We start from the raw sequence: 72,089 nt of genomic DNA on the forward strand, positions 1-72,089 counted from the left end.
ACATATGAGGGTGCAAGGACCACCTAGGCTTTTATTAGTATAGATTGGTTTCAGATATACAGCACAATGGTTAGATATTTATATATAATTTATGAAGTGATCTTCCTGGTAATTCCAGTACCCATCTGGCACCATGCATATTGATTACAATATTATTTACTATATTTCCTATGCTGTACTTTACCTCCATCCCCACTACTATTTTGTCAATACCAATTTGTACCTTTAATCCCTTCACATTTTTTTACCCAGATACCCAATTACTCTCCCAACTGGCAATCATCAGTTTTTTCTCAGTAAGTATGAATTTGTTTCCATTTTGTTTGTTTGTTTTCTTTAGATTCCACAAATATCAATAATTAAATACCTACATTCTGAGTATACCCACATATCGTATTTGTCATTTCTGTCTTACTTATTCATTTAGCACAGTACCCTGTAGGCCCATCCACTGTGACAAAATGGATGGGCCTGCAGGGTACTGTGCCAAATGAATAGTGTTTATACTTTTTTATGACTGAGTAATATTCCATTGTGTATATATAGATATACACCACAGTTTTTTTATCCACTCATCTGCCTGATGTACACTGGGTGGCTGTTGTAAATAACAATGCAGTGAACATAGGGGTGCATGGATTTTTTTGAATTAATGTTTTATATTTCTTTGGATAAATACCCAGGAGTTCTAATTTTTAGGTTTTCTTTTATTTTTTTAATCTCCATACTGTTTTCCATAGTGACTGCACCAATCAGCACTTTCACAAACAGTGTATGAGGAGTCCTTTTTCTCCTCATCCTCACCAATATTTGTTTGTTGATTTGTTGATGATAGCCATTTTGACCAGAGTCAGGTGGTATTTTATTATGGTTTTAAATTGCACTTCTTTGATGATTAGTGATATTGAGCATCTTTTCATATGTCTATTGGCCATCTGTGTGGAGACATGTCTATTGAAGTCTTCTGTCCATTTTTCAAATTAGACTGTTTTTTTGGTGTTCAGTTTTATGAGTTCTTTATAAGTTTTAGATATTAATCTTCCTGATCTATAATTTAATTGGAAAAAGAACATAAAATATCACTGCTAGGTTTGATACAAAATTGATCAATATCCTAAATTGCAACAAATATTATCTTTGGAGCTATTTTATTCCCAAAGAAAGAATTGGAATTTTTACCAAAGCAAAATAAACTACAAATAATGATGTAATAATGCAAAGATATAGAACTATAAAACAATTGATAAAAATTAGAACATGGTAAAAATTATCTCATGAAAGAAGATTTATGAGACATGACATTTACATAAGAAATTACTGAGATGCAAAGTTCAAAATATTATACAAAATGTCACTGAAATTTGAATTGTACTACTTATATAATTAACTCATAAAACTAAATTAGAAACAGAAAAGTCATTATACAAGAATTAAAACAGGTTATATATATATAAACATATAGAAATACAATCCAATAATGAAAGAAATGAAAAATAAATCACTACAATATCATTTCCTTTCAAATTAGCAAATATCTTTAAAATGATAGTAATGTTTAAATTGTGAGTAAATAAAATTTATTTGGATCCTATCTAAATTATATTTGATGGATATGATAATTAAGGTATATTTTCTAATTTAATGTTGCATTTTGATATCCATTCCAAAAGGAAACCTATGCATGTGCACAAGGGTTTTAACAATAAAAATCTCAAAAGAATATAATAGTAAATTTAATAATTAAGAAGAAACTTAAATATTTAACCACAAATGATACTTTTAATAAATTGCATGTCATATTATTTAACATTGAAATTAATTTTTAAAACACTAGTATCAAAGGACAACAATATTGAAACAAGTTTTTAAAAAGCAGAATAGAAACTCAATATTTTACAAATTAATTATTCAAACATTAAATTAAAATTAAATAATTGAAAAAATGGCTCAGAATGTGCTTTAAATATATGTTGTACATGTTTATGTTGGATTGAGGTTCATTATGATGTGTTTGATTTTTAAGTATTGTAAAATTTTCTATAACAAGCATTTTTATGTTTTTAATAAACTGTTTATGCACTATTAAAATAGTAAAGAAAGGAATGATCAGTGAAACACTTTGATGTGGCTTGAGAATTGAAAGCAACAATATAACTATCTTGAACTATGAATACCAAATGTACACTTCAGAGCAAGCAATAAAATCTTATTGATTTCTTTTCATTTTACAAAATCCTTTCTGCTGTTAGTCCTTTAGCCATTTTACTGCCTCACAGAGTATTATCTCCTGCATTTGTAATTGCAATACCTTCTTAACTGGCCTATTGCTTATATAGTTTTAGCCCTGTAGTGCTGGCAACATAGCATTATTATTATCAGAGATAATTCTATTAAATAAAATCCAAATTACTATGTCTTGCACTCAAGCCTAAGATCTTTAAAATCTAGGTTTAAATCTTACATATACTTATATTAGATTTAATTATCCTATAGGTGTTTGGCTTTTAATATAAAGGTTAGATGTCTATCATAGTGACTCATTATATACATTTTATTTCATATCCTGTTATTTCATATCTCAAGGCATAAGTTCATTGTATTTTATCAGCAAAAAATAAGCTCACAATATCCCTGCCTTGACTACACGTTCATTTAAATATTTTGGCAGAATTTATGACTTCTTAAGGGTTCCATTCAGATCTTGTTTCCTTGATTAACTCAGGGTAACGTGGACCAACTTTACTATGAACCCTTACTTGTGTCTTAGTCATTGCCCTTAACCCACATTTCTTCATGCTGGTGTGTGTGTGTGTGTGTGTGTGTGTGTGTTCTTTATGTTTCTTTTAACTCTACAAGATCAAGGTCCATTAAACTAAATAGTTATAGTAATTTTCACTTCCTCAAACTTACAGACTGAGGCAGTATTTTAAGAGAACAAAGCCAGTACTACCAAATATAAATTGAGAGTGATGGAGCCTTGTAATGAGTAACTTCTTGGGTGAGGATACTTGCCTCATGGATTCTGTAGTATGTTTTAAGGCTTGGTAAATATGTAAAGTAGGCAGATTGTAATTAATACAAAGATACATCTAATTACTGTCCTTTTCACAATAAGTTCACAGTTCTATTAATATCACCTACTTTGATTTGTTTTTAAATGATTGATATAGTAATAATAATAATAATACCAACAAACAACAGCAGCAAACTAATGTGATTGATAGACCATAGTTCATTCAGCATACCAAGCTGTTACAATGCCTTCTCAAAGTAAACAGTAGTCAAAAGTATAAAGAAGTGTAAATCATATTTATGGAAATGAAACCAAAATGCTGTATTCTTGTCTCACAAAATAAAATAAAATAAAATAAAATAAAAACCAGTACAGGGATAAAGACAGTAAGTGAATCAAGTTTATTGAGAGCCAGTCAGACACCCTGCATCAGGCATGGAGAGGCCCAAAGTGGGTGTTCGGCGACGCTTCTTTGTCTCAGGTTCCAAAGTCCCAGGTTCCTAAGCCAGTCCTGGGAAATGCACAACTGGGGTCCCAGAAGAGCCAAAAGCAGGCCAGTGTCCACAGCTTCCGTTAATGCTGCAGGTGAGTGTAGTTAAGCATCCAAGCTAATGTGGGCCAAGGGGCACATATCCCCTGCCAAAGGAGGGCCAGGAACCCAGTGCATCAGAGAGAGAGTGTGATTCTTTGTCTAGGGGTAGATACATGCTTTGCTAGATCCTGATTGGCTGTTTCAAATAATGCTGCCTTAGCAATGTCCATACATTTTAAAGCTCACATCTCCCTTGCCTGCTTCCTTACCTTCCAGCCAGGTTGTCTAAGTAACTCCCACCTAGCTGGGATCAATCCTAGGTTACTTTCTGCAGTTTTGAAAGGGCACAGTCAACAAGCTCCATTCTGTCCATGTTTACATGATCCTGTTATTCTTGGACTTCCTGTTCTATTTTCCCTTCCTGTGGTCCTGACCCTGAATATTTCACTCTCTTCTATCTCCTCAGAAATATCTCTGATGAGTGTACTATGATATGAGATTGAATATATCTGCTATAAAATAAATGCAAGTAGAAGCAGAATGAGTTAATGAGTGGGTATTTAGGGGGCAAGGCAAGAGGATTCATCATTAGGAGGTAGTAAGAAAAGGAGGGAATGAAAGATATTTGCAGTAAACTTGTTTGCAGATTTTGATTATTGTTTTTTTTTGTTTGCTTGCTTGTTTTAAGATTCCGTTTGTCTTAAGCCTCTATAATGCCTGGTAATCAAGTTTTGATTTTTTAAAATTTATTTTGGCATTTTAATGTTGTAGTTTGAGGTGCCAGGAATTGGAACAGGTGAGAAACTTTAAGTTTTCTAAGGAGCCACTTTTATTTCAAATTGAAGGGAGAGATGTGAAAATCTGGACACAAGACACATCAACAACTTGGGAAGTTGATTTATTTTATTTTATTTTATTTTATTTTTTTTTATCACCAAAGTCAACTAGTCAATCATATAACCATCTTTGTTAAACTGAATTAAAATAGCAGTTTAAGATTTCAAAATTTTGTAAAATTTTTTTCTAAAAATCAAGGACATTTATTAGTTTAATATTACTTTTTTGTGTTTCTATATTATTATCTATTATGTATCAGCATTGTGAGAAACTTGAAAACAATAACATAAAAAGTATAATTATCTAATCTGCCTTACAGACTGTTATATAACTAATTAATTCACATGCAAATTATTCCTTTTAAATATGTTCATTATTTTCATCATGAATAACTGCAAGAAATCTTATTAAGTTATTTCATAATCTCATTACTACACTGTAATTTTTCAGACAAATTAAAATAGCTCTCATGTAGAAAGTTAGATAGTAGGACAACTTAAAGCAGAGTTGAAATAGAGCCCCATTGTATAGTGAACCTGGTAAGTATTTTTATACTTCCAAAAATATAGATCAAAGTGAACAAAGGAAGGCCCTGGGGTTTAATTCATGTATGTTGAAGAAAGTAATTCTATAATCGGCCTTAGCATCCCCAAGTCCAACCTTCAGTTATTACCAGCCAGCCAGCAAATGAAATAATTCATTCATTAAATAAAAGAGATGAAATTAAAATAAAGTATGTAGTATATCCTCATTTTAAAAACTGAATCAATCCCATACAAATGACTTTAATTAAATTATACTCTCATTTTTTGTGTTGTATCATTTTTCCTCATTAAAATGATAAATCCTTGGAGAAGCATAAGTCTTGTTCACAGAAATAACAGCTCTACTGTGTGTCATAAATATACAATGTCCCTTAGTGTTGGATTTGCATTTAGAAGTGTGAGCCAAGATGTAAAAAATCACACCAAGTCAGAGAGCTCTTTATAGACGCAGACATCCGAAAAGGTGCCTGTGCATCATCCATTCTGGCAAATACATGCACTACCTAAGCTGAAGTGCAGCATAACTACCTTCAATTTCCAATGGTTGTACAGTTCATGCAGAAATGCTCTGTATAACTAAAACCTCTCTTCTACTGAAATAAATATTTTGGAGATAATTCAGCAGGTGCATTAGATAGAATACTGTCCTAATTCTAGCCTTTCATGTCACCAATTAACTACCTTTTTCATACTGAAATGTAAATAGCTTCAGAAGTATTAGGCATCCTCTGCTTTTAAGTCCACTTCCCTGGACATAAAGTTGTAGTAAAGCTTTATGTAGTAAAGAACCTAGTCTAGGTCTATTAAACTGTTGAACATTTTTCCATAGAGTAAACATAATTTTACTAAGATATAATATAGACAATTCCATTTGTAACCAGCTTGCTCAATAAAAAATAAAAATAATAATTAGGTACAATTTAGATTTTATTTAGCCACTAAGCAAGTGTTATAACTATACCAAAACAAAACAAAACAAAACAAAAACCCCACTATAGTAGTGTTGCCAATCTCCTTAGGGACAGAATTATCTTTGTGAGCTAAAAATATATTTGATCATCAAAATTACATCTAACAGCATTTTTGTGTTGCCCTAAGAAAGATAAAATAGTTTATTTGTCCTCAGAATTTTTATTTCAAGACAGATTTTCAAGACAGATCTATATATATTAGATGTCAAAAGGGTTCAGCAAAAAAAAAAACAGCCATCATATAATCATTTCAAATAAGAAATTGCAAATTTTTCATAATGTGGGAGTTTTCTATTTAAAATTATTTGGAAAGTAAATTACTTTTATTAAAATTAGATTGACATGGGCTGTGAATATGAAATTGAGAATAATTTCATGATTTAAAAAAAACATTTTCAGGCAAAATATATTTTGTGGACAAAAATTACATGATCATATGGAATAAAAATATGGACATTTGGAAAGAATAAAGATATTGCCTCATAGTGTGGGCATTGGGAAATAAGTAAAACTTTCCAGAATACCCACTTTTAAAATAGGAAATGTGTTTCTTTTCTCACAAATTATGTCCCTGGAACCAATGTTGAAACTGAAAGAGAGCAGTCACATAATTATATAATTAGGCCCAGGACAGCCTGTATTTTCAGTGGGTCAAGGGACTCGTAACAGGAGCTAAAATATCAGTTGTTATGCGATTCAAATCCTGTCAAAGAATGAAATTATGAATTTTGAGAGATTCAGGGATATCATATATGGAGCCTAAGCTACCATCCAACTATTGACCATCTGACCACCCGACCATCCAGTAGCTATGATGTGCACTGACCACCAGGGGTCAGATGCTCAATGCAGGAGTGGAAACCACAGGCATAGAAACATGGAACAGACTAATGAGTCTCAGAGGAAAAGAGGGAGGGGGAAGGGCAGAAAGAGATTAACCAAAGATCTTATATGCACACTAGAGGTCCAGTGCATGAAATTTATGCACTCGGTGATGGGGGTGGAGGGTGGGGTTGTCTTAGCCTAACCTGAACCCTCTGCAGTCAGGAGCCCTTGGTGGGTGTCCAACTGATGACTTAGGCATGCTCCCCTTGCTGGGGAGGGCCTAAGCTAGGGGTGTCGAACTCAATCAGAGAAGGGGCCAAAATCTAAAATCCAGCCTAAATCGCGGGCCGAATGGTTTACTGAACAGTCATAAACTGACAATGTCATAAACTGACAGCGGAGTGCAGTGATGACAGCGCGGTGCGGGCCACATTGCAAGGCCTGGCGGGCTGGATTTGGCCCGCGGGCCTTGTGTTTGACACATGTGGCCTAAGCCATCAGCCAGATATCCTTAGCTCTGCCATAGAAGTGGGAGAGGCTCCCACCACTGCTACTGTGCTCACCAGCCATGAACCCAGTTTCTGGATGAGCAGCCCTCCCCCTGTGGGAGCACACTGACCACCAGGGGACAGCTGCAGCATTGAGTATCTGTTCCCTGGTGGTCAATGCATGTCATAGCAACAGGTCATTCCACTGTTAGCTTGCTTTGCATATTATTAGCCCTTTATTATATTGGACTAGAGTGGTGGAGTCCCTCAGCCTGGCCTGTGGGGATTGAGCCAAAACCAGCTCTCTCACATTCCCTGAGTGGTCCTGGATTGTGAGAGGGCCCAGGCCAGGCCAAGGGATCCCATCAGTGCACAAATTCACAGGGCCTCCAGTTAAATATAATAACAACCAGTGGCCTGGTACATGATTTCATGAATGGGTGGGGTCCCTAGGCCTGGCCAGCATTTGAGGTTAAGGGACTAATCATGGAAGGCTGGCGAGGGGGAGGGACCATGGGAGGCTATCTGTGGGAGTGCACTGACCACCAGGGGGCAGTTCCTGCTTTGAGCATCTACCCTTGGTGGTATATATATATAGACTAGAGGCCCATCAAAATTCATTCCCTTAGCCCAGCTGGTACCCTCTCCAATACAGGACCCCTTGAGGGATGTTCCATCACCTATTTACTGGAATTGGACCTAAATGGGCAGTGGCACATCCTTCTCACAATCCAGGACTCCTGGCTCCCAACTGCCCTCCCCTGCAGGACTGGTCCCTGCCAACTGCCCTGCTTCTGGCTTGGGTCCCTACAACTGCCCTCCTCTGTTGGTCTGGTCACCACTAAAACTGCCCTCCCTGCTGGTCTGATCACCCACAACTGCCCTCACCTGCAGGCTTACTACCCCCCAATTGCCCATCTTTGCAGGCTTGGCCCCACCAACTGCCCTCCTCTGCTGGCCTGGGTCCCCCCCCCCCCCCGTACTGCCCTCCCTTACTGGCCTAGTATTCCCCAACTGCCCTCCTCTGCCAGTCCAGATAACCCACAACTGCCCTCCACTGCAGATCTGGTCTCCCCCAACTGCCCTCCCCTATAGGCCTGGGTGCTCCCCAACTTTCCTCCAAACTATAGGCATGGTCTCCCCAGCAACTGCCCTCCACTGCAGGACTGGTCCACTCCAACCCCCAACTGCCCTTCCCTGCAGGCCTGGATCTCCTCCCCACCCCCCCACTATCCTCTACTGCAGGCCTGGTCCCTCCCAAACTGCTCTCCCCTGCAGGCCTGGGTCTCCCCCTTGCAAATGCCCTGCCTTTCCAGCCTGGGTCCCCCCCCCCCCAACTGCCCTCCCTTAATGGTCTGGTCACCCCTAACTTCCCACAACTGCCCTCCCCTGGAAGCCATCTTGTGGTGGCCATCTTATGTCCACATGGGGTGGCCATTTTGAATCTTGGAGTGACAGTCAATTTGCATATTACTCTTTTATTAGATAGGATAATTCATTTAACTTAATCCTCCTCTTTTTATGGTTTTGAGATAAAAGCAAGCATTTTCCAATCTAGAATTTGAAATCAAATTTCAATAAATCTGAATATAATAGCCAATCACCTTAACTAAATTTGGTTGTTATGATGAATGTTGACTTAAATAAGAAGCTCTTGGAAAAGATTTTATTTTGGTTCCCTTGTCAAAAACCACAATGATTATAGGAGTAAGGCTATAGGAAACCACACTAAATGCTAAGTGTCTGCTCTATGTCACTGTATCAAAGGGATAATGTGACTTACTCAGTGTCTGACTGTCAGCTTGATTTTCCCAATGAAATATTAGTCCTCAGTCTATCTTTCCAATAATTTAAAAAAAACACAAAGATAAATACACATGTGATATTAAATAAATATCTCCAGAGAGTTACTGGGATACCTCTTACACTAAAAGTTACTGCAGCAATGTGCTTCTTGAGCACTAGAAATATTTGAGAGAACTAGCCATGAACTATGTTATTTAGGAAAAAAATATATCCTACCTAATATCATGTAAATAAATTTGCATCCAAATATTTTTTCTTATTCTATATAAATAAATGTGATTTAGATCCAAATTAAACTTTGTTAGATTTGATCTTCTTCCTTATTACTGGAATAAAACCTAAATACCATATTTTCCGGTGTATAAGATGACCCCCTAATTTTACAGTTAAAACATAGGTTTAGGCCTATATTTGCTGTATAAGACTACCCCCCCACTTCCAAGGCAACACCAGTTCTTTTTTAATAGACTGCCTCTCTGACTCTGGCCAATCCGAGAAGGCTTTTTATGCATGCAAATTATACATGTTCTGTACCCGAAGCTACACTGTGTTCTAGTAAAAAGCCTGCTCAGATTGGCCAGAGTCAGAGAGGCGGTCTATTAAAAAAAGAACTGTTGTTGCCTCGGAAGTGGGGGTAGTCTTATACAGCGAATATAGGCCTAAACCTATGTTTTAACTGTAAAATTAGGGGGTCATCTTATACTCTGGAAAATACGGTATATGCTTAACTTTTATAACCAAGAAATAATTTCCAAATAGCCTTCAAAAGCCTTAGAAAATGAGAAAAATATTTTAAAACTTTCTAAGACTAAATTAATAAAATAATATGGATCATGTTACTTGTTTTATTTAAAATTTTGATTAGGATAGATGATTGTATTGATTAATCACTGGTGAGGGTAACATTTGTTACTTTCAAAAAGATGAGTCAGTATGTATATACCCTCCAAAACTCAAGGCACTATATGTCTTCATTTGCTCAGGATAGTTTCAGATTATGAGATATTCTAAAATAATATCTATCACACCCAAAAATGTTCACCTTACATACACCTTTTAATGGAAGTGACATCTTTATTTTTCTTTTTGTTTTTAACAAACTTTAGGAATTGCTGGTAGGTGTAACAAATATGAATCAATAAAATGTTATTTTCTAATTAAATAAAAGAAATCAATTGATATGCCTGTATATAATAAAATTATACCTAATTAATGATTTTTTAGAAAAATATATTCTATTATGAGCAACAATTTATTATTATTTTTTCTTTAAATCCTTTTTTTAATACACAGAATAAGCCTAATTGCATTAGGGTTAATGTAATTATATTAGATATTGCTAGGCAATGGCCCAATTAATCTATTAGAGAATTGGGAACACCACTAAACATGTTTTATTCTGAGGTATTTAAATGAACCTTGCAATTCTCAAGTCTTCATTTGAATGTCAATATGTCCTTATATCCTAAATTCAGAGTTATTTATTCAAGACTGCTTATGGCATAGCCCAGATTCACATAGCTGTGGATTTTCCTCTTGTCAAAGTTTAGGAGATTGCTGTACCTTATATTTTCATTTCTCCTGAAGTCTTCCACATCTCCACAAAAAATAGAGTTAACAATTAAGAATTTGACACATTTCCTATAAACCACTAAGGAAATGACAGTGCCCAAATTACTCACGGAGGGTAGTCCTGATGTGACTATCTTTCAGACTGCATCAGTGTATCTAAATATAGTTTAAACCTTTCTATTTATGTATCATAAATTGTTAAGCTCTGATTTGCAAATGAAGTGCAACTCAAGCAAAAGCATGAGGCAGTACTTGACCTGATCATACATTTGCCATAAAATGCTGAATCACACACTGTTCCCCTTAATATCTGTCAAAAACGTTTTCTGCGTATTTGCACTATAATTATGAATTTTGCCTGCCCGGAGATAGAGAGTCAAGTTGCCAAGTTTTCACATTATGGAGAGGGCTTTCTGGTTCAAAAAAAATTTAATGAAAATCTCAGAATAAAAAAAATAAATGTTTTAAAAGTAAAATCTAATGTTAATTATAGACCATAAGTGGGTCAAAACACAAAAAAAGCAAAATAAAAAATAAGTAGACAGGTGAGTCTACTCTCTAGAATTAAAGAGATTAGAAAATATTAAGAGAAAGACGAATAGGAAAATATAATTTTTAAAAAACCACTAATTAAGCATATTTACAATCTAAAAGGCAATAGAGTACATAATAACTGAATTAGTGTCAGTATTCAGGCAGCTCATTTAATATCAATTGGGCTAGAGTTCATAATTTCATGGATTTAGAGGAATTAATCTGTCATATATGCATAATTAAAGACGTAGTTATTTGAACTTTTTGCCTTTTTGTTTTATTTCTTCTCAGTATTTTAAAAAAAATATTTGAAATGAGTAAAATAAAAGATGCTAATCAGTAGCTCAGTTGGGTAGTGTCATCTTAATACACCAAGGTTATGGGTTCAATCCTCAGTCAGGACACATACAAAAATCAACGAATAAATGAATAAATAAGAGGAACAATAAATTGCTACTTCTTTCTTCCTTCCTCCCTCTCTTTAAAATCAATCAATAAATTAAAACTTTTTAAGTTAAATTAACATTTTTTCGAAAGATGATAATTGAGTAGATGTAGGATGTAAGTAAAAATGATGCAAGGATAGCTCAGCTGGTGTGACCCGGCGGTTGACTGTCAACCTATGAACCAGGAGGTTACAGTTTGATTCCTGGTTGGGGCATATGCCTGATTGCAGGCTAGAATCCCAGCGTGGGTGTGGGTTAGGGGAAAACTAATAGATGATTCTCTCTCATCATTCATGTTTGTCTCTCTCCCTTCCTCTCTCTGAAATAAATAAAAACATATTTTTTAAAAAATTATGCAAGGGTTGGATGACAAAAATTCAAAAAAGAAGGATCTTGCAAAAAAAATTAATAACTTATTTTGGCAAAATTTTTGTTTTTCATGACGTGCAGTTGAACAATTATAAATATTCAAGCTAAGTAATAAAAAACACAATTCATGACGCAAGAAATATTGAAAAATATAGTAGAGTATGCAACCAAGTTGCTATTAAGTTGCCGGCCATGTAACTTTAGAAAAATTTGTGTGGCTCATGAGTTTTAAAAGGCAACCCAAATTGGCAGAGTTGGGAAGCTGTTTCATAATCTGCCAGAAAGAATTCATCAGACAGTCTCTATGAGTATGTTTAAAGTAATGAGTTGTCATTTTCCCCATACAATATTGACTAGCAGTAGAAAATTAGAGAGCCTAACATAAATTTTATTCTGCATTGAAATGCTATGGTATTCAACAACTGACTATGGTGTTCCTATGTACTGTGATGTAGCTATGCATAACCCTTTAAATTTTACTTGCTTAGGTTTTGCTGCACATTTTGGATTTGCAAGCTGATGTTTTCCATCAATTTAGGGTACTTTTAACTACATCTCTTCACAATTTGTGTGTCATAGTCTCTTTTCTCTCTTCTGCCAATATTCTAATTAATCAAACATTAAGTAGCTTGATATTCTCCCATAGGCTACTGAGTTTCCTTTTTTAAACTTTGTATGTTGAAGTATTATTAGACTTATAAATGTTAACAACATAGTATAAGGAATTCCTGTATATTCTTTGCCAGTTACCTTTTATGCAAACACTTTTTAAAAAGCTATAATGCAATTATAAAAATCAGTTACTTAAGATTGGAACTATTAACTAAGTTATAGACATAATTAAAATTTCACCAATTTTCCCCTTAATATGACTTTTCTGGTTTAGAATCCAATCCATGATCTTACATTACACTTAATTGTTTTGTCTCAAGCTTATCTACTCTGTGAGAGTGCCCCTTTCTTTCCTTATCTTTCTTGACCTTCATACCTTTGAAGAATTTCAAACTGTTATTTTATGGACAGTATGGGTTTTCCAATTGCTGTGCTTTCTTTTTTTTTTTTTTTTTTTTTTTTGGTTGAAGTTATGCATTTTGGGGAAGACTATCACATGGATTTTGATGTCCTTCTCAGTGCAATATTGGTATTCTGTATTACCATCTTTACCTAAGTTTTCAAATTTGTTTGCAAATGGGTGTGTAAATAGACACTGGTGATTGCTTTTTTAAATTTTTTCTGATAAAATATAATTTCACCATATTTGTTATTCTGTATAATTGTGTTTTCTACCTCTTCTAAAATAACATCGTGACATCAGAGGAATTGTGCTGTGAGAGATCCCCATGAAATTTAAATAAGTTGATGAGATATAACTAAACAAAGGATTCCCTGCTCAACATACAGGCATGCATGACAGATCTACATATCAAGGCATCTAAAGGTGGGCAAATGTGAACTTACAGGGGAGGCGGGAAGGGAGGAGCCCTCAGACTAGCCATGGATGCAGACCTGAAGCCAGAAGTTCATGGCAGACTCCATGCAGAAATAAGAAGAAGCGGGTAGTAGCAGGCACTTCCTACCCCTGGGAGGAGCAGAGCTTCTGTGGGCACTGCAGCTGAGAGACTGAGGCAAGGACCCAGTGCCGAGGTGCTGCTGCAGCCATCCGCTGTCAGGCAGTCAGTGTTGCAGACAGAGACATGTGACATGGAGGGCTGCCATAACTCAGACTCACAAAACTTTCCTCCTGTGGCCCATAGTGTTGAGGTATCTGCAAACCACACACTATTACTACAGAATAGCTATTTCCCTCTATGTCTGATCCCCATCATACAGGTTGGACAAATGAGGGGTGCAAGAAATATTGAAGTGTGAGGTGGTCATTACCTAGACCAGTGGTTCTCAACCATTCTAATGCTGCGACCCTTTAATACAGTCCCTCATATTGTGGTGACCCCAAACCATAAAATTATTTTCGTTTCTACTTAATAACTGTAATTTTGCTACTGTTAATGAATCATAATGTAAATATCTGTGTTTTCAGATGGTCTTAGGTGACTCTGCTAGCAGTTCTCAATCTGTCAAGTAGCAACAAAAATAATTTTAAGGTTGGGGGTCACCACAACATGAGGAACTGTATCAAAGGATCACAGCATTAGAAAAGTTGAGAACCACTGACTTAGAGGATGAAAGAAGCCCCACCCCCACGGAACATGGCTATACTAATGGCTGCCTGTGAAGTCAGCTTAGGGATTTCACAGGGCTAAAAATCTTGTGATTCAATGCCACCTATTGGAAAATGGTAAAAAGATCTCTTTATAGAAATGTGCTAGAGAAGTGCCAATACATAGATGCCTACACAGAAAAGGAGCCCATCAAAGACCATAAATAACCAAGGTAGCAAGGCAGCTTAGGAAAAAAAGTAAAAATATCCAGAAAGCAAACTGGAACACATGGATATAATAACAGAGAATTCCAGATTATAGTTCTGATAATAATAAGATGAAATAAAATAAATACACTCAATTAAGTGCTAAGAAAACAGGTTAATGAACATAACAACTACTCTACCAAAGAATTTGAAACTTTAGAAAAGAACTAAACATAAATTCTGGAGATGAGACACTCAAGAAAAGAAATAGGAGTAAACTACTGATCATAAGAAACAGAACTGACTAGAAAGAGGGAAGAATTAGTGATATTGAAGATAGGAACCTAGAAATTATGGGAGCATAGAAGAGATATGAGAATAAAAAAATAAATAAAAATAAAGGAATAGCACTATGAGAATTATCTGACTTCATCAGAAAAAGCAATTGTTTGACCATTCAACCTGTGATGCTCACTGACCATCAGTTTTTGCTAACAACATAAGTTTGTACATAGGAAACCATCAATACTACACCAAGAAACTATTAGAAACAATAAACAAATACAGTAAAGTTGCAGGCTATAAAATCAATGTATAAAACTATACTGCTTTATTGTTTACTAGCAACAAAACTTCAGAAAATTTTTTAAAAAAAACATTATTTTTGCAACTGCAACAAAAATAATAAAATACTTAGGAGTAAACATAACAAGGAACACCAAAGACCTATATACTGAAAATTACAAAGCAGTATTAAAAGATATTGAAAAAGATACAACAAAATGGAATGATATTCTGTGTTCATGTGTTGGAAGAATTAACATAGTTAACTGGCCAAAATACACAAAATAATATTCAGATGTAATGCAATTTCCATCAAAATCACAATGTCATTTATAAAATAAATACAACCAAAAAATCATCAGATTTGTATGTAACCACAAAAAACCTCAAATAGCCAATACAATTCTAAGGGGAAATAACAAACCAGAGATATCACACTACCTGTCGACAAATTATTCTACAGAGCTAACATAATCAACACAGCATGGTCTTGGCAGAAAAAGAGACCCACAAATCAATGGAACAGAATAAAGTCCTCAATTATAAAACCACATATGCATAGGCATATAATTTCTACAGAAGCCAGAAACACACAATGGAAACCTCATTGACAAATGGTTTTAGAAAAACTGAAAAGTTACATGCAAAAGAATGAAACTAGACTACAGTTTGTCCACATGTACAAATATTAATTTAAAGTGGATCAAATACCTACATATAAGACCAGAAACAATAAGTTACAGTTACATATAAGAAAATATATCTACCAAACTTACAAGCTTTGGTTGTAGAGAATATTTTATAAAATTGGCCCAACAGGCATGGGAAGTAAAGGCAAAAATAAATGAATGGTACTATATAAACTAAAAATATTCCTGCACAGCAAAAGAAACTGACAACAAAGCAAAGATACAACCAACCAAAAAGGAGATTATATTTGCAAACACCTCCAACAAATCCTATCTAATAAAAGAGCAATATGTAAATTGACCATACCTCCACTATACCCACAAGCAACACCCACCAGCCAATCAGGAGCAAAATATGCAAATAAACCCAACCAAGATGGCTGCAGCCACAGAGAGCAGGAGGGACATTTGAGTTTCCCCGGCAATGGAGGAAGTCAAGCTTTCCAACTGCTCTTGCCAGCCTAGGCCTCCACTCAATACTACAAAGTTTCAATTATGGAAGATAAATAAGTCCCAATAGAAATGGCTGCTGGCAGGGAGCAAGCAGGAGCCCTGGCTTCACTCCAGGCTACAAAGTTTCAATTGTAGAAGATAAATAAATCCCAGATATCAGGGTTGCTGCTGGGGGGCATGGCAGGCCTGCAAACCACAACAATCCCCTTTTCCAGGCCACCACATGCCCCAAGGGAAGCCCTACCCTGATAGGGACACCCTTCAGGGCAAAGCAGCTGGCCCCCACCCATGCACCATCCTATCCTATCTAATAAAAGAGTAATATGCAAATTGACCCAACACACAAGATGGCTGCCACCATGTGGTCAAAGATCCTGCCCCCATGTGGACACAAGATGGCCACCTCAAGATGGCCAGAAAGGGAGGCAGTTGGGAAGGGACCAGGCCTGCAAGGGAGGGCAGTTGTGGGTGATCAAACCAGCAGGGGAGGGCAGTTGGGAAGGACCAGGCCTGTAGAGGAGGGCAGTTAGGGATGACAAGGCTGGCAGAGGAGGGAATTTGGGGGTGACCAGGCCTGCAGGAAAGGGCAATTGGAGGGGACGTAGGCCTGCAGGGGAGGGAAATTAGGGGTGACCAAGCCAGCAGGAGAGAGCAGTTAGGGGCAAACAGGTTGACAGGGGAGCAGTTAGGCATCAATCAGCCTGTCAGGGGAGTGGTTAGTGGGTGATCAGGCTGGCAGGCAGAGGCAGTTAGGGGCAATCAGGTGAGCAGTTGGGAGCCAGCAGTCCTGGGTTGTGAGAGGGATGTCTGACTGCCCATTTAGGCCTGATCTTGGTGGGATCCCAGATTGGAGAGGGTTCAGGCTGGGCTGAGGAACATCCCCCACTCCTTCCTCCCCCCCACTCCCCCCATACATGAATTTCATGCACAGGGCCTCTAGTGTATAAATAACTCATAAAGTCAATACCAAGCCAACAATTCAATTAAAAAATGGGCAGCAGCCTTGAACAGACATCCCTCCCAAGAAGACATATGAACAGCCAACAGATATATGAAAGTTGTTCAATCTCATTAGTAATTAGGGATATTCAAATAAAAAGTACAATGAGATACCATATCACACCTGTTAGAATGGCTATTATCAATAAGGCAAGTAATAACAAGTATTGGAGAGGTTGTGAAGTAAAGGGAACTGCTGGTAGAAATGTAGACTGAAACAGTCTCTCTGGAAAACAATCTGGCTATAAAAAAATTAAGATTGGAGTTACCATATGACCTCTGCCCTTTCTGCCTGTCTGTCAAGCTAACTCCTCTCAATTTGACTTTGGGTGGTGAGTACACAATGCAATACACAGATCTCGTATCACATAAATATGCCCTTGAAATCTATATGATCCTATTAATCAATGTCAACCCAATAAATTTAACAAATAAATAAATGTAAAATATAATTCACTAATAATTTATCTGATTTTGTATTTTTTTCAAAAAAAGTATTTTGATTTAATTTAATATATTGTTGTTTTTTTTAATATATTTTATTGATTTTTTTTACAGAGAGGAAGGGAGAGGGATAGAGAGCTAGAAACATCGATGAGAGAGAAACATTGACCAGCTGCCTCCTGCATGCCCCCTACTGGGGATGTGCCCGCAACCAATGTACATGCCCTTGACTGGAATCAAACCTGGGACCTTCCAATCCAAAGTTCGACACTCTATCCACTGAGCCAAGCCGATTTTGGCAAAATATATTATTTTTTATTTTATTAACATATGGCTTTTTTGTTTAACACAAGATATTTAATAAGAGTTTTATGATTTTCCAGCTACTAATGTCCAGCTTGTTTTTTTGCATTTAGTCTTACTGCATTTAAATCAGATAGTATTGTTTAAATATTTTTACATTATAACATAAAATATTTTATTATAACCTATTGTATGATTAATGCTTGGGCATATGCTGCATATTTGAAGAGATTGTGTATTAATTTATCAAATGTAGAGTTCAATATCTCTATAATAAAGAGTCATGGTGTAACTATCGATCACGACCAAAGGCTGACCATCCAGAAGTCATCCTGGTTTGCCATCGCGACCCAGCACTGACTGCTGAGGGGGCTCTGAATCAGGCCCGGAAAGAGACCTGAAGAGAGAAACAGGGGCTGATATGTAGCATCTGAGGCAGCTTTTCACCAGCACTTGCCTCTCTCCCTCCCTCTTTCCCTCCGAGCATGGCCAGCAGTGGGCATCTATTTTTCTCCAGGCCTCCACCAAGGCTGCTGATTAGTCTCGCCTTTCTGATCAGGCCCCATTGATAGGACCAGAGATTCTGAATGGCATAGAAACTGACCAATCAGAACCAAATCTGGGTCAACTCTGAGGAACTAATGGCTGCCTAGGAGGTGGAGCTTTTGACACTGATTGGCATAGAAACTGACCAATTATAACCAAATTGGCCCAGAGAGGAGGGCAGTTGGGGGCAAGATCAGGCTGGCATGGGAAGGCAATTGGGGGAAAGATCAGTCCAATAGGGGAGGGCAGTTGGGGGTGATCAGACAGACAGGCAGGTGAGCGGTTAGGAGTCAAAGGTCCAAGATTGTGAGAGGGATGTTTGACTGAGGGTTTAGCCTTGATCCCAATCTGGTCTAAACTGGCTGTCAGACATCCTCCAAGGGATCCCCAATTGGAAAGCGTGCAGGCTGGGCTGAGGGAACTGCCTCCTCTGTGCACGATTTGGTGCACAGAGCAACTACTGTATTAATAAAATATATACTTAGATTAGATTAGATTTTCTATCTGCTTAGTGTGTGTGTGTGTGTGTGTGTGTGTGTCTTAATGTGTCTTATACCCAACATGGAGTAGTACTAGTAAAGTTTCCAGTTTTACGTGTGTTTCTGTTTCTCTTTATTCTCCCTATAATCTTTGCTTCATAAAGTATGTTGCTGTATTATTTAGGGCATAATATATCATTAGTGTTATACTTCCAGTGTCAGTGTGACTTTTAGCATTATAAAGGATCCTCCTCTTACAGCTTTTGAGATTGAATTTTTCATCTGGTGGCTCTCTTTTTGTTTCTATTATCCTGGCATACCTTAATGCATTATTTTCTTTTTAGCCATGCTAAATTGCTTTATTAATAGCATCTCTTTTTTGTTTGTTTTTTTGTTTGTTTGTTAATCCTCACAGAGGATATTTTTCTATAGATTTTAAAAAGAGTAGAAGGGAGAGAGGGAGAGAGAAACATCTACTACAATAGTATGTAAGGAAGACACACATGGACTGGTTGCCTCCCCCAACCCCCTCAGCTGGGGCTGGGAGGTTGGGGGTCTGATGATCAAACCTAAAACTCAGGAACATGCCCTTGACCAGGACCTTCAGTGCTCTAACCATTGAATCACACTGGCCAGGGCCGAATAACATCTCTTATATGCAAAAAAATAACTGAATATATTTTTACACATTTTCTTTTCTTTTTTCCCCCTTCATTCTCATCCAAGGTTGTTTTGATTTATTCTGAAAAAATAAGAAGGGAGGAGAGAGAGAGAAACATCAATGTAAGAGGAACATTGCTTAGCTGGCCCCTGCATGAACCCTAAATAGGTATGGAACAGGCAACTCAGGTAGGTGCCCTGACTGGAATCAAACCCACCTTTTGGTGTATGAGATGATTTCCCATCCAACTGTGCCACACTGACCAGGGCAATAGGCAATATTGCTTTGTGCATAATTTAAAATGATTTTATTTTAATAATTTAGTTAAGTGCATTTGTGCTTGTTTATATGCCCAATAAGTTTGATCTTGAATCTGAAATATTTTATTATTATTTGGTTTTATTTGCTGCATTTCTTTTTTTATATTGATTTTTGAGTGAGAGGAGGGCAGAGAGAGAGAGAGAGAAACATCATTTATGAGAATCATAAACTGTCTGCATCCTGCATGGCCCCTGCAGGGGACTGAGCCTGCAACCTGGGCACAAGCTTTACTGGAAATTGAGCCCTGACCTTTTGGTTCATATGTTGACACTCAACCATGGGCTCTATCATTACAAGATGTGTGCTTTCTCTGTTATTTGTATTTTTTTTTGTATTTAAAATGTTTTATGCTTTAATTACGTTGTTTACCTTCGTACTTTTAAATTTTACGTATTTTTAGCTTTCTGAATATTTTTTTTAAGTTTTGTTTTTAATTTAACCTTTTACTGTGAGGTTATGTATTTTATTTTGTACCATGTAACACCCATGTATTACTTATATATATTATCTGTACAGCCTGCCACCTTATTTTGTTAATGGAGGTTTATTGGAACACAATCATGCTCATTAGCAATTGCTAATGACTGCTTTTAAGGCATTGGATGGAGTACTTGCAGCAGACACTGTGCGGTCTATAAAAGACAACTTTATTAAATATTTGTTCCTTTACCAAAAGAGTTTGCTAACCCTTGATTTATATTACAATGATCCTTTTCAATTTTTCTTCATTCCTCTCCATTTTCCACCAATATTTTAGTTGTATTATTTCTATTTCATCACCACTTATAGTGTTCAGTTATTAGTCTTCTATCTGTATCCCCATCTTTGTTTTAATTGTAAATGCAGTTATATATTTTTAAATGCTCATAGTCAGTCCTCTTGATGAAGTTTTCCAAATCACCATTTTGTTAAATGAAGCCAAATGCTTAGCAATTCTACAAAGTGGATTGGTGAATACATAATTTCCTAATTTCTTGTATGTTAGAATTTTTTTTTCTGTAGTTTTGATATTTGAAGAACAGCTAGACTGGATATAAAATTATTGTTTTACTTTTTCATTGAGAATTTTCTTTGTTTTGTTTTATTTTAAAAACATTTATTGCATGGCATACTCTGTTGATTTTGAAAAGTTTGATGTAAGTCTAATTCTTCATTTTTCGGATATTTTCTCTCATTTCCTGAATTTTTTTTTTCCTTTCACCTTTGAAATTAAATTGTACTAGACCTCTCAGTGTTGATGGTACTGAGCTCAATTTTCCAGTCCTTTTTACATTTGTAAACATGATCATCCTATTATTCCTAGACACCTTTCTTGGACTATAGTTTTGATTATTATTTCTGTTCTACCTTTTTCCCTTTGTTCTTTCCCACCATCTTCAATAAGCATTCCTTCCATTTTTGTCTGTTTTCCATTCCTTCTATTTATTTCTAACCCTTTTAACTTTCTTCTTTCTTTATGTCACTGTCTTCTTCTTGAGGTTCTTACTGCCTTTTTTCATTCTTTCTTATTCCATTTTCATTTTACTCTATTCTCTCTTGGTTACTTTGATATTTTTCTTTATTTCCAAAGTAATTATTTTCCCTTTCTACTTAATTCCTGAATTAAATTACCTATCTTTAAAAAACATGAGTGAGACCATGTGCTATTTATCTTTTGCTGACTGGCTTATTTTGCTTAGCACAATGCTCTCCAGCTCCATCCATGCTGTTGCAAATGGTAAGAGTTACTTCTTACCATTTATTCCATTGTGTAGATGTACTATCATTTTGTAATCCACTCATCTGCTGATGGGCACTTAGAAAAAACTTCCACTTGTTTGAATTCTACTTCTGCTTTCGTTTTTTAATTTATACTGAAAGTGATTTCATTATATCCTCAAATGCTTATGTTTATTTAAGTCTGTTTAGGATAGTTACTATTTTCTTCTGTTTCATGGTTGTTTTTAGGGAAGAATTTTATTAGTGGATATTTTTGAAATCAGTTTTTTTAATTTTCCATAAGAAGTTTATAAGGATTTCAATGTCTTTTGTTCATTCTTATAGTATTGAAGTGGTTTGTTATATTCATAATTAATTGCACCCTCTTCTTTTAGTGTAGCAACCTCTAAATATTTAAATAGTTTTCTGTTTGTTGTTTTGGTAATATGAGAAAAGTTATAAGATCTCTTATGTATGGTTTTTATTTTCATATACGATACTGAACCTGCCTCCATATCCTCTTCATCCCTTCCCATTCTATTGTCAAAGAATCAATCTGTCCTCCTTTTTATTGTATTCATTTACTAGGGAACAAGTGCACAAATTTGTGCACCTTGAAAGGAACTGTGGGCACAGGAGCTGGATTTGGCCCATCCTCCACACCCCTGCCCAGCCACTCCTGCCTTGGCCCTCGATCCCCTGTCTGCCAGCAGTCCTGCTCCCCCCATGCACTAACAGTGCCAGCCCTGTTTGCACCCACTGATGGTGTGGAGCGATTGGGGCCAGCACTGGATGCCAGTGGTGGCTCCAGCACCAGCAGCAGGTGCAAGCACCAGGTGGGACCATGAGGCACTGGAGCAAAGAATTTTCATAACCACCAGAGGCTCACCCCATGACAGCAACTGGAGCCCCACGTTGGTCTAGCATTCCCGCTCACCTGTTCCACCATCACATGGCAGCTAATGCCTGCCATGTTCTGTGCTCTGCTGCCGGCTGCTGATGCCGGCATGTTCCGCGTGCTCCCCCTGGTGGTCAGCGCAGGTCATAGTGACCAGTTGTTGAGTTCTTCTACTATTCAGTCTACTTGCATATTAGGGTTTTGTATATATAGATGTGCATTTCAAAGTGTTTCTCTTAAAGTTCTTTAAGTTTGTCCCTTTTAGCATACATTTATTATACTATTTTAAATCATGCTTGAATTTTTAAATGGTGCTTGGTGCTTTAAACTGTTCATACTCTAAAATTTCCTCCCTGTGGTTTATTTTCTTGTATGCCCAGCTATGTTTCCAGTTATTTCAGATTTAGAGTTTGTTTAATCTTTTTTTGTGGTCATTCTACAGCAGCAGGAGGCTCTTTTGACAGCCTTCTCCTTCTTTCTTCTCCACAATTGTTTGGTCTCCCTGTCCTTGCCACTAAACATCAAACTGAAACAGAACATAATGGGAACTCCCACGCTGGTGTTTGATGATATTTCTATTTTAATCACCAATATTTTACATTTTTTTGGCATTCTTAAAGTTCTGCTGAGAATATGATTTTGCATAAAACTGATTTTTTCTTTTTCTTTTTTTATTATATTTTATTGATTTTGTACAGAGAGGAAGGGAGAGAGATAGAGAGTTAGAAACATCGATGAGAGAGAGTCATCTATCAGCTGCCTCTTGCACACCCCCTACTGGGGATATGCCCGCAACCAAGGTACATGCCCTTGACCGGAATCGAATCCGGGACCCTTCAGTCCCCAAGCCGACGCTCTATCCATTGAGCCAAACCAGCTTTGGCATAAAACTTATTTTTCTCTTCATTTTTTTCTCTTATGTTTTAGAGAATATGCTTTTTAAGATACTTAGTTCCCTACCACTATTATCCTGAGATACTCAAAAGTGTCTTTTCATTCTTATAAGATCTTCTTTTATAAGTTCTGTACTTATATTTGTTAATTTCTGTTAGAAGTGAACAAGTTTGCTTTTAAGCCCATCCAGTTAATTTTCATTTTAGATACTTTACTTTTTAATTTTATAGTTAAACTAGAGGCACAGTGCATGAAATTGATGCACGGGGGTCTCTCAGCCCAACCTGCACCCTCTACAATCCAGGAGCTCTCAGGGGATGTCCTACTGATGGCTTAGGCCCACTCCTCGTGGTTCTCTGCTCTCTGCGGGACTGGAAGTTTCGTTGCAGCTATGGAGATGAAGCCCCCATGCCCTTCTCTCCGCTCTCTGCCTGCCTCTGCCATGTGCCATGTGAAGGAAGCCCCAATGCCCTGCAGTGCGCTCTGTCTGCCAGGCCTGGGGGCTTTGCCAACACCAACACACTAAGGAAGCCCCCAAGTCCTGCTGTCCTGGCTCTGTCTGTTGGGCCTGGGGTGTTCCTGCTGCCTCTGCTCTAAGGAAGCCCCCAAGCCCTGCTGCCTGGGCTCTGTCTGCCATGTCTGGGACTTCCCTGCCACTGCAGCACTAAAGAAGCTCCCAAGCCCTGCTGTCCTGGCTCTGTCTGCTGGGTCTGGGGTGTTCCCACCACCTCTGCTCTAAGGAAGCCCCCATGCCCTGCTGCCTGGGCTCTGTCTGCCAGGCCTGGGGGTGGATCAAGCCTCACTGCTTGTTCCCCCCACCACCCCAGCAGGGCTGACAGGCCCAGACACTGCAGCAGCAGTGGAGTGGGGAGGTGGATTCAGCCTTGCTGCTCTGCAGACAGACAGGACACTCTACCAACAGGGCTGAGAGGACTGGCCACCGCCATCTTGTGGATAGGGAGGCTGCCATTTTGTTGCAGATTGATGGTTAATTTGCATATTACTCTATTATTAAATAGGAAATTAAAAACACTCTGAAAATAAATGACAGTGAAAACATGACAATCCAAATATATTTAAGACTTTTAAATAATTGTCATTTATATACTGAGATTCACTATTCACTCATTATATCCCTCTTTTTCTATATAGTATAATTGAATCAATTTAAAACACTTGTTTTAAAGTCCTCTCTACCATCCCTAATGTTTGTATCATACAAGGATTGCTTCTCTTAACTATTTTTCTTTAATTACGGGTTACATTTTCTGTTCCACTGCTCATGTCATATTTTTACTATATTCTGAATATTTTAAAAGGTGATTTTCAGAAAATCTGAATTATACAGCCTTTTTGTAACAGAAATGGAGTTTTATTCTGGAAGGAAGACAGGTTACTGAAAAATATCATTGAGCCTCTAAATGTTGGTTCGTGCTTTGTTGGGACTGATTTATTATTTTTTATAGCCCTACAGCAGGAGACGTGGCTAAGAGTGAGGCCCTTACACAGACGTTTCTAGATGGTCAGTGAGGCTTCTCCTCTCTGAATGTATGAAGGGCCACCGTTTCCCAGAGCTCTTCTTTGTTAGGGCCTTTCAGGCCTCAGTGTAAATGTGAAGCTGTGCACTTGCCCTGGGAACTGTGAAAACTTCAGGTTTCTTGTTCCTTATGTGTAGCTCTTTCTCCTCTGGTACCCCAACATTCTGGCAGCTCCAGAACTGCACTATGTTTCACCAGCTAAAAGGCCATAATGCTGCATCCACTTGGGCTCCACTGCAATATGCTGGTTCTTTTTAAAAATATATTTTTATTGATTTCAAAGAGAAAGGGAGAAGGAGAGATAGAAACATCAATGATGAGAGAGAATCATTGATTGGCTGCCTCCTTCACATCTCCTCCTGGGCATGAAGTCTTTAACCCAGGCATGTACCCTTGACTGGAGTTGAACCCAGGACCCTTCAGTCCACAAGCCTTTGCTCTATTCACTGAGCCAAACCAGCTATGGCATATGCTGAATTTTGAAAACTCCCTCAGACATACTCATATATACTATCAATTTTAATAGCTATTGTGGAAAGAGGAAAAGTCTAGTATAACCCAAAACAATTGAAAACACTTATTCATAAATATATAGGTAACTATGTTTATCAGAGCATTAATCATGGTAGTCAACACATGGAAAAAAATCTAAGTATCCTTCTTATCGATGGATTGGATAATGTGGTACATATATACTCAGACATGAAAAATTATGAGATATTTTCATTTTTGAAAACATGAATGGATCTTTGAAATATCATGTCAAGTAAAGTGGACAAATGACCATTTAATTTAATTCATATGTGGGATATAAAGCAAAAAGCAATAGACAAATAAAACAAATAAGCAAACTCATGGACACAGACAACAGTAGGGTAGTTACCAGAGGGAAAAGGGTAGGAAGATGAAGAGAGTAAAAGGGGTAAATATGTGGTGATGAAAAGAGATTAGACTTTGGATGATGAGTAGACAATGCAATGTACACATGACATGTTATAAAATTATACACCTGAAACTTATATAATGTTATTAAGCAATAGTATCCTAATAAAACTAAGTTTCAAAATATCACTGAAGAAATATACACTTAAATTTAAGAAACATATTAACACAATTAAGTGTCATTTTCATGTAGAAACAATTGTTTTTTTAAAAACTGTTTATCCTCTGCACTGCAATAAACCACAAACTTCTACTCCAGCCACCAAGGAACTTCTGTTCCTTTGTGATCAGGAGTTAGCATACAAACTCTAAGAAAATGTATTGAGAGTCTAATAATATCCCAAACCCCAACAATTGTACTTAAAAAAAGATTTGTTAAAAAGATATTATAAACTTCCAAAGTACATTATTCCAGGCTGCTGCCTATATAATCATTCAAATACCAAGTGAAACCATAATAGCCTTCCTATGTGAGAAAAACTACTACTAGTAGTTTTGTCCCAAAAGCCCATTGTAGTAAACGTTTATTCAAAATTTACTTTGTTTAAATCAATATAAAATGGTACTTATGGATAATTCATAGCAACAAAAAACACAACTCAACAAGTACACTAAAAAGTCAATGATGGTGGTGGAAGAGTTTATTCCCATGCAAACTCTGAAACTTAGAGTGGGCAAAAGAGACAGATAAAACTGTAAATCTGTTGATGAGAAAATATACTTATGAATTTCCTATATTATTTTACCAATTTCTTCATATTCCAACCATAGCATTTGAGAACTAAACTCTGAGTTTTTCTAAACAAATTAATATCTGTTTTTGGAGAATATTCAGTGTTTTATTGGAGACACTGGTGAGATAAGACGACCTCGGTTCTTGTCTTCTTAAAGGAAAGTTTTCAACCAAGAGACAAAGTGTAGAAAAGCAAGCAAGAATTTATTGACCACAACCACAGCAAAAATATACTTCGGCTGGGCTGCTTAGGCTCACTGGGAAGTCAGAGAAAGGGGGGCTTTGGAGGCAGGTTCAAGGTGTTAGCCCGGGATAAGCTGCTGCTGCCCATGACTGGAGGTTAGTCAATACATGCCTGTGGGGAGAGGGGAGGAAAGAGGGAATGGCACAGGCATGCTCTGTGGAGGAAGAGCATGCTGGGACCTTCATTTTCAGGGGTTTTAAAGGCTGGGCATTTAGATGAGGTCTAATGGGTAAATGAATAGAATATTCATCAACTTTGTGCTGATATACCAAAATGAGATTTATTATCTTAATTTGTATGTTCTTGGGGGTGGTTGGCAAATGACAGTAATTGGATTTCTGTTATCTGCTTCCTGAATAGGGTGAAGTACAATACATTTACTCTTAAGTATCCTTGGCTTGGGAAAGATAGGACCTACTACATAGGTTGCTGAGAAGTGTTGTTTAACTGTCTGTATTAATTTCTCCATTTCACTTGTCCTGGGATTTTCCTAGACTTTTACTACTCTATATCAATAGCATGAAGAAAATAATAGCTAGCAGTAACTTCCGTCATTTTTAATGAAAATATAGAACAAGAGAGGAAAAGTAATTCTATCCAAAAATAAATGTCATTAATGTACTCTGGAACCAGAAAATAAGAATCTCATATCAGGTCATAAATGTAAACATAATCTATGCAGCCACCTACATACTAATTGATGATATATTCTTAAATTTGTAAATGTGAATTTAGCCTCAGCATATACTTAAGAGAAAATCATTAAGTACAAAGAAAGGGGGAATTATATAAAAAGAAATAAAAATCTAAAACCACAGATTAAAAAAATCAAAATATAACCAATCATCTATAATTAGACCATAAATTTTAATAACTTAGAAAGATTCTAGAGTAGATTTGCATTCAAAGTGAAAATAAGTTACTATGAAATAAGCACAATTAAAGGATAAATAATTAATCGTTAACAAATAACTTGTTTATACATGTAGTTATAGAATATGTGAAGAAAATGTTATTAAAAACTTTTGGATTGAGAAGAGTAGTGTAGATATTAATGTCAAATGAGTTAAGAAAAGATCTACCATGTCTCAAAAATATTAAAATCAAAATTGTTAATTAATAGAATTAATAAAATAATTCAGTAAAGTAGAGGATACAAGTTATAAAAAAATTTGTTGCATTTTCTATACAATAATAAAAAATTGAAAGAAAAAAATGAAGAAAATAAACCATTCATAATTCCATAAAAAAATAATAAAATACTTAAGAATGAACTTAATTAAGGAGGTAAGAGGCCTGCATTATGAAAACTATAGAACATTAAAAAAAGAAATTAAAGAAGACACAAATAAATGGAAGGATAAACTGTGTTCATGGATCAAAAGTATTAATATTGTTAAAGTGACCATACTACCCAAAGCAATTTAGAGATTCATTGCAATTCCTATTAAAATACTAATGTTATTATGTCAAGTGGAATAAATAATTCTAAAATTTGAATCTAACTATTGTACATAAGACTCCACACAGCCCTAGCCTTCTGGAGAAAGAAGAACAATTGGAGATATTGTGCTCCCTAATCACTAGCTATAAAACAAAGCCATAATAATCAAAACAGTATGGTACTGGCACAAAAACAGACACATAGATTAATGAAATAGAATAAAGAGCCTAGAAATAAACCATTGCTTATATAGTCAATTAATTTGCAGCAAAGGAAGTAAAAATATACACTAGAGTAAAAAATATCTAAATAAGTGATGTTGGGAAAACTGAACAAATACATCCAAAACAAAATGAAATGGGACCATTCCCTTACACCATGTGCAAAACAAAACAAAACAAAAAGACAAACCCTCAAAGTAGGCTACAGACAAATGTAAGGCCTGGAACCATAAAAATCCTAGAAGAAAACATAGAAAGTAAACTATTTGACCTCAGTGGCATCAAAAAGGGAGACAAAAGGAAAACAATGGGACTACATCAAACTAAAAAGCTTGTGCACAGCAAATGAAATCTTTAACAAAACAAAAAGGCAACCTACTGCATGAGAAAAAAAATATTCTTGAGTGATATGTTTAATAAGGGGTTGACGTCCAAAATATATAATCTCTTAAAACTCAATAGCAACTCTAGCCAGTTTGATTCAGTGGAGAGAGCATTGACCTGTGGACTGAAGGGTCTTGGGTTCAATTCTAGATCAAAGGCACGTATCTGGGTTGCAAGCTTGATCCCTGGCCAGGAGTCATGTGTGGGAGGCAACCAATCGACATGTCTATCACATATGATGTTTTTCTCTCTGTGTCACTTTCCTTTCCTTTTCATTCTCTCTAAAAATCAATGGAAAAATATTCTCAGGAGATAATTAACAAAGTTAATAAATAATAAAATAATAAAATAAAATAAACAAAAAACCAATAGCAAAACAATAAAAATGCAATAAAAAAATGGCAAAGGACATGAAAAGACATTTCTTCAAGTAATATATGTAATTGGCCAACAGACATATGAAACATTACAAATCATCAGGAAAATATAATCAAAATTACATAAAATAGCACCTCACACCAGTCAGAATGGATACTATCAAAATATCAGCAAATAACCTGTTAGTGAGGATGTGAAGAAAGGGAAAACCTTTACAATGTTGGTTGGCCTGCAAACTGGTGCAGTATATGTATAAAGATTCCCAAAAAAAACACAAAAAACTAAAAACAGATATACCATATAGCCCAGAAATTCTACTTCTGGGTATTTATCCAATGAAAATGAAAACTAATTTAAAAAGACGTATGCACCCCTATATTCATTACAACACTATTTACAATAGCCAAGATATGGAGACAACCTAGGTGCCCATGGGTTGATGAATGGATAAAGAAGGTGTTTTCATGGATATATATATATATATATTCAGAATATTATGTAATGGAATATTATGCAGCAATTAAAAATTAAATCATGCTATTTTTGACAACATGGATGAATCTAAAGGGTATTATGCTAAGTGAAATAAGCCAGGTAGAAAAAGATAAAGACTGTATGGTATTACTTATATGTAGACTCGGAAGAAAAACAAATAACAAAATAAGACAGAAACAGACTCATAGAAACAGGGACCAAAGGGATATTATCAGAGGGTGGATGAATGGGTGAAAAAGAGGAATATAGTCAATAATATTGTTATATGTTTACACAGTGACAGATGATTACTAACAGGTGGTGTGATGACATTGTAAGGAATAGAAATCTTCAATCATGACATTGTACACCTGAAACTGACATAACCAATATAAGATTGTGTTCTAATTATACTTAAATAAAATAATAAATTAAAAAAAAAAAAACAGATTACAGGGACAAAGAAAACCTTCAACTTGTACATTTATACATCTTAGTTTAGAGACATTACTAATTAGTTTCAGCGTCTGAAATTACCCTTTTTTAATAAAGGCAATGTAGCCAAAACTGGTTTGGCTCAGTGGATAGAGCAGACTGAAAGGTCGCAGGTTCGATTCCGGTCAAGGGCATGTACCTTTTTTGTGGGCACATCCCCAGCAGGGGTGTGCAAGAGGCAGCTGATTGATGATTCTCTCTCATTGATGTCTCTCTCTGTCCCTCTCTCTTCCTCTCTATAAAAAAAATCAATAAAATATATTAAATAAATAAATAAATAAAGTCAATGTAATCAATTTTGTGTGAAATGAAAGAGAAAGAATTATGTACTTCTAGTCATTTAAAAAAAATGTTGAACTAAAAACCTGAATTTGAGATAGACTAGGGGGAAAAGCAAATTTACTTACTTGGGAATACTTAAATTAGATGCAAAAAATACTGTATAGTTACAGCTATTTTTGTTTGTTTGTTTGTTTGTTTTAATTTGTATTGTATATGGTGATACAAAGGCAAAATTAGGGAATATGAACTGAATTATGGAGATAATCCTACATAATAAAGAGGTAATATGCAAATTGACCATCATCCCAACACACAATATGGCCATCCCATGTGATCAAAGATGGCTTCCCCCATGTGGACACAAGATGGCCATCACAAGATGGCCAGCAGGGGAGGTGAGTTAGGGGCGACCAAGCTGGCAAAGGAGGACAGTTAGGGATGACTGGGCCAGCAGGAGAAGGCAGTTGTGGGGGACAAGGCCTGTACGAGAGTGCAGATGGTGGGGACCCAGGCCTACAGGGGAGGGCAGTTGTGGGGGACCACGCCTTCAGGGAAGGACAGTTGGGGGGGACAAAGCCTCCAGGGGAAGGAAGTTTAGGGGAACAAGGCCTGCAGAGGAGGGCAGTTAGGCCTTCAGGAGAGGACAGTTAGGGGCAACTAAGCCTTCAGGGGAGGGCAGTTAGGGGTGACCAGGGTGGCAGGTGAGGGCTATTAGGGACAATCAGGCTGGCAGAGGATCAGTCAGGCATTGATCACGCTGGCAGGGTAGTGGTTAGGGGCAATCAGTCAGGCAGGCAAGCAAGCTGTTGGGAAGCCAGCAGTCCTGATTGTGAGAGGGATGTACAACAGCCCATTTAGGTCCAATCCTGGTGATATTGGGCCTAAACAGGCAGTCAGATATCCTTTGAGAGTTCCCAGATTGGAGAGGGTGCAGCCTGGGTTAAGGGACACCCCCAACCTCTGCATGGATTTTGTGCATCAGGCCTCTAGTGAAGTTATAATGGAGAAAAAATCAGAAGAGTAGAAATTCACTAGATAAAAAAACACCTTCCAAATGGAGGGAACAGAGTATGTAAAGGCACTTGAAATGGGACTAAATGTTGGAGGAACAAGGTAGAAAAGGCAGGAAGTGGGTGAGATCATTCAGACACACACAGCATATCAAGTATTTATCTTTTTGTCCTGGAAGCATTGCAAACTTATTGAGGTATCTCAGTTGTGTAGAGGGCGTGGGCAGGGTGGCAATACCATGATCATCTGATATTTCTAAAGCATCATGTTTCATGCTTTTAGGGAACTACATTGAAGGTAGACATTAATTGGCATCCCATTACATTGTTGGCTGAGGGTCCGGGAGTTGGGGACAAATCGTCACCAGTGGCTGTCCTTCTTTGATGTATTCACTAACTGTACCTGCAGGTGGAATCAAAACTTAGATATGTAAACTATTAGTCATATTGTAACTTAGCATGTTACTACAAATCTGTCTACTTAATTCAATCAGAAAATTATATAAAGACAAAATCAATTCTTGGGCCCTTATATATTATTTTTTAATATTTTTGACATTTAGTATTACTTTTCATTGTTTTAATTGAGAGAGATCCTGAAGAATGTTCACTTAGATCTTTCTGTCTGATCAAGTGTAATATTTTCTTTTCCAGAAAAAAAATCCATTTTCTGTAGCTTTGATAAAAACTCAGTTCTTCATATGGTGTTCAGATAACTAAATTCATTCTATAATTATATATCCTCTTCCATTAAGAAACAGACATATTTTCAGGTATCATCATTCAGTGTGGGGAAGATATGGCTGATGAAATTTTAAATTTTTGGGAAATCCTGAATGCAAACATAATGTTGGAAATTCCTATACAAAACTGGAAAAAGCAAAAATAAAAACAAACAAACAAAAATATGGGCAAAATTAGTACCAGAACTAATTTGGTAACAGAGTAATATCACTTAATTAAAAGTCTCAAATAGTTGATATTTTATCACCCATGAATATATGTTAATGATTCATAACAAAAATAAAACAACAAAAAACTGCTTGATTGACCTCTCTAATCTCCTTTACCCATTTTATTTAGATTTTAGGCATGATAGTATAAGATTGAGTTGCCCCAGACTTCAAAGGCTGAGAATATTATAAAATAATTTTGACATGATTTTTGTTGTTGTTAGATAATAGATGGGTAAGGTATAAAATAAATATGAATAATAGTCCTGTGCACACATGTGCACATGGTGTATCAGTATATTTCATATCACACACTTAATACTACCTGAAAGCCAGTAACTATGACAATTTCCCCAACTTCATACACGTACCTGCTGAAATGCAGCCAGTGATGGTTGGTGGCGGGCCTACCCTGTGGGGTGGCTGATGAGCCACAGCCATTGCTACTAGTGCTGCAGGTAGCTCCCCTGGCACTAATGGCAATCCCTCCTACGGCTGTGCACAAGCACAGCTGAAGAACTTTTGCTGTTCCTATGGCAGCAGTGTGAGTTTCAAATTTTTTTTTTAAATTCATTTTGTCTTTTATTCATGGTGAGGAAGTTAATTTGAAATCCTTAGGCGAGATTAAGAGGATGGCCACCCTGTGGCTTGTGTGTCAGCGCAAACACTAAACTAAATCCAAAAGACCATTTAGGCCTGAGGGACCCATTGCAGCATATGGGCTTCCTCCTCTCGCTGCCTCTTAAGTACTATCAGGCAGCTCTTCCTGGTTCAGGGCTCACGCAGCTTTCTGAGGACGCTGATTAAGAGCATGTTTCATTCTGGTATCTGGATTTTACTGGCAGCCTTTTCTTCCCTGTGTTTAACAGATACATATTTTTCTTTGTACCTTTATTTGATGTCAAATTTATTCATAAACTATGTTTTTGCACACTCCTTGCACATTCAATTTTAATTCACAGTTTGATAAACAAAATTAAGTGGTATTAAGAAGCTTCTGCTGTGGCAAACCTATTGTACTATTGGGTAAAAACTTGTAGTAGCAAACACACTTTTATTACAAACTAGAGGCCCATTGCATGAAGATTTGTGCAAAAATAGGCCTTCCTTCCCCTGGCTTTGCTCCTGGCCGCCTAGGAGCCTGCAAGTCCTCGCTCCTGGCCAGAGTGCTGCTCCTGTAGCTTCTCTGCCTCACGTTCTCCCTCTTATCGAAGGCCCTCCTGGCTACTCCACGTCTGCGTATGCAAATTAACCTGCAATCTTTGTTGCATTAATTTGCATACCACTACTGATTGGCTGATGGGGGTCTCAAAGGTATAGTAAATTTGCGTGTTTCTCTTTAATTAGTGTAGATACCTCACATGCAATATCAAACCCTTTCTGAGGCTTAACTTGCCTCGTTTAACTTTCTAAAGAAATACAAGGTATGGCAATTTATTTACTTTTAGCCACAAAAACAATATTTTAATTTATCCTTTACTATGTAACTACCTTTCATTCAAAGTGGCAGCTGGAAATAGCTTTCATCCTAAAATCTCAACTGACAGAATCTGTTTTTCTCATCATTTAAATAACTGTCTCATCACCAGTTAGGAAGTGTTTTACACTAAATCATTTAATGCAGAGGGAATCTGAAACCCAGAATGGTTAAACACCTCTGTTGCTGGATACAAAGTGAAGTCAAATGCAGACTTGGGAAAGTAATACATGAATCTTGCTCAGTCTCTTCCCCTACCCATTTGAGACTATTCCCTCATGTGGGAACCACACCAGGGTCTCCTGACAGTAAAGGCCAATAGGAGTGCAGAGGCCTTGTTATCAATACAACAGAATGGCCCAGGCCACCCTGAGCCTGAGAATCATTATCAGACTTTGAGCCTGGGAACCCTTATCTGCCTCTGAGCCTGGGAATCCTAACTGAATTATGCAGACATGCCCTTTTATAGCAAATGCTGATGACAAAGTGCCTCTTTGTTTGAGCCGGTATATAAGCTGTCACTGGCCAAGGAGAGAGCAGCTGGGCAGAGCAGAGGCTGGAAAGAGCTCAGAGAAGCAGAGGCAGTAGACACAGAGAATGTAGCTCCCATATATGCAAAAGAGGCTAGGGAGCTCAGACGGAGCTGAGAGCTGGAACTGCTACAATGTAAGGTTAAGAGCTCATAGAGATCTCAGATATAGCTGCCATGTTAACTAGCCAGTGTGCTGGGCAGGGGAGACAAGAGAAGCTGCTGAGCCAGAAAGCTGAGATACCACTGAGATGTAAGGTGGTGAGTTTAGACGCAGCCTGCACCTGCTCAGATAATAGCTGTGGATACAGAGACTAATGCTACTTCTGTGGGAGATGTACAGGTTAACCAGCCAGTGTCGGGCTGCCTGCCTGTATGGCCTTTGCTGTAAGGAATTGTTTGTCTTATGGACATATGACCACTGGCTTCTGCAATAAAGATTCATTCCTATACACCCACAACCTCTCGTAGCTTCTCCGTCTGCGCTGCTGCTGAGAATTGACCTGTCTCTGACACTTGTTGGACTAAGTTCCCAACAGTTACTACAGTGGACAGGCTTTGAGGAAGAACCAGCCTTGGCATAGTGAGGAAGAATTTAGAAGAATATATATATTCAGAACAACTCAAAACAGCAGTGCTCTTTTTTTTATTATCTGATAAGCAACCCTTGCAAATGAATTGGTATTATAATATTTATCTAAGCAATATTGTATTTTCTAGCCACCTATTAGCTATGTTAACACTTCTACATAAAGTAGTTCTATGCCATTTTGATGCTGTTAACATTCTAAAACTACACCTTAAGTGATCTCATGGAACACTGTCCATTTAGAAGCATTCACATGTTTTCTTTACCTAATTTGGTCAATGAAGAAGAATTAACAGATATAGTTTCTTGCTGGTTCATTAAAATATAATTACTTTTAGTGCCAATAAGCCATAGTCACTGGTTTACTTACGCTTTTGGGAAGTAAATTAATAATAGTGAAAAACAACAGGTGCAGTAATAAAGCATCTTCTAAAAAAAATGTGTATAGAAGACTAAGTTTTAAGTCTGAAGAAACTACTGACCAAAAACAAATTAATAAATATAAATCCCTTTAAAAATTGTCTCTAATTTAAAAAATACCTGATTAATAACAATGTGATAAGAAGAGTTGATTTTATTTCTTTAAAAATCCATTCAGGATTAATTTCTTTATCAGTATTGAACTGTCAATAATATATTATTCACATTCAAAGTTTATAACTGGTTAATAACTTAATGGCTCTAGCATCCTATCTAATAAAAAAGTAATATGCAAATTAACCATCACTCAGCTACTCCCACAAGCCATAACCACCAGCCACGACCACAAGCTATCAGAGCAAGTGTGCAAATTAACTCCAACCAAATTAACTTCAACCAAGAGAGAGCAGGAGGGAAGTTTGGGTTTCCCAAGCGATGGAGGAAGCCAAGCTGTCCTGGCAGGCCCAGGCCTCCACTCAAGGCTACAAAGTTTCAATGATAGAAGATAAATAAATTCCAACAAAAATGGCAGCAGCCACAGAGCTGGAGAGAGCAGGAGGCTAGCATTGCCCCCAGCAATGGAAGAAGCCAAGCTTTCCACACACCTTGGCGGGCCCAGGCCTCTACTTAAGTCTACAAAGTTTCAATTATAGAAGATACATAAATCCCAACAGAAATGGCTGCCACCACAGAGGGAGCAGGAGGCTTGGCTCCACTCCAGTCCACAAAGTTTCAATTGTAGAAGATAAATAAATCCCAGATAGGAGGGCCTCCCCTTGGGTCACCAGGGAGTGTGGCCAGCTGCAAACCACCACAGCTCCTTGCCCAGGCTGCCCCATTCCCCAAAGGAACTCCCACCCTGATCCAGGACACCCTTCAGGGCGAATCAGCTGGCCCCCACCCATGTACCAGGCCTCTATTCTATCTAATAAAAGATTGACCATCACTCCAACACACAAGATAGCTGCCCCCATGTGATCAAAGATCCTGCCCCTATGTGGTCACAAGATGACCATCATAAGATGGCCAGCAAGGGAGGGCAGTTAAGAGGGACCAGGCCTGCAGGGGAGAACAGTTAGGAGCAAACAGGCTGACAGGGGAGCAGTTAGACATCAATCATGCTGGTAGGGGAGTGATTAAGTGGTGAATAGACTGGCAGGCAGAAGAGGTTAGGGGCAGTCAGGAAGGCAAGCAGGCAAGCAATTGGGAGCCAGCAGTCCTGGATTGGGAGAGGGATGTCTGACTGCCCTTTTAGGCCCAATCCTACTGCAAATCGCTTATTAAATTTTGTGCACTGGGCCTCTAGTTAAAAATAAAACCAAATAAGCAAACATAACACAAATGGTCCTCTAAAAATAAAATACAACACCATATAATAATAACAGTGTTGCAGTAAATAAGAATACTTTTGTCAAAATAAGTGAATGTCACCTTCCCCACAAAATAGGAACAATCATTTCCATGTGTTTATCCATTTTCTAAATTTAAAAAAAATCAAAACACAACTAGAAATCTTTAAAGGCTAATCTTTCTTAATTGATAAGCACTAGAAATGTTCTGAGAATTCTCTGAATTTCAGCTGTAGTCATCAATGGTATTTAAACATATATATGTTTGCATAAATTTAAATTTAAATTCAGATTACTTTGAATATATGGGATGGTAAATTTGCATATAAAATATAGGAGAAACCCCACAATTATATATGTGTTTTTTTTCTTGATGCAAATCACAGAGCCAGTGTCCAATTGCTCCAGAGTCCACTCTCATCAGCGGTGGTCTCAAGAGTCAGTTGCAATTGCCATGTTCCTGGTCAATGCATCAAATGTTATAGAATATGGAATTTATGAAATTGCCATGGAAGAGACAGTTGGACACTGAGTTCTCAGGAAAAAGCCTCTTTTCAAAGCAGCGCTGCTGGTTCAGGGGATCCTAAGGTCCAGATCCTGAACAACTTGGACAATGAGATTCCCTCTCTATATATTTCTGAGTTTCTTTGTTTCTCTGTAGTGAATCTCACAGCCCTCCCCTCCCCACTCACATTAAGTTAGAATGGTTAACTTAGATTGTATCTAATGTCCATTCTGAATGGTCCAGTGACCTCCCTCTAGTTAAGCTGGTACATCCTTGGTTTATGACCCCTTGTAAATTGTAAGTATTTAGGTAAATAGCTCTTGTGAGACCAGATAATTAAGGAAGGGGCAGTGACTAGACTATAGGCTAACAGGAAAGTGCATTCGGGACATCGATTAACTTAGGTATAGAGTCTGCAGCTAGTCTCCTACATTCTTTCACAAATGGAGCCAATTATTGGCTAGAGAGAGTGCAAAAGAAAGCAGGCTACTGGGACAAATTCAGATTGCTAGCCTCCAAAATGTCTTATGCTCCCCTTCACTCATACAACTTAACACCAAACAAACAATCCAATCAAAGAATGGGCAAGGCCCTGGCCACTGCAGCTCAGTGGTAGAGCATCAGCCAGGCAATGAAAGATTTGAGTTCCATTCCTTGTGAAGGCACATATCTGGGCTACAGGTCAATTTTAGGGGTGCATGCAGAAGGCAACCAATCCCCGTATCTCACATCTCTCTCTTTCTCCCCCTGCTTTTCTCTCTCTCTCTCTCTCTCTCTCTCTCTCTCTCTCTCTCTCTCTCTCTCTCTCTCTCTCTCTCTCTCTCTCGCCCCTACCCCTCTCTTACACTCTAAAAATCATTTGGAAATGTATCCTCTGAAGAGGATCAACAAAATCAAAACAAAACAAAAAGAAGGGCAAAGGACCTGAGAAGACACCTCTCCCAAGAAAACACAAACAGCCAAGAGATATATGAAAAGTGTTTAACTTCACTACCTATAGGAAAATGCAAATCAGAAGTACAATGATTTACCACCGCATCCCTGTTAGAATGGCTATTATCAACAAGACAGGTAATAACTAGTGTTGGAAATTTTGTGGAGAAAGGGGAACCCTCATTATAGTTGTCAAGCTGCAGTGACTTGGCAGTGGTAGTTTTCAGGTGACGCACCCTGAATCCAGAGAGGAGGGAGCCCCATTCCTTATGGGGACATGTGATTCCACCTTCGACCATGGGTTATGTTGTTGTCGGGGCACTGTTGCCCCAATATGGTTTACTGCACACTTGTGTTGCGTTCTACACCCTGGAATACAGCAACTTTGCAGAACGCCTTCTCACACTCCGGGACCCCTTGAGGGATGTTAGAGAGCTGGTTTCAGCTTGATTCCCGCAGGCCAGACCTAAGGACCCCACCTGCTGGAGGGACCTGCTCACTCTGCAGATGCCAGGGAGGGGACCATGGGAAGTTGGCTCTAGGGTGTGTCTGGCCCGTCTCACCCAGTAATGCCTTGTTGGACACCTTCTAATTAGTTTCCTTTCAATGTCTATGAATCTGTGCACTGGGTCACTAGTGAAGTATACACTGAGTGGCCAGATTATAATGATCTCTAAATGCATAATAATCTGCTCTCTCTCTCTCTCTCTCTCTCTCTCTCTCTCTCTCTCTCTCTCTCACTCTCTCTCACTCTCTCTTCAGTCCGCATGCCGACTCTCTATCCAGTGAGCCAAACCGGTTTTGACAAGAAATGGTAAATTTTATATGTCAACTTGATTGTACTAAGGAATGACCATATATTTGATAAAACATTACTTCTGGGTGTTTCTGTGTGAACCATTTTAAAGGAGATTTGGATATTCATTCGTAGACTAAGTAGAGGAGATCCAACAGTACCAATGTAGACTGGCATCATCCAACCCATTTAAAAAGCATCCCCATTAAGGAACTGAATAAAAAAAATAAACGAAGGAAGGTCAAGTTTGCTCTCCTGCCTGAGCTGGGACAGTCATCTTCTCTTGTCTTCAAGAATCCGTGCCCCTAATTCTTGGGCATTTGGCATTTGGACTTGGAAGGGGACTTACACAATTGACCCCCATTCTCAGGCCTTTAGAGTCAGAATCACACCGTTGGCTCTTCTGGCTCTCAGGACTTCAGACTTGGAATGAATTGTACTCCTGGCATTCCAGGTTCTGTAATCTGACTGCAGGTCCTGAGAGTTTTTGACCCTCATAGTCATGTGAGTCAATTCCTGTAACAAAACTCATATATATCATCTTGGTTCAATTTCTCTGTAAAATCTTGACTAATATATGGCTAAGACACATTCTCTGTCTTTCTCTACCCTATTCTCAGACCTACATAGACTTCACCAACGGAATCCCTTGTGCTCTGGCTTCTGGCAGAACTCAGCTAATTATGGGACTTGGCAGGATATTGAAGGGAGGGAGGAGAGTGAGATTAGATATTGCATCTCTTTGGCCTTTTTGATAATTGGTCATTGTGTAACTTGACTGAAGGTCACTGTTTCTCTCAAAGTATCATTCTGTATGTGACTTTCTCTTGGTTTCCAGAAATGACTCTCACTTCTCATCCTTTCCAGCCTCAGGGTGATAATAATTCCATGATTAAAAGCACATCAATATTGAACTATCCTCTGTAGTTTCACTATATTCTATCTACAACTTGATACAATAGTCTCTATTAAAATCTCCTTCTAATTTTTCTTAGTTGAGTGAACCTCTGGTTCCTGCTGAGACATGGTAACAGAAATCCTCTTCACAAATATTCTCTTGGTTTTATCTCTACTACTTTACTTACAATGATGGGGCCATTTAAAAATCATCCTTTCTAAAGTGATATAGGAAATTGTCTTTCCCATATATTACCTGTTATCTTCTTAATAATAGGAAGTGAAGAAAACTGCTTTTCCCTACAGAGTAAATCATTTTCTTATCCATTTTCTAGTTCTAATTATGATACCAAATTTCAAAAAATGTTCTGTGATTTTATGTTGTTTCCAGGGGGAAAAAAATAGAAACTATCCAGAAATCCTAAGAGTCTATGAGACTTTATTTCTTACAAATGAGAACACAAATTTCATGAATAATTAAATTATGTTTCTCAAGGAATAACAAATGAGATAGTAATACTAAAGGAATAAAATATATTTCAATATTCAATAGTTGCAGCCTCCAGCTACTCTTTAATATGTCAAAAATAGAAATACATGTGCATGCCATGCAAATTTATAAAGAAGAATAAAATGCAATTCTAGTATAGGAATGGCATTTCTTTCATAATTAAAACACATCCATTTTACTATTTTTGTTATGGAATTTTTCTTTCTGTTCTGTATTCATAAAATATCTCTAGCTTACAAAATTACTGAAGTTTTTTCAAATTCTAGTTTACTATTTATGGATTTCAATTAACTGCTTACATTTAAATGATTACTTTTCACCTCTGGTAGAATCTGGACATTTTATGTTTTTAGTCAATTTTTTCTCTGATAATATATGCTTCTTACTTGTATTTCATTAATTTATTTAAGGTAAAATATAAAGTTATCATAAGAAAAAATAGCATTTTAAAAATAATTGCTACCCCTCATCCTATATAATAAAGAGGTAATATGTAAATTAACCCTCATGCCCTCATAAGATGGCTGCCCATGACCAGGGTGGCAGGGGGATTAGTGAGGGATGACCAAATGACTGAACAGCAGGCTGTGTGGGGCTACCAGGCCAGTGGGGAGGCCATGAAGGGTAACCAGGCTGGCAGCGGGGCCAGATGAGGGTGATCAGGTTGGCAGGGGGGCAGTTAGGGGCAGCCAAACCAGCAGAGGGGGAAATTAGAGGTGATCAGGTCAGCACACAGAGGCAGTGAGGGTGATCAGGCCAGCAAAGGAGAGCAGTTAGGGGCAATCAGACAGGCAGGCAGGTGAGCAATTCAAAACCGGCAGCCAGACATCCCCCAAGGGGTCCCAGATTGGAGCGGATGCAGGCTGGGCTGAGGGGACCCCTCCCAAGTATAAATGTTGTGCATTAATATACCTCTAGTTTTATATTGTTTCCTTTTTTGTAATTCATGATCCAATTTGAAAATGAAATTATGTAATTAATTATCATTTTATGAACTCACACCTTACATTTACTTGACATATCAAGTTAATATATTGATTTTCTTTTAATCTTATCTGGTCTTAAAAGTGAATTCCCATTCACATTTTTGCAACACTTTTCCCCAAATGATTTTCTGGTTTTCTTAATTAAATTTTATTGGGTGACATTGGTCAGCATGAACATATATAGGTTTCATGTGTGAATTTTTAAGTTACAAAGCCTGTATATAGCACCATGTATCCACCACCCAGAGTCAAGTCTTCTCCTGCCATCTCATAAAGGTATCTCTTCTCCCCCCACTCCACAGCAACCACCACACTAATGTTTGTGTTCATGCATTTCAGATTCCACATATGAGTGAAATCTTATGGTTCTTAGTTTTGTCTGTCTGACTTATTTCACTTAGCTTAAAGTTCTCAACATCCATCCACGTTGTTGCAAATAACGCTATTTCTTCCTTTCTTATGACTGAGTAGTATTCTATTGTGTACATATACTACTTTTTCTTTATCCAGGCCTCTATGGCAGGGCACTTTGGCTGTTTCTGTGTCTTGACCACCATGAATAATGCTGCAATATAAAGGTGCATATACCTTTATTTTGAGTGTTTTGGGCATATAACCTGGAATGAGGTTGTTGGGTCATATGATAGCTCTATTCTTAGTTTTTGAGGAATTTCAAAACTGCTTTCCATAGCAGTTGTACCAGTCTAGATTCCCACCAGCAGAGTTCCTTTTTTTCCACACCTCTTCATTACTTTTTATTACCTGTATGGTTGATAATGGCCATTTTAACAGATTCTACAAGGCTAATGTAACCCTGATACCAAAACCTGGCAAAAATAACATGCATGAAACAAAAGAAAAGAACAGATAATAGCTCTGATGTCTACAGATGCAAAAATCCTAAACAAAATACTAGCTAATAGAATACAACAGTACATTCAAAATATAATACATCATGATCAACTGTGATTCATTTTAAGGGCACAGGATGGTTCACCATTCACAAATCAACATAATACACCACATTAACACAGAAAGGATAAAAATCACATGATCTTGTCAATAAATACAGAAAAAGTATTTGTTAAGATACAACATTCATTTATTATTAAAGCACTCAATAAAATAGTAATAGAAAGAAAGTGCCTTGACATAATAAAGGCCATATATGATAAACCCTCAGCCAATATCATATTCAATGGTGAAAAGTGAAAGTTTTTCCCGTAAGATCAGGAACATTACAAGGATGTCCACTCTTACCACTCTTATTCAACATAGTACTGGAAGTCCTAGCCAGAGCAGTAAGGCAAGAGAAAGAAATAAAAGACAGCCAAATCAAACAGCATTTCTCCCTAATTTGGCTGTGATACAAGGAAGCAGAGCTGATTGAGTGGTGGTCACAACTTCCAATATTTGTATTGTCTTCTGACAGAAGTAGTTCACATTTGGATTCTAAAAGCCCCAAGAAGCAGAGGCCAGAGAGACAAAGTAGTCAGAAAGGTTGAAAATGGGCAGTTTATGTTCCCCTTGTTTCTTATAATCCAGGACATGTGGGCTCTGATATAAAAATCAATGTGTACATATTGGTCTATATTTAAGTTAATATTTTGCAATCATTACAATAGCATCCCAAACTTTTAATATTTTTTTTCTGAGTTGCTGCTGTAATGATCAGTATAGTCTTTCATAGGACTAATGGTTTTAGGAAGGGTAAACATAAAACGTATGAGCTTTAATACATTATCTTTAAGTTTAATTAGACAATAATTTCTTTGGAGGTAATATTGTTGTATGAGAAGCAATAATAATGAACAAAAGTATTCAGAAAACTCAAATATGGTAGTGCTGATGATATTAGTATGTTTCCAGATGAATAAAATGTAAATCAAGACCAAGTTTCTATTCCAAAGGGAACAGATATCTGATCTTTCCATAATAAAATGTGTCAAAAGTCACCACAAATCAACCCATTGGTTAACTAGTTCTTATAGAATGTGGCACTGTGTTGGAGTACAGGATTAAATGTTGCTGCTAGTTAGATGAAATATTGCAGTACAGTGACCTGGTTCATATTAGGTTGTCATTTGTTGTTTCTGGTATGTTATTTACTCTCTGTTACGTCCATATATCATGCCAAAGCAATTTCATAAATTGATACTTTTACTTGCCTAAAAGGACTAGAATCTCTACTAAAGTTGTCTTATTAGCATTTGCTTCAAGCTCTATCTGCCGCTGATCAGCTACAGACAGGTCAAGCACCATTGATTCTCTAGGTAATAAGGAAAGAAACTTGTACAGTGCCTACATTTCCACATTCTAAAATTTTTACAGTAAAACCTCAATATAAAGGACTAATTTGGGTGAGGAGGTATCCATTTTTAGCCAAAAGTCCGTTATATAATAAACTTGGTTTTCTGAATATATATGTTAAAAATAGTTTACTGTTTTTACTTATGTAGACATGTTTGTTTGTGTAATTAAAATTAACTATGTGTGAAAAGTTTAATTTTACAGAACAGTTTTTTCTATGTGTTACAGTAATTATATTTTTATGCTGAATAGGTATAGTAAAACCTTGCATTCAGCAGTCACCAGAATAAACAAAGGCACATGGCTGGGGCGTGGAGAGTACACATCTGACCATTGGCCACACACATTAAAGCTGCTGCACAAACTTAGGCACACAGCAACAAAACCAATTATCCCCTGCAATGCAGTATGATCATGTGTTAATCATTCGGGGAACATTACTTATGAATGGTGAATCTTGGATTAAAATATGTAGCCTGTAGTTATAGATATGTAATATTTGTGTTGGAAAAATTATTAAAATGATTTTTCCAACATGTGGCCTATCTGCTACAATTTGTTAAAAATAATAGTGTATTAATAACAAAAAATAACCTGTTAATTTAATTATAAGTAAATTTTGGTAAAAGCATATGACATATGGACTGGAAATTCTATCCATTAAATATAAATAGACACTTCTCCATAGAGGACATACATATGATCAACAGAGATATAAAAAATGCTCAATGTCTCTAATTATCAGAGAGATGCAAATTAAAACCACAATGAGATATCACCTCACACCTGCCAGAAGGGCTACTGTCAACAAATCAATAAACTGCAATCCTGGAGAAGATGTGGAAAAAGGAAACACTGTTGCACTGTTGGTGGGAATGCAGTTTGATGCAGATACTGTAAAAATCATTATGGAGTTACCTCAAAAAATTAAAAATAGAAGTGCCTTTTGACCCAGCCATCCCACTTCTGGGAATGTATCCTAAAAATCATAAAATATCAATTCAAAATAATATATGCATCTCTGTTTTCATAGCAGTGTTATTTGTAACTAGAGGTCCAGTGCACAGGATTCGTGCACTGGTGGGGGTGTGGCCTGTGGGGGTCGGCTCACTGTGGGAGCACCATTCATTCCAGTCAGCTGTGCGGCTGTGGACTTGCCCTCTGAGCAGCTGCTCCCACAGTGGAAGGGAGCAGCTGCTCTTCCCAGTCTGCCAAGCAATGCTCTCATTGTGGGAGGGCACTGGCCACCAGGGGACAGCTCCTGCATTGAGCGTCTGCCCCTGATGGTCAGTCTGTGTCGTAACAACTGGTCGACCATTCGTTTTGGTAGTTCCACAGTTCATCACTTGGCTATACCAGATAGCCCAGATGTGGAAATAGCCCAAGTAATGATCAGTATATGAGTGGATAAAAAAGCTGTGGTACATTTAGACCATGCAATACTATGCAGCAATAAAAACAAAGGAAACTTATTTTTTGCCACTGCCTGGATGAACCGGGAGATTGTTATCTGAAGTGAAAAAACCTCTTCTGAGAAAGACAAAGACAAAAATTATTTTCTAAATTATACGTGAATTCTAATGCACAAAATAAACTAATGAACAAAACAGAACAGAGGCATAGATACATGGAACAAAACCATTGTCAGAAGGGAGGGGGAAGTTTGATATCTGGTGTTGTGATTCCTCCTACTTTGTTCTTTCTCAGGTTTGCTGTGGCTATTCGGGGTCTTCTTTGGTTCCATATACATTTTTGGAGTGTTTGTTCTAATCTGTATAGTGTGCCATTGGTATTTTGATAGAGGGGATTGCATTGAATCCATATATTGCTTTGGGTAGTATGAACATTTTAATATTAATTATACAAATCATAAACATGACATATTTTTCACTTGTTTGTATTCTCTTCTATCTCTTTTTTCAATGTTTTATGGTTTTCTGAGAGGGAAGTTCATAGCCTATCTCAAGAAACAAGAAGAATTACTAATAAACTATCTAATATTACAATTTAAAAATCTATAAAGACAATAATAACAAAAGACCAGAGTAAGTAGTGGGAAATAATAAACAACAGAGCAGAAATAAATGGCATAGATATTGAAAAACAATACAAAGATCAATAAAACCAAAAGCTGGTTCTTTTCAAGAATAAACAAATTTGATGAACTGTTAGCCAGACTCTTCAAGAAACAAAGATAAATAATATCAGGAAAAAAAGGAATGAAATAACAACTAACACCACAGAAATACAAAGGATTTTAAGAAAATATTATGAGCAACTATATGCCAACAAGCTGGACAACCTGAAAGAAATGAACAAATGCCTAAAAAAATACCACCTCCCACAATTTAATCAGGAAGAAGCAGAAAATCTGAATATTCCAATAACAACTGATGAATTCGAAGCAAAAACAAACAAAAAAATCTCCCATCAAACAAAAGCCCTGGTTCAGATGGCTTCACAGGGGAGTTTTACCAAATATTCAAACAAGGATTAGTACTCATCCTCCTCAAACTATTCCTAAAAATCTAAGAGGAAGGAACACTTCCAACCTCTTTTTTCGAGGCCAGCATTATCCTAATGCTAAAACTAGATAAAGACATTACAAAGAAAGAGAATAACAGGATATTGATACCCGCTGAACATAGATGCTAAAATCCTCAACCAAATATTAGCAAATTGGTTGCTAATAAATCTCATGACCAAGTGGGATTTATTCCAGGGATGCAAGGCTGGTACAATATTTGCAACTCAATAAATGTGATACACCACATAAATAAACTAAAAGATAAAAATCATATGATCTTATCAATAAATGCAGGGGGGAAAAACATTTGACAAAATTCAGCAAACTTTTTTGATAAAAACTCTCAGCAAGGTGGGAATAAAAGGATCATATCTCAACATAATAAAGCCTTTTATGACAAACCTTCAGCCAACATCATACTCAGTAGGCAAAAATTAAAAGTGTTTCCCTTAAGAACAGGAAAAACACAGGGATGACCACTTTCACTGCTTTTATTCAACATAGAACTGGAAGTCCTAGCAACAGTGATCATACAGGAAGAAGAAATAAAAGGTGTCTTAATTGGAAATAAAACTGTCATTATTCACAGGTGACATGATATTGTACAGAGAAAACTATAAAGACTTCACCAAAAACTTATAGATTTAATAAAGCATTTTGGTAATGTAACAGAATAAAAAATTAACACCCAGAAATTGTTAGCATTTTAACGTAATGATAATGAACTTTCAGAAAGAGAAACTAGAAAAAAATAAAGACACTTAGAAATAAACTTAACTAAGGAGGTAAAAGACCTGTACTCAGCATAATTTAATTGTTAAAGAATGCGGTGAATGCTTGAGGTGGGCACTTTCTAGGGTGGAGGGGGGTCACTGGGGAAAAAGAGGGCCACCTGTAATACTTTCACAATAAAGATATTATTTAAAATGTATTTATATGGCCGAAACCGGTTTGGCTCAGTGGTAGAGCGTCGGTCTGCGTACTGAAAGGTCCCAGGTTCGATTCCGGTCAAGGGCATGTACCTTGGTTGTGGGCACATCCCCAGTAGGGAGTGTGCAAGAGGCAGCTGGTCGACTCTCATCGACGTTTCTATCTCTCTATATCTCTCCCTTCCTCTCTGTAAAAAATCAATAAAATATATTTTTTTCAAAGAATAAAAAAAATGTATTTATATGAAAAAAGCAGAAACTGAAAGGATCTGGTAAAATAGGCAGTATATTTTGCTAAAATTTCTGAGTAATGGTAGATTTAAATTACTGAAATTTTTGCTATTAGACATGCTTAGTATTTTATATTTATTATCTTACCTTAATTTTTGTGGTACAACTGAAATTAGGACTTATTATGCTTGTTTAAAGATACACAAAATTAGTCTTAGACAGATAAGAACATAGGCTGGCCTACAAAGCGGATAAAGGTCAAAGCAAAAATTGGAACTCAAGATTTTAACAGTTTTGACAAACTTTATCCCAAACAGAATACAAGTTCGTTGTATTAGAATGTATTAAATTCAAAGAAAAACTTTTAAATATATTTATAATTAATTTTTGAACTGACAAAAAAACAGAATTCTAAAAAGTGTACAATAAAATATATTTCAAAAACGTTAGTAAAATATAAGGCATATGTAAATATTTTTATATATATTTTATTGATTTTTTACAGAGAGAGGGATAGAATTAGAAACATCAATAAGAGAAACATTGAACAGTTGCCTCCTCACCTACTGGGGATGTGCCCACAACCAAGATACATGCCCTTGACCGGAATCAAACCTGGGACCCTTCAGTCGGCAGGCCGATGCTCTACCCACTGAGTCAAACTGGTTAGGGCATGTAAATAATTCTCTAATTGAAAAGAAATCTTTACATTTGATTATATTGGTTATGAAGCTTAGTCTTTTTTATCATCTATCCACTTTCATGCACATAACTTAAACCAACATAATTATAAAGCAAAATATCATGTTCTTTAAAAATCTTTAAAAGATATCAAACATGGTAACATATGTGTGTCTGTTATACCTGAAGAGGTATTGTGTGATAAAGACAAAAATAGTAAAAATTCCTAAAAATAATAAGAATGCATTCATACACAGCAAAGCTATTAGTTTTTGCTCATTAAAACAAATAATGGTAACAAACTTTGAAAAGATATAATTAAAAGTTCTTTTTACTCTAGATTGTGCCAGAACTTTCATAATAATGTTACTTGTTCCTGGAAGTATAAATTCATGCATAGTAAATCAGGTAATTGGGCAGTATAATAATTTAAGTCAGGACACAGTGATGTTGACATTTTTTTATTGTGTAACTGCTTTAGAAAACAAACTTGGGATGTCATGTAGAAAAAAAAAAAAAAAAAAGAAAGAAAGAAAGAAAAAAGACCCACTGAAAAAGACTCATCCTTTTCTGCATTCATTACATATAGAGACTGTTGAATTTTTCAGGTTTTATTTTTTCCTATTTCCACCTAAACTCTGTTCTTTTTTATAATGCAGCCACATTAACAGGCACAGCTTCACAGTCTTCAGAGATGCTGAAAATATTGTTGCTAAGCAACTGGATGCTGCACATTGGAACTCCATTTTTTTCTGATAAAAGTGACAGGAAAAAGATGGTGACATCAGTAGCTTTCTTTCTTCTTCTTCTTTTTTTTTTTAACTTAACAACTGTAGAAAAAAAAGGAGAGGATAGGTACAATAAAAGTAAAAGTCAAAGAAGGGTAAAAAAGAGAAAATCTGGACATAAAGAAAGGAAATATGAAAGGAATCCCAGGAGAAGAGGACATTTAATTGGTATAAATGGAGGGAAAAGTAACCCAGAAATATTAAAATTATGTTTGTAGAAACTGATTTTTGTAAATTAGATGCTCTACCAAGAAAGAAAAGCAAAATAAATTACAAAGTTTTGATCCTGAGACTGAATCGAGTACACTGAAACTCCCCAACCCTTCCAGATTCCATCTCTTTTCTCTTACACTATGCTTCAAGATCTGACTTTTATCTAAGAATCAGATAAAATGTCTAAAGTGAACATTTTTGGCCTTTGAAATTTGCCAGATGATACAAAAATGAGCCTGCTGAAAGAACAATGAAAGGTAACAGGGATAGATAGCTTTGAATTGAAAATCTGCACTTTTATTCAGTTTAATAAAGAGAAACCATCTAAATAATAATGGCTTAGAAAGAAAGAAAAGAAACACCTTTAAATGGTTTTGAATGCAATTGAATACATTCTGAACTGATTACATATACAGGCATGATAGTGATGATATATAGACATTTCTTCTTTCATTTCAATTATAAAATCAAGCCAAAGTTGTAAAAAAAAAAAAACTTTTGGCATAAATATCAATAACAGTAGGGTTGAAGGATAATGAAAAGCTATAAATAAATCCATTTGAGATATTTCATATATGTATTTGATTCCTGGTTTTAAAACTTTTTAGAAGTTATTTAAGTTCTCTAACTTCAGTATATAACATGGGAATAACTTTTAGGGTTTGGGTTGTAAATAAAATATTATGTCAGTCAACTACCATAAACTCTGACTTATTACACCAAAAAGTATGCCATATTCACTAATACTTATAACGTATAAAATTTTAATATAAAATATGCCCTTTTTCATTAATCTACCGGCAGTGTTTCCCAAACTTTTGATATATGTGTACCCCTTCTATAATTTTCGTAACGCTGAGTACCCCTCGTACTCATGAGAACGTAGAATTAGGCACAGCTAAGCATGGTGCAGTGCATATCCCCACCAAACTCTGGTGCAACACGTACCCCCACCAAACTCTTCCCAGTACCCCTGAGAATACGCGTATCACACTTTGGGAATCACTGATAGACCATCTGTATTTCTGTATACCCTACCACTGTTGGTTGAGCTGAATAGTTAATAAATACTATTTGTTGGTAATCTAAAACTATAATCTTTAATGGAAAACTCATTCCTGTTCTTCATTTGGCAAAAATAGAAAAAGAAAACAGAACTAAAATTTTCATTTATGATAGACTACATTCCATACTCTTAATGTTTGAATGTATGGATTATAAAAGTGACAATGGAACTTTATCCATCCTGGTCAGTACAGCCCTGCCTTGAATCAGTGATTGGTACATGTCTACAATAAGTCAAAGAAAATTAGAAGCATATAAGAAGGAGAAACAGCAAACTATTAATTTCATTCTGATTATGTTTTTATCAGTTAGTTCCTGGCTGGGGTTGGTATTGACTACTCTTGGTGTAGTATTATATGTTCCTGGGACATGATTTCTACCATTTGAGAGAAGGTACATAGAATCAGGGGATCTGATTCTGGAAGCCAGATCCTTTGTTTGGAGGTTTATATTATATGTTACTATTAATTTAAAAATAAAAAATTTCTTCAAGTTAAATGTTATAAATGAAAAACACAGTAAACAGAAAAATAATATAAAAAGAGGATTGGCATATGGGGGGAAAAAAGCTGTCTATTTAACATTTCTTTCAAAATTATTTATAATTAAAATTATTTATAATTAAAATTCATTATTGCTAACATCCTAGAGATAAAAGCTCTTTTTCATATTTACTATATGTTAAGAGAGCAAGCTAGGGAATACATTTCATTTTCTGAAAGCATTTATTTTTATAGTTTCTAAATATCCTTTGTTTTACCTTGCGTTACATTACTCTACAGGGTGTATTCTCCACCACTACCCCCACACCAAGATGCAAAAGCAATATTTTTCATGTATCAATTAACACACCTTTCATTTTGCTAACCAAAATCACTGTTCTCAATTAACTTAATCCTCATATTGCCCCCAGGAATAGTAACTATTATTCCTGCCAGTTGATAAATAAGTAACTGAGAAATAACTCTTCCAAACTCATAGGTAGGTGGGGAAAAACTAAACTCATATAACTTGCCACCCTCTCCCCAAAGAAACAGTTTTCAGATATGCTAAGTAGTAATTTAAGATGTTGCCATACATTTTTTTTTAAACTTTTTAGGTCTTTGTTCACAGAGTCACAGGCTTCAGGGCACTATTCCTGCTAGGAGGAGGCCTGAGAGACAGCATGCCTGCTGTGCAGGGTATGTCTCAGGCTCCTTGCACCCCAACAAACTGAGATTGGAGTCTCTGTGCCTCCCTGACTCTTCTCTGCTTACAGCAATCATGCAGCCTGACCCCACTTAACCCTCCAGTCTCGGGCCCTCCATCTCTCAGGTCCTGCTACCCAGGTTGCAGTGTTCAGAATGGATGTGAACTTTGAGGACGTGGTGATTGCTTTCTCTCAGGAGGAGTGGGTGCTCCTTGATGAGGCTCAGAAACCTGTATTGCGATGTGATGCTGGAAGTTTCTGCATTTGTATCATCTGTTGTTGGCATAAAATAAATGATGAGGAGGCCTGTTCTGTTCAGAGTGTATTTAACAAGAAGAGTCACAGGTCAGGGCTTCTAAGAGAACTTCAGGCACTGAGAACACCCTTCTGTTTGGTCAGAAACTTATGCAATTTTAAAAAATTAAGTTAGAGGAAAAACCAAAATGGCGGCACAGATAAACACCTACACTGCTGCCTCACACAAAAATTTCAAAACTGGAAGTCAGAGTGGACATCATCCAGAACCACTGGAAAGCTGGCTGAGCAGAAATTCCACAACTAGAAGGAAAGAGAAAAGGACACTGAGACTCAGAGGAGTTGTGAAAATGCAGAGACCCATGCACATGGAAAGGGCAGGTGGATGAATATGCAGCTGGCTTATCCCCAGCATCAGAGAGGGCAGGCAGCAAGCACACAGCTTTCTAATTCAGGAGGGAAACAATGCCTCTCGACTGCACTGAAATCCAGCTCCGGGTGAGACTTTGGGTACCAGACTCATTTGGGGAGAAACTGGACTGTCTGGCGAAATTCAAGAGGAGCCTTCTCTCAGAGGTGCATGCAGCCATTGTGGTGGGACATTGAGACACAGGTGCCTCTTAGGGCATGGCTGATGGGAACCTGCGGCTGTCTGCTCCACTCTGAGACTCCACCTCACCCAAGCTGAGCACGGAAGCCCTCCCAGCAGAGACACTGCTGATCCTCACAGCCAATTGGCCTGGTGGTCAACTCCCCCCAGTGATACCAACAACAATCAAGGCTTAACTACAACAAGACTGCATACACAGCCCATAAGGCACTGCACCAAGAGTGTCCACCTCAGTAATTGCGGAGGCTGAACCACTGGGCCCTGCTAGGACACCTAGCACACAAACCACTCCATCAATGCAGGGAGGCAGCTAAAATGTGGAGACTAGGAGGCAAGCCACAAATGAAGGAAATGGATGAAAACAAAAGAATGGATATAGAGTTCAAAATCATGGTTATAAGGTTTTTCAAGAATTTCCTACAAAAGGCCAATAAATTTAACGAGACCCTTGAGGATATGAAAAAGGACCAACTAGAAATTAAGCATACAGTGGCTAAAATAAAAAATAATATACAGAGACCTAAAAACAGACTAGAAGATCACACAAGATTCAAGTCAAAGATTTGGAATATAAAAAAGCAAAAAACCCTCCTGCAGAAAAGCAAAAAGAAAGAAGAATCCAAAAAATATGAAGATAGTGTAAGAAGCCTCTGGGACAACTTCTAGTGTATCAACATCAAAATTATGGGGGTGCCAGAAGAAGAGAGACAACAAGATACTGAAAACCTATTTGAGGAAATAATGACCAAAAACTTCCCCCACCTGGTGAAAGAAACAGACTTACAAGTCCAGGAAGTGCACAGAACCCCAAATAAAAGGAATCCAAAGAGGACTACATCAAGACACAACATAATTAAAATAAGCCATAGTGAGATTGCTGACAAAATAGGGATTGATATGCATATCAGCTCCCCTGCCCCTCTGCAAGTCAGTTGTTAAACATTTGCCAGCACATCAATGCTCCAGACGGATTCTTCTCAGCTTCCTTTTTGGCTTATCTCTTCTAGCAGCCTTCTAAATGAATTCTAAGACTCTGGCTTTTACCCTCCTCCATAGCTCTGCTTTTATGTTAGAGCTTCCCTCTAAATCTATGATAAATGATAGATGATAGATAGATGATAGATAGATAGATAGATAGATAGATAGATAGATAAGAGGATAGATAGATAGATAGATAGATGAGAGGATGGATAGATAGATAGATAGATAGATAGATAGATAGATAGATAGATAGATAGATAGAGATAATAAACTTTCTAAAGCAAAATTCCAGCAATCCCTAGCAGCTCTGCAGAATGCTTCTGCCCTGGGATGGTAGCACCTGAGTGATGCACCAAAGCATCTACCTGAATGTTACTTGGGTATGCCAAGTTTGTTACCAAGTTTATTGCCCCTCCTTGAAAGATGCCATGGCTTTCTTAGCTAATTAGCACCAGCTCCACTTTACCTTATTGTTAATTCTTTTCATTATCCTTGATTATTTGGTCATTCTATTGAAAGCATTGCTTATTTTCTGGTGTGTTTTTTCCTATCCTACCTGATAAAAGAATAATATGGAAACTAACCATCATTCCGCTACACCCTTCCATTTACTCTTTTAAGTATAATATACTAACATTTTTTGATATATTTTTAAAAATATATTTTATTGATTTTTTTACAGAGAGGAAGAGAGAGGGATAGAGAGCTAGAAACGTCGATGAGAGAGAAACATCGACCAGCTGCCTCTTGCACACCCCTTACAGGGGATGTGCCCGCAACCAATGTACATGCCCTTGACCGGAATCGAACCCGGGACCTTTCAGTCCCCAGACTGACGATCTATCCACTGAGCCAAACTGGTTTCAGCCATTTTTTGATATTTTTAATAAATATTTTTCATCAGTCTAACTGTATCAATTTGTATAAGATCTTTCTTTTGTTTAGGGTTGCTTATGATATTTTACTGCTGTGTATTTGGTATGGAATTAATACTTAATAATCTTGTAGGGCTTGAAATGCATCTTTTCATTGTGAACATATGTGACTTTCATTAAATCATAACAATTGGCTGCCATCATCTCATTTAGCATGCCTTACTTTGTACTGTGGTAATTTTTAGGACTCTTCACATATTTTCTTTTTTTGTGTGTGTGCATTTTAAAATTACACATCATATTTCTCTCAAGTTAGGCCTGGTTGTGTGACTTTGTTTGGTCAATGTACTCTACCAGTGTCATGTATCACCTTTTAGGTCCGTCTTTAAGGGCCAGTACATCATTTCCTGTCAGGAAAAGTGGCCCTGCTCCCAGTGACAGAAGTTCAATTAGTTTATATGGGTACCTGGGACAATTGGCGGTGACCTTAATTCATGAGTGATCTAAACTTCCAGGTTTCCTAAGGGCAGTGTTCTGACTAACTATACTGCATTTCAAATGAAAAGATAAACTCTTACTTCTTCCTGTCACACGGTTTCCTTTGCTTTCACTTCTAATTTTCTAATTTAAAATGTGGCTGATACTTTGACATTTTTTAAAATATTAGGCTGAGAATTTTAAAAGTGCTGAACATAAAACCTAACATGTACAGGTTTCACAAAAACTGAGATAGATTTCCTTGAAAAATTTTTTTTCTACCTGGCAGGGATTTTTAAAGGGTAGAAATAGCCTTACTCAACTATCAGATGCCTGCATCTGTGCACTTTATGGTCAGGGATGAGAGCATAGCAATCACTGTTTATATAGACCACTTAAATTTTCTTATACTATCTATATCTGCTCTGTCCAACACAGGAATCACAAGTCACATATAGCTATTGAGCATGTAAAATATGGCCAGTTCTAAAGAAGCTGTGTTTTAAATATAAAATACACTTTGAATTTCAAAATCTTAGGACATAAAAAAACCAAGAAAAGAATGTGAAATATCTCATCATCATTTTTTAAATATTGAGTACCTGTTGAAATGATAGTTTTGATATGATTATTCAAAGTATACAAAAATATTAATTTATTTTGCTTATATTTTATATTTATAAGGAGAACATTTTATATTTAAATTATGTATTTAACTTCCATTATATTTCCACTGAGTAACATTTTTCTAGATATTAAAATTCAAATACTTCTATTATCTATAAAATAATTTCAGGACTATACTTTCAGGGATCATTTCTATAGTTTGTTATTTACACAATAATTTCTAGTGATTTTTTCATTAAGTAATTATAATACCAAGTTCTAACAGTTTTTAACACTCCTTCTTTAAATGTAATATTTTAAAGCACTTATTGAGTATAAATTAATATTTATGTATTTTCACAAATTCAATAATTGTAGGGTTGTGTATTTGTTTGTTGTTGTGTGGGGTTTTGTTTTTTGCCTACTCAGTTTTAATATTGACCAATTTATTTATATATGTTTGTATCTACACATATATGTATGTGTGAATATATAGTTGAATTTTGCTTATTGAGCCTTTAATGGAAATACCATTTAATTCTTTATATTAGACATCCTAGAGATTGCTATCCTTCAAAATGCTATTAAAATTTGGATTAAAGATACCCAAGGTTGGATTTTATGTTTAAAGTTTCAGTATCAGGCTTTAAAGATAAATGTCATTCCCTTATCACTCGAATATATCTTTCAATTTGACTAAAAATTTATGACTTGCAAATTTTATCAGATGGCTGAAATTATTTCTTATCCTCTACTGAACTTATATAAATCTATACCAAAAACTTAGTGATATAATTAATTGATCTAACTTCCCCTATTTCTCAAGCATATTAGCCTATAACCCAAGTGCCAAAGCATTTCAGATTTGAATTTTGCTAGGAGTATATTATTTGGAAAAGAAAAACTAAGATGAAAATTATCTGTTATCAAATAACTAGTTTTAAAGTCTATAAAGATATTTCCAAATTTTTAATATTATGCATATGATTTACATTATATCATATCATTTATGTATAGTAAAAATGTTGATAGTTTCATAATTATTCTAATGCTGATAGAAATGAACATAAACAAGTATTAATAATTTGGGTTACTGATAAGAGTGTCTTCTAGGAAGAAAATGATCACTAAGCTTGATTTTTGTATGACATTTTGTTTTTTCAAATTATTTTTATATATTTTCATAAATAATTCACTTTTAAAAAAACATTATGAAAATATTGGGTCGGCAGCTAAGTAATTGCGGATTTTTTAAAGAAAATCAAAGACAATTTTTTCATGGAACTAAATAACTTTATTCTGTAATGTATTGCCCATTTTGATCAATGACCTTTTGCCATCTTTCAGGCAGCATCATAATCCCACGTTCAAAAAACTTCTGTTTTTTATTAGCAAAAAACTGAATCAGGTACGATTTGACATCATCATCATTATTGAAATTTTTACCATTCAAGGAGTTTTGTAAAAATCGAAACAAAAAGTAATCAGATGGTGCAAGGTCAGGACTATATGGTGGATGTGGCAAAACATCCCAACCAAGCTCCATTAATTTTTGCGGAGTGACCAAAGATGTGTGTGGCCTTGCATTGTCATGATGGAATACAACACCTTTTCGATTTGTCAATTCGGGCCACTTTTCTTCAACTGCATTGTTTAATTTCGTTAGTTGTTCAATGTAGACATCAGAATTGATCGTTCGGTTGGGTGGTAAGAGTTCAAAGTAGACAATTCCTTTGTAATCCCACCAAACTGATAACAAAATCTTCTTTTGATGAATATCAGCTTTTGATGTTGTTTGAGTTGGTTCACCTGGCCTGCTCCATGATCTTTTCCCCTTGATATTGTTGTAAACAACCCATTTTTCATCGCCAGTTATCAGTCGTTTTAAAAATGGATCATTTTCACTACGTTTCTTTAGCAAATCGCAGCTGCTAATGCGTTGCGTTAACTGTGATTCTTTCAGTTCGTGAGGAACCCATGTATCGAGTTTTTGAACATAGCCAAGTTGTTTTAAGTGATTTTCAATGCATGTATGTGATACATGAAGCTTCTCTGCAATCTCACGTGTTGTACTGTGACAGTCCGAATTGATTATTGCTTTGATTAGGGCGTCATCAACTTCAACTGGACGACCAGAGTGTCTTTCATCTTTGAGTGAAAAATCACCAGAACGAAATTTGGCAAACCAATTTTGACACTGCCGTTCTTTTAAGGCTTCGTCACCATAAACAGCACATAACTTTTTATGAGCTTGTGATGCGTTTTTCCCTTGCAGAAATAAAAAAGCAAAATATGACGAAAATGTTCCTTTTGATTTTCCATTTTTCAACGAACGCCAAACAAAAACTACAAAACAGATCAAAAAACTTTTTTTACTTATTAACAGCTGAATAGCCAACTATCAAATACAAAATGTGTTTTACATTTGTACTACGTCTGCAAACCTAAAAATTCAACTGAAGCCATATATGTGTGAAACCCGCATTTACTTAGTTGCCGACCCAATAGATAGATATAATCCTATATAATAAAGAACTAATATACAAATGGTCATCATGCCATCACACTGTAATGGCTCAGACACTCAACACTGGGGAGAGAGGTATGGCGATCAGCCAGGCACAAATGAGCTTTTGGCAGCCCAGCCCAGGAGAGGGACAAGCCGCCTGCCCCACGGTCCCGGGCACCAGTGGCTGTTGCATCTGCACCTGCGGCGTGGGAGAGCGACAAGCTGCCCACCCTGTAGTTCTGGACACCAGCACCTGCGGCTGCAGCCTGTGCAAAGCCGCCCCCAAATGGTACCCTGTGGCTGTGGCTGGTCTGGGTCCTGGGTGCCTATGACCAGCTGGTGGAGGGAATCCTAGGTATGGGGCAAAGCAGAGGCAGTTAGGAGTGATCAGGCAGGCAGATGGGTTTGGGGTGATCAATCAGGCAGGCAGGTGAGTGGTTAGGAGCCAGCAGTCCTGGGTTGCAAGAGGCAGTCAGAAATCCCCCAAGGGGTCCTGGATTGGAAAGGATGCAGGCTGGTTGAAGGACCTCCTCCCCATGCATGAATTTCATGCACTGGGCCTCTAGTATTAAAAATAAATGTTTATGCTCATCACATGACACTCTTCAAAGTTTTTATAAGTGTTAAATCACATTGAGATATCTTTATTATTTCTAGTTTACAGATGAAGGAACTATGGAAGAGAAAAGATAACTTTTTAAAATATCCTTGGCTGGTCTGGTCAGTGTGGTTCAGTGGTTGAGCATTGACATTTGAACCAGGAAGTCAAGGTTCAATTCCCAATCAGGTTACAAGCCCGGATTCTGAGCTCAGTCCCAGTCGGGGTATGCAGGAGGCAGCTGATCTATGATTTTCTCTCATCATTAATGCTTCTATCTCTTTCTTCTGCTCCCTCTCTCTCTGAAATAAAAATAAAATTAATATTTTCCTAGCTGTAAATGGTGAAACTAGGATATGAACCAAGCAAATTAGCTCCAGGTCTACATTCTTTGTAAAAGGACAAAAACTTTCTAGAGAATGGTAAGTCCCTTGATCCAAAGCATATGATGTATAGGTATAGCCAGGACCATAGGATCACAATCTAGATTATCCAATTTAAAGTTTATTATTTTTTTCATTACATGGGAATGTATAGTGAATAAATAATCAAATGATATAAAGAGCAAAAGCATATAATAATGGAACCATATAATAGTAGTACAAATTCTTATACCTTTAATGTTTTTAACATCAGTACTGTACTTATTTTTTAACCTAGTAATTAAAATATGAATTAAGTATATATAACGAAGATTTTTAGGTTAAGTTTTAAATTATATACAATATCAGGAGTAGAAGTGCTTTGATATTACATTAGCAACTCATTCTCTATGTGGTGCTATAGGGTACAGGCCATTAACAGAACACATAGGTATGCTTGGAAATTACATTGAAAATTCACTGACTTCTTTCCTTGTCATCTTTAATTATTGAGCTGCCCAGTAAGGTTTTTATTCTGGTTAGTTTAATTTTGATTCTATAATTAGGTTCTACATTTCTGAATTCATTAAGATTTGTTATTTATTCTTTTGCTTCAAGTACATTTGAAGTTGCTTTTTAAATGTATTTTTATTTATTTGAGAAAGAGAAGAGAGAGAGAGACCTGTTGTCCCATGTATCCGTGCACTCATTGGTTGGTTCTCATACCCTGGTCAGGGATGGACCTCACACCCTTATGCTTCAGGACAACAGTCCGACCAATTGAGCTTCCCAGCCAGAGCTTGCTTGTAATAGTTAAGTAAAACTTTCCATAAATTGTGCTTTAAAATTATTTTTAGATAATTCCTACATCTGAGTTATATAGTGTTATTTTCTGTCAGTTGTCCTTTAATTCAAGTTGTATGTGTTGGGTCTTTGTTGTGTTGTTGTTGTGTTTTTTGTTTGTTGTTGTTTGTTTGTTTGTTTTTGGCTCTTGGTACGATGATTGATTTTCAATTATTACTGGACTTTTGAGTATTTTGCTATGAGACTCTGGACCCCACTTCATCTGTAATTTTAGCAGTCAGTCACCTTACTTAGGTATGGCATACACGTCCAAGTGGGATAGATATTCATCTCCTGACCATGACCTTTGTACAAATCCAGCAAAAATGGAACACTGAAATAAACTGACATTACACATAGGTGGAGTAGCCCAATTATACAGGGGTCTACCCACACACTTCTTTGTTATCGTTACCTCTGGATATGCTGAGTATAAGCTCAATTTATTTGCTGACATGTGCTAACATGAAATGAGGGGGGTGGGAGGAAATAGAGTGACAACTTGTGTGCACTTCCTCATTGCTGCTAATTTTTTGGGGAGAAAGGAACGATTTTTATATTAATGTAGCATAGGAGTCTTTGGCATAAAACTATATAAGTTAAAGTAAGTACCAGCTCTTAGTTCAAAAGATAGGTCAGAGTAAATAATTGCTAAATAAGACAAAGACAATCAAAAGTGGGTTTACTTCTAAGAGCAGGAGAGGTCATGAAGAAGGAAAAAACAATAATCTTTCTATATATCAGGTGATGATTTATCTCTATAAAGGAAAGCATAATAATAACTATTGGGATGGTTAGCCTTGATCCTAATAGATAATTGATTGTATCATGTGGCTTAGAAAAACTTATGTAGATGATATATTCACTGTAAATCAAGTGTTGGGAATTTCCTGTATAATTCAGATAAAGCAAGCACTAAAATTGTTAAACATATCCAGCAATCACATTCCTTAGTGTTTACCCAATTTATTTTAAAACTTATGTCTGCCCTTTACTCTGTTTATAATAGTTTTATACTGAATCATCTCAAACTGGAAGCAATCAAGATTCCTTTTAATAGATGAATGGATTTTTTAAAAATGTGGTACATCACTACAATAGAATACTTTTCAGTGATAATAAGGAATGTTATCAAGTCTTATAAGGAAATGGGTAATAAATGCATTTTGTTAACTGATGTCAGTCTGAAAAGGCTATAAATTTTATTATTCGATTGATATTCTGGAAACAGCAAATACAGAAACAGTAAGCAGATCAATGACTGCAAGGATTTTCTTTGATAGGAAAGGTTGAACAGGGGAAGCAAAGGGGAATTTTGAGGGTATAAATCTATTTTTTATAATTCTTTCATGGTGAATATAAAATTATTTATCAAAACTCAGAATTTTATAAATGAAAGATTAAATCATAATGTATACAACATTTAAAATATCATTGTGGAGGTTGGGGGATACCAGAATGGAATGAAGAGAGTGACATAATAATATCATTGCTTTCTAAATATATGAAACTACCTCACTGAAGTGGGTGAAGCAAAAACTATGTACATCTAAGCATGTTTAGAAATGTGTAGAGTTTATAAGACTAAAGCAAAAGGATCTGTATCTAAAAACTATTCTTCAGTTGATAATTATATTTCCTATGAGGTCAGTTAACAATTCTGTAACCACAATGCAGGTATATTGACATTAAACAATTAATAAATGGATAGCATGAGCCAGGTTTCTCATGTTGGAGTGCGAGGTTAGAGACAAATGAGGATAGAAGGCTAGAAAGATTCATGAGATTATGGATTAGGTTGGAAGACATCAGTAATACCTCATACTTAGCTTAAGATAGAACTCATTACATGTAGAACTATTTATGAATATGTTTATATACAGGTGTTAATAAACACACATATATTTTCTTGTTCTGTATATTGCAATGGCCTAAAAGAAATACATTAAAGTAGAAACAGGTATTGCTAGCACACAGATCTTGGCTATTTATATCATTATCCTATACTAGAGGCCTGGTGCATGAATCTGTGCGCTGGTTTTTGCACATGAATTTCTGCCTGGCCTGCATTCTCTTGCAATTCAGGACCCCTCAGGGGATGTGAGAGAGCTGGTTTTGGCCTGATCCCCCCAGGCCAGGCCAAGGGACCACACCAGCACACAAATCTCTGCACTGGGCCTCTAATATGCATATAAGATCTTTGGTTAATCACTTCCTGCCTTGCCCTTTGTCTCCTTCCCTCTGAGATTCATCATTCTGTTCCATATTTTCACAGAAATGTGGTTTATATTATTGTGTTGAGCATCTACCTCTGGTGGCCAGTGTGTGTTCATAGCTACTGAATGGTTGGGCAGTCAGCCAGTCAGCTCTTTGGCTGATTGCATAAGCTTTTATTATATAGATAAATAACCAGGGATCCTTGAGTATATGGAATATTCCAGAGCTTAGGCATATATAAGATACCATGGAACATATTACAGTTTCAGAAAGGAAGAGAGACAAAAGAAAAACATAAACACATGTGATGATGGAGGGTATCATAGAGGGTCACAGGAGCTAACTGAAAGAGCTGCAATATACCCTACATCAGTGATTCCCAAAGTGGTCTATATCGACCCCCAGGGGTCTATGACAACCTGCAAGGGGTCTACGTCAGCGAAAAAAAAATTTGAAGGTCCATGAAATGAAAATGGGGGTCCACGATAGTGGATCTCAACATACACTGATAGTACCTATTTACTTACATCGTATTATCTTATAATATAAAGACATATAAATTATTTATAAAAGTACCTATGAAGTAAAAAATTTATTATATATGTTTATAAAATTGTGTAAGTTGTAGGATAAAAACCTGCACATAATGATATACCAGTATCATCTTGTTACAAGCATAGGCGCAGTAAACATTCTTGCCAATTTTTGTCTCAAAGCTTCGCGAACTTGCACCGACTTGTTCAATTCGTCACTCTATAAATATGAATGTGAGAAAAATACGTTCATTCGTTTCCTGAATCTTGAATAGGAAAGTGCTGAGAAAATATTTAAAAAAATATAAACTGGTAGTCTATCATACAAATTATAGTGAATCAGTGTTATTTTGTTTGAGAATGCCGGAGAAAAGTAGGTACATTATTTATTAAATTTTAACACTAAACTTCACTACAGTTAGAAATTTACAAAAAAATCAATATAAGGTAAGTAGGGGGTCTACCCAAAACCGAAAAACATGGCAAGGGGTCTACGGCACAAACAAGTTTGGGAACCTCTGCCCTACATAATGAAACAGTAATAAGCAAATTGATTCTAATGGCGGAACAAACGGGAATGACTGGTCGTTATGATGCACACTGACCACCAGGGGGAAGATGCTCAATGCAGGAGCTGCCCCTGGTGGTCAGTACACTCCTGCAGGGGGAGCTCTGCTCAGCCACAAAATGGGCTGAGAGCTGAGAGCATAGTGGCTGTGGCGGGAGTTTCTCCTGCCTCCTCCACAGTGCTAAGGATGTCCAACTGAAGGCTTAGACTGGCTTCCTATGGCCTAAGCCATCAGTTGCATGGGGAGCCAGAGTAAGCCATCAGTTGGACATCTCCTGAGGGTTCCCAAGCTGCCGAAGGGATGTCTGACTGCCAGCTTAGGCCCGATCCCCTGGGGAGCGGGCTTAAGCCAGCAGGTGAACATCACCTGATGGGTCCCAGACCACAAGAGGGGAGAGGCCAGACTTAGGGACCCCCCAAGTTCACAAATTTTCGTGCACTGGGTCTCTAGTTGTAATATATTATAGTAATTTATCATATTCTATCCTAATATCTAAAAACCCTGGGTCATAACGTCTGCTAACGATCAAGGCTTGACCAACTTGAAGTCAATCCTATAGTCAGCACTGGGTTGCCATGGCATGGTGCCCCAAAACTGACTGCTGAGGGAGCTGCGAATCAACGCCAGAGAGAGACCTGAATAGAGAAACAGGGTCTGATCCATTGCCTCTGTGGCAGATTTTGATCAGGACTTGCCTTTCTCTTTCTCTCCCAGTCTGGCCAGCAGCTGCATCTCCATTTCTCTCTAGGCCTCCACTGGGGCTGCTGATCAGCCCCATCTTTCTGATTAGTCACCTTTGATACTGAGTCACTGACTGGCATAGAAACCTACCAATCAGAACCAAATCTGGGTGAATGTGAGGAACCAATGGCTGCCTAGGAGGCGGAGCTTTTGATGCTGACTGGCATAGAAACTGACCAATCAGAACCAAATTGGCTATTAGAGGAGGGCAGTTGGGGGCGAGTTTAAGGCAGTAGGGGAGATCAGGCAGGCAGGCAGAGGCAGTTAAGAACAATCAGGCATGCAAGCAGGTGAGCAGTTAGGAGCCAGCAGTCCCAGATTGCAAGAGAGATGACCAACTGGGATAGGGCCTAAACTGGCAGTTGGACCTTCCCCAAGGGGTCCCCAATTGTAGAGGGTGCAGGGTGAGCTGAGGGACCCTCTCCTCCAGGCATGAATTTCATGCACTGGGCCATTAGTATTGATATAAATAAGTGATTGATTAAATAAATAAGTGTGGGAAATAGACAAATTACCCATGCAGAAGGATTACAAAAATTTTTATAGATATTACACCTCAAATTGGTCAAGCATAACCCCCGAATCCTTAAGGATAGGTTCTGCAATAGTAACTTTCTTCCAAGAAGTACAGGATGGTAAGTGTGCAAAAATAATATCTGATAACACTATTACTGCCACATGATCAGGTCAACATTAGCAGTATCAATAGTGATGAATTGTGAAAATAGCATGTATCCTAGATATGATGTGATTAAAATGGCACTTAACTTCTGTTGTCTTCTTCCCCAAAAAACGTAGTCCCAGTGTACTAGTAATTATGGGGAAATATCTGACCAGTCCCAACTAAACAACATTCTATAAAATACTTGACCATCACTCCTCAAAGATATCAAATCATGTAAAACAAAGTCTTAGACATTTAGAAATTGGTATAGCCAGGAGAACTAGAGGGAGACATAAAGAATAAATGTGATGAATTAGGGATCAGAAAAAGGACATCATGCTAAAATTAGAAAATCTGAATGGAGTGTGAACTTTAGCTCATGATATTGTATCAATATTCCCTCATTATAAATATACTATGATACTTTAAGAGGTCAACAAAGGGGAAATCAGGTGTGGTCTATATGGGACTTTATGTATTGTCTTCACAATTTTTCTGTAACACTAAAATGCTTCTAAAAATAAATTTTATTTCAAAATAAAATAAGAATAATAACACTGTTTATAGCATTCTGTGCTATGTGACAAACAGAAAACAAAATAAAACTGTTCTGTTTAATGAAAATCCATGATATTACATTTTAAGGAGCTGAACTTCTTTCTTCATTATTAGATTGTTTGCACAAAATCAGCATACATTTTACCTTCCTTTAATTATTTACATATTTCTCACTCAATGCATTCAGATTTAGTTTTAATTCTGTCTATTCTTATCCTCAGTTCTGACAACACTTTAAAATGAAGCTTTTCAATTACTATTCTGTGTCAATATTTCACACAAGAAAGGATTCCACCATCCATAGCAAGTGCTTAGAAATAAATGTCAGGTACTCTCCCCACTCACTTTCAAGGTGATCACGAAATGGGAAAGGCGTATTTGTTCTCATTTTGTTTTTCACTCAATTGCCATGTATCTGTGAGGAAATAGATTTTGACCATGTGGCTGAATGAGCAGAAAATAGAATTTATGACTTTTGGGGAAGCAATCGAAATATGAAAGATGGTATACTAATGCTTTACAGCAAAACTCCTAGTAGCTTAAATTCTCTAAACAAATTACACAGGTCTTCATATAAAGAAGCACTTAAAATTTTTAAGGGTTAGAAGAAAATGTTATAGATAATGATGGTATCACTGTTTCTCTAACTTAAACCACAAATATACATTAATGATGATAATATTTCATATATAATAATTTTATTAAAAATTCATGAAAATATTTGAAACACCGTTCACCAATAGGTCATCAGTTTGATTATCGGTCCAGGCACATGTTCGGGTTGTAGGCTTCATCACTAGTAGAAAGTGGCAGGGGGCAGCGATCCATGTTTCTCTCTCCTCCTCTCCCTCTTCCTTTCTCTCTCCCTAAAATCAATGAAAAACACCAAACAAACATATTTTTTAAGAAGGAAATATTTGGTAAGTTGTAACATATTATTGTAACAGATGCTAAGTAAGCGTTTTCCTCTTTACCAGAATGTGCTGCTAGGAGATAAAGCTGAGAAGAGAGTATGCTTTGGAGTCTCTTTTGCTTACCCAAAGACAAAGCACACTAAATTAACATATTTCAATTTAAAAAAAAACCCACACACACAGAAAAGAATACAGAAGCATGTCTGCAGGGCCAGTTTTATCACTCTTCAAAGCATAGACATAGGTGAATAGAAAGAGTATGCATCATTGGGATCTTGGTGTTTTGTTAGCAACACAGTGTTGATAACAGATTTTTATTTCTCTGCTACATGGGGAGGAATGAAAGTTGTCCCTTTTGATGGGATAAGTTGAACACTTAAATGTTACTTGTAAAGATCTACAATTTGGATACAGTTTGTCCATCATTTAGAATTTTATTGAGGTCTTGAATCCAGGGTTTCTTAACCTTGGCACTATTGACATGTGCCTGGGTATTTCTGTTGTAGGGCACTATGCTGTGCATGGTAGAATGTTTAGCAGCATCTCTAGCATTTAAACACTAGTACCAATAGAATGGCCTCTTCTTTAGTCATGACAGTCAAATATACCCCTAGACATTGCTAAATGTCCCAGGGAAGGAACTATTACTTCAGATTGAGAAATACTGGTCTTTTTCCAGTTTAGCCAATGCAGCATAATGTAAAGTGTGAGGACATTTAGAGGACATTAAGTGAATATAGATACAACTTGTCTGCAGTTTGGCCAGGCAGTAGCCTGCATCAAAAAAATTAAAAGGCAAGATAGAGTGAAGTGTGCTTATTTTGTGGATTAGGAATATCAGCATCTGTCTCCTGAAGATTTGTTACAGGAAAATAACCACTTCCAATGGCTTAAAAAGAGCATATATGATGTGACTCCTAGAGAAAAGCAAGTAAGAATGTATCCTAGGAATCAGGGTTTTCCATCTCCAAAAGTTTTAACAACGGAGTCTGCTGGTCTGAAGCTGAACTATTCTCCCAGTAAATCAAACACAATACGTCTATACCATTACTTAGAGAAAACAACTGGCTCCTCTATTTATCCTAATCTAGGAGTTAGGGCTTATCTGAGAAAAGATGGGGTGATAAGTTCAGATCATGCTGCTGGGTCCCTAAGCCTCACAAGTAAATACCTACTGGGTTTAGGGAAAAGAGATATGAACATTTTATTATTCCACTATAGTCCTTATGCCAAAACCTGAAAAGAATAATACAAGAAAATGGAATAAAAACCAATATTATTCATTAATATAAACACAAAGATTCCTAATTTAAAAAGCATAAAATAATATCCAGTAACATGTGAAAGGATGACACAGAATAACCAAATTAAAATGCAAATTAGTTTAACATACAAAAGTAACGTAGTTCACCACATTAACAGATAAAAAATATTAGATAAGCATTTCAATAGATGTGGGAAAACTCAAGACTCGTTTTAAAATATTCAACAAACTAGGAATAAAATGAATTTCTTCCACGTGTCATAGAACATATATAGGAAACATACGATATAAAGACTGGTGAAGTATTGCTTGTTTTGCTCTAAGACAGAGACCAATACAAAATGCACAATCTTAAGAGACTTCCAGTCAAGATGGCATGTCCACAGTGCCAGTACACTTAGTGTTTGGCTCCTCTCACAACCACATAAAAATTACAACTAAATTACAGAACAGTTATTGAGAACAACCTGAAGAGTAGCCAAATAGAAGTCCTATAACTAACAAGATACAGAAAAAGCCATGGACTCTTAGAAGGGAAAGGCCCCATATCTACAATGCGGCTGTTAAGAAACATGAGAATTATCTTGTCTGCAGTGCCCCCCCCTGTGGAGAGAGGGGTTTCAGTCCACACCAGGTTTCCCAGCTAAAGGTTCCAGAGCCAGGAAATCCTCATAACTTCTGGCTGTGAAAAGCAGCAGAGATTGTGGCTGAGTGAGATGGAGGGTTGCTGGAGCCTTTTAAGAAGATCCAGGTGTTCCTCTTAAAAGACTCATCCATAAATATGCTTGCTGAAAGAATCGCTCGTTATCAGCTTCAGTCCTGGTCAGCAGTTTTAAAAGCTTCACAGACATAAGGGGAGGAACTGAAATATCTCACTTCAGGGCAAAGGCTAGTAGGACAGTTTTTTCCCCATACAGAAGTGCTAACAAATACCACTGTTCCTTAGTCGGGATTTTTTCTATTCAACCTGCATGTGCAGGGGGGTGCAAAGTCTGAGTCTCCAATAACTTGACTAATGCTGTTTGCCTTACCATGGTAATTCCCTGAGACCAAGTCCCACTCAAGTTTTGGACCAACCCAAGCCATAGGCTTCCATAGGCTTTCCCATAAAAATACCCTGTCTTAGCTCATGCTGCAAACTGTCCGAAATTTCTCAAAGTTTCATAAATGCCAAATAAACAGTATGTGGCCTATGCAGGTCCCATATTTCTCACTAAGCAGCTCCAAGCCTTGGCTCGCAGCTTAGTTTTCCCAGGCACCTTCACACCCAGCACAAGCAACAACCATCTGTGGATCACTTGTAGCTCATACAAGGTGGCCCATGGGCCTGAAATAACCAGTAGCTGACCTTGGTTTGCATTAGAACCCTTCCCAGGAGGCCACCAAACCAACACCCATAGTGACCAGCTTCAGACCTCACCAGAGACCCAAGAACCAATAAACCGCTTTCATAACAGAAAGACACAGCAGGCACAAGAGTCCTGCTAAAACAAATCCTGCTCCCTGGGGTCAGCTCCTGTGCAGCAGCTTTTTAACTGTAGTCATGGCCAGTCTATCAACCAATAGTTGGGTCAATCAACTGAGGGTCAATCACTTTCATTGATGTGCCAACAACAATCAAGACTTACCTACAACAGGAGGGCACACACAACCCATACATGAGACACACCTGGAGCACCCAGATCAGGTGAACAGGGAGATTATGTCACTGAGGCTCACAGGACATAAGGCAGCTCTAACAAGACCGGGAGACATAGCACCTCTACCTAATACATAGAAACAAACACAGAGAAACACCAATAATAAGGTGATAAATAAAAAACAAAACACAATTCCAGAAGAAAAAAAGACAAGCTATCTACCAGACAAAAAGTGATTATAAGGACATTTACTGAATTGAGGGAGAAAATAGGTAAACTCATTGAGAACTTTGGAAAAAGATAGGAAACATAAAAAATGGAGATATAAAATATAAAACAGAACCAGTCAGATATGAAGTGTACATAAATTAGCCGAAACCGGTTTGGCTCAATGGTAGAGCATCGGTCTGCAGACTGAAAGGTCCCGGGTTTGATTCCAGTCAAGGGCATGTATCTTGGTTGTGGGCACATCCCCGGTAGGGGGTGTGCAGGAGGCAGCTGATAGATGTTTCTCTCTCATCGATGTTTCTAGCTCTCTATCTCTCTCGCTTCCTCTCTGTAAAAAAAAATCAATAATATATATATATATATATATATATATATATATATATATATATATTTTAAAGAGTACATAAATTAAATAAAGACTACATTAGAAGAAATCAACAAATTAGAGATCAAATTAGCTATTTAGAAGTTAATGAAGAAGAAAACACCCAATAAAAAAAAGGAAAAAAAATCCAAAAATGAGGATACTTTAAGGGACCTTTGAGACAGTAACAAGCATACCAACATTCAATTCATAAGAGTACAATAAGGGGAAGAGAGAGTGCAAGAAATTGAAAGCCTATTTTAAGAAATAAGGATGAAAAACTTTCCCAATGGACATACACAAGTCCAGAATTACAGAGAACCACACACAAAATGAATTGAACCCAAAGAACCAATACTGAGAAACATCATAATTAAAATCTAAAGTTTAAAGACAAAGAAAAAAACCTTGAAAGTAGTAGGAAAAAAGCAGTTAGTTGCCTATAAGGGAGCTCCCATTAAATGGTCAGCTGAATCCTCAACAGAAATATTGCAGGCCAGAGGGATTAGCAAGAAATATTCAAAATGATGAAAAGTAGGAAATTACAACCAAGATTAATCTACCCAGTAAGGGTATCATTTAAAACTAAAGAACAGATAAAGAGCTTCCCAGACAAGAAAATCTAAAGGAGTTCATAACCAATAAACCAGTATACAAGAAATGTTAAAGAGACATATTTAAGAAGAAAAAGAAAGACAAAGATAAACAATAACTATGTTCTTGTCAATAATCACTTTAAATTCACATGGAGTAAATGCTCCAATTAAAATACATAGGATAGCGGAATGGAAAAGAATAGAAGACTACACACATGCTACCTGTAAGTGACTCACTTCAGATCAAAGACACACACAGACTGAAAGTAAAAGAATGGAAACATATTTCTTGCAAATGGAATTGAATAAAAAGCTAGTATAGCAATAAATATATTTTTGAAAATCCAGCATTATATATTTTTTATTTTTATTGAATTTATTGGGGTGACACTTGTTACAGATATCAAAGGCACAATTCTGCAACACACCTTTACACTGAACTTGTGTGTTCAGCACCCTTCAGTCAAGTCTCCATCCATCACCATTCGTTTCCTTAGGTATTCCTCCACCTCCCTCTACTGACCTTCCTCCAGCAATCACTGCACTGTTGTCACCGTGTGACTTGAGCCTTTTTTTGCTCCCCCCCGCCCTGTTTTTGCTGTTTTACTTAATCCCTTCATCCCCATCATCCAGCACCTGCTTTCGTAATTGCTGTCAGCCTGCTCTCTACCTATGAGTCTGTCACCATTTTGGTTGTTAGTTCATTTTGTTCCTTAGATTTCACATATTGGTGAAACAATCATAGGGTTTTTGTCTTTCTCTGACGTGTGCATCCATACATTTGAAAAGACATGTGCATTCCTATGTTCATTGCAACATTATTTACAGTAACCACGATATGAAAGCAACCAGAGTGTCCATCCATGAATAAATACATAAAGAGAATGTGGTAGATATACACAATGAAATGTTATTTCAGAAAACATCTAGCTATTGTGACAACATGTATGGACCTAGTAAGCATTCTGCTATATGAAATAAGTGAGACAGAGAAAGACAAATACCACATGATTTCACTTATGTGTGAAATTTAAAAGTCAAGTAAACAAACAAATCAGAAACCAACTCATAGATACATGCTTTGATGATTGCCACATGGGTATGGGATTGAGAGGATAGATTAAAAAAAAAGTGAATGGATTAAGATATGCAAATTACAAATCATAAAAACAGTTATGGGGATGTAAAGTACAGCATAAGGAATATAGTGAATAATATTTTAATAACTACATATGTGTCAGATGTGTACTAGAATTATCAGTGTGATCATTACATGAGTCATACAAGTTTCTAATCACTATGTTTTTGTATAATCACTGAAATTAATATAATATTACATATCAAACATAATTAAAAATTTTAAACATTTAAAAAAGAACAAAAAATATGCACTATATCACCATTTCTATTTAGCATTGACCTGGATGGAGGTCCTCATCAGAACAAAACAAAAATATATAAGTAAAAGTGAAACAAGTTATAGAGGAAGCAAATCTCTCTTTATTTGCAGATAAAGCCAAAGGAATTTACATTAATTTTTTAGAATTGATAATAGAGCAATATATAATCAACATATATAAATCAATTTTATTTCTATATACCAATAATCAATAATTAGTTTATTAAATAAAATATATTTTGTAATGCCATAAAATTATAAATATGTCAAAATATGTACAAGCTCTTTACATTAAAAACAGCTACACATTTCCAGGAGATAATGAAAGAAGATATAGAAAATGGAGAGATACACCATATTCATAGGTTAGAAGACTCAATATTTTTGAAATATAATTTCTCCTCAGATTTATCTACAGATAATTGCAATACCAATTAAATACCAATAGAAATGTCCCTCTAAAATGACTAGGATAATATAAAAATTTATATGGGTAGGCAAAAAAACAAAATAAAAAACAACAGATTAAAAAACACACACACAAAAGACTTAACTTACTTGCCGAAACCGGTTTGGCTCAGCCTTAGAGCATCAGTCTGCAGACTGAAAGGTCCCAGGTTCGATTCTGGTCAAGGGCATGTACCTTGATTGCGGGCACATCCCCGGTAGGGGGTGTGCAGGAGGCAGCTGGTCGATGTTTCTCTCTCATCGACGTTTCTAGCTCTCTATCTCTCTCCTTTCCTCTCTGTAAAAAATCAATAAAATATATTAAAAAAAATAAAGACTTAACTTACTTGAATTCAAATCTTACTAAAAGGTATGCTAACCATATGAAACACAACAATAAAAATAGAAAAATGGGCTTCATAAAAATTAGTAGAAAATATTTATAACACATAATCTAAAAAGGAGAGGCATTCATAATATAAAAATAATGATGAAATTCAAGAATAAAACATTAAATAATGAAATAAAAATAGATAGAGAACTTGATCAGTCTTTCCCCAAAAG

The sequence above is a fragment of the Pipistrellus hanaki genome, assembly GCF_964339955.1.
Source record: "Pipistrellus hanaki genome assembly, chromosome: 1".
In the NCBI taxonomy this organism is placed as follows: Eukaryota; Metazoa; Chordata; class Mammalia; order Chiroptera; family Vespertilionidae; genus Pipistrellus; species Pipistrellus hanaki.